At 41.5% G+C, this 72,089-nt stretch overlaps 3 protein-coding genes across 5 annotated transcripts in view; 1 reads left to right on the top strand and 2 right to left on the bottom strand.

The window, feature by feature from the left end:
* gldc (glycine dehydrogenase (decarboxylating)) overlaps positions 1-6,502 on the bottom strand; it is a 68,228-nt gene extending 61,726 nt beyond the window's left edge. Inside the window, exons 1-2 of the mRNA XM_061895801.1 lie at positions 6,076-6,502; positions 5,925-6,003 (exon numbers count right to left, since the gene is read on the bottom strand). Of these exons, the coding sequence (XP_061751785.1) occupies positions 5,925-6,003; positions 6,076-6,357 (361 nt within the window). The 5' untranslated portion in view covers positions 6,358-6,502. The remainder of the gene's footprint in view (positions 1-5,924; positions 6,004-6,075) is intronic.
* A 14,609-nt stretch (positions 6,503-21,111) lies between these two features.
* Positions 21,112-51,482, bottom strand: coq2 (coenzyme Q2 4-hydroxybenzoate polyprenyltransferase). Its single transcript, XM_061895786.1, has 8 exons — positions 51,365-51,482; positions 40,513-40,846; positions 40,269-40,435; positions 39,011-39,132; positions 30,975-31,060; positions 30,761-30,894; positions 25,762-25,950; positions 21,112-25,689 (listed from the first exon to the last, which is right to left on the bottom strand). The coding sequence occupies exons 2-8, from the start codon at positions 40,793-40,795 to the stop codon at positions 25,552-25,554; spliced, it is 1,119 nt and encodes a 372-aa protein (XP_061751770.1). The 5' UTR covers positions 40,796-40,846; positions 51,365-51,482; the 3' UTR covers positions 21,112-25,551.
* A 7,178-nt stretch (positions 51,483-58,660) lies between these two features.
* Positions 58,661-72,089, top strand: part of LOC133549846 (zinc finger protein 462-like) — a 36,829-nt gene continuing 23,400 nt past the window's right edge. For 2 of the 3 annotated variants that reach the window (XM_061895705.1, XM_061895688.1), the window contains exons 1-2: positions 58,661-58,811; positions 68,135-72,089. The exon at positions 68,135-72,089 is cut by the window's right edge and continues 781 nt beyond it. In XM_061895705.1, coding sequence (XP_061751689.1) covers positions 68,185-72,089 — 3,905 coding nt within the window. In that variant the 5' untranslated portion in view covers positions 58,661-58,811; positions 68,135-68,184. Of the gene's footprint in view, positions 58,827-68,134 lie in introns of all 3 variants that reach the window. The other variant, XM_061895697.1, reaches the window with a different exon arrangement.

The raw sequence follows: 72,089 nt of genomic DNA, 5'->3' as shown, positions 1-72,089 counted from the left end.
ACAGTATCATGTTAGACCCGCTCGACATCCATTGCTTTCCTCCTCTCCAAGGTTCTCATAGTCATCATTGTCACCGACGTCCCACTGGGTCATTATTGTCACCAATGTCCCACTGGGTGTGAGTTTTCCTTGCCCTTATGTGGGCCTACCGAGGATGTCGTGGTGGTTTGTGCAGCCCTTTGAGACACTAGTGATTTAGGGCTATATAAGTAAACATTGATTGATTGATATTATGGTAAGAGTCATTCAAATAACTATAAGATATAGAACATGCTATATGTTTACCAAACAATCTGTCACTCCTAATCGATAAAATCTTATACGTGTAGTCTCTTACGTGAATGAGCTAAATAATATTATTTAATATTTTACAGTAACGTGTTAATAATAATTTCACACATAAGTCGCTCCTGAGTATAACTCGCACTCCTGACCAAACTATGAAAAAAACTGCGATTTATAGTCCGAAAAATACGGTAATCATGTATTAATGCAGATTATTTGACTGCACATGCTCTTTGACTTTAAGCGCATGGATAAAACAGTTACCAACATATGTGACGTACATTTGAAAAGGACCTTTAAAAAAAATATTGTGTATGACATTCTGACAGTAAAATCTCATTTATGTCAAGCTATAAGTGACTTATTTTAAATGAATGTATTTGCTGTGATTAAATTGGGATGAATCCCATTTTTGATTTCTGATTTTTAAAAATAATTGTTTGAGAATGTTAACATTTAAAGTTCAATAAATTATGCACGCAATGTACTGCACGTGATTAATCAATTCTACTGCGTGATTAATCGTTTGACAACCTTAACATTTAAAGTTCATTCAATTTTGCAAGCAATATAGTGCACGTGATTAATCACACATCCAAAAAGTGCTATTAATCTGGTTTTTAAAATTCATATTGAAAGTTCATTAAATGATGCAAGCAAGTAATTTACTGCACATGATTAATATGATTTTAAAAATTAATCGTTTGACAACATTAACATTTAAAGATCATTGAATGACACGAGCAAGCAATATAGTGCATGTGATCAATCCTGATTAATCAATTCTAAAGAGCGATTCATCCAATTTTTTAAAATAATCGTTTAACAACATCAACATTCAAATTTCATTAAATGATGCAAGCAATATAGTGCGCGTGATTAATCGATTATAAAGAGTGATTAATCTGATTTTTTTAAATAATCGTTTGACAACATTAACATTTAAAGTTCATTAAATGACGCAAGCAAGCAATATAGTGCATGTGATTAATACTGATTAAATATTCTAGAGAGTGATTAATCAGATTTTTTTTTAATTGCTTGACAACATTAACATTCAAAGTTCATTAAAATATGCAAGCAATATATTGCACGTGAATAACCGCACATCTAAAGTGTGATTAATCTGATTTATAAAATTCATTTTCAAAGTTCATTAAATGACTCAAGCAAGTAATATAGTGTACCTGATTAATCATTCATCTAAAGCGTGATTATTCTGATTTAAAAATGTAATAATTTGACAGCAGTAATATTTAAAGTTCATGGAAATATGCGAGCAAGTAATTTATTGCACGTGATTAATCACAACTGTCAAGTATGATTAATCCGATTTAAAAAATTAACCATTAGACAGGATTAATATTTAAGGTTCATTAAATGATGTAAGACAGTAAACGTACTGAGTGATTAATCTGATTTTTTTTTTTAAATAATCGTTTGACAACATTAACATTTAAAGTTCATTAAATGATGCAAGCAATATAGTGCACGTGATTAACCACACATTTAAAGTGTGATTAATCTGATTTTTTAAATTCATTAAATAATAAAAGCAAGTCATTTACTGCACATGATTAATCAGATTTTTAAAAAATTATCGTTTGACAACATTAACATATAAAGTTCATTAAATGATGCAAGCAAGTAATATAGTCCACATGATTAATCAATTATAAAGAGTGATTAATCAGATTTTTTTAAATAGTTTGACAACATTAATATTTAAAGTTCAATAAATGAAGCAAGCAATATAGGTCACGCGATTAATCGTGATTAATCAATTCTCGTGAGTGATTAATCTGATTTTAAAAATAATTGTTTGACAACATTAATATTTAAAGTTCATTAAATGATGCAAGCAATATAGTTCACGTGATTAATCGTGATTAATCAATTCTCGTGAGTGATTAATCTGATTTTAAAAATAATAGTTTGACAACATTAACATTTAAAGTTCATTAAATGATGCAAGCAATATAGTTCACGTGAATAATCGTGATTAATCAATTCTCGTGAATGATTAATCTGATTTTAAAAATAATTGTTTGACAATATTAACATTTAAAGTTCATTAAATGATGCAAGCAATATAGTGCACGTGATTAATCGTGATTAATCAATTCTCGTGAGTGATTAATCTGATTTTAAAAATAATAGTTTGACAACATTAACATTTAAAGTTCATTAAATGATGCAAGCAATATAGTTCACGTGATTAATCGTGATTAATCAATTCTCGTGAATGATTAATCTGATTTTAAAAATAATTGTTTGACAATATTAACATTTAAAGTTCATTAAATGATGCAAGCAATATAGTGCACGTGATTAATCAATTCTAAACAGTGATGAATCTGATTTTTAAAAATAATCGTCTGACAACAATAAAATTTAAAGTTTATTAAATGCAAGAAGGTAATATAGTACATGTGATTAATCATGATTAATCAATTCTTAACAGTGATTAATCTGATTTTTTTAAAATTATCGTTTGACAACATTAACATATAAAGTTCATTAAATGATGCAAGCAATAAAGTACACGCTTAATCATGATTAATCAATTATAAAGCGTGAGTAATCTGATTTAAAAAAATAATTGACAACATTTAAAGTTCATTAAATGATGCAAGCAATATAGTGCACGTGATTAACCACACATCTAAAGTGTGATTAATCTGATTTTTAAAATTAATGTTTAAAGCTCATTAAATAATACAAGCAAGTAATTTACTGCACATGACTAATCTAATTTTTTAAAAATTTTTGTTTGACAACATTAACACAAAGTACATTAAATGATGCAAGTAATGTAGTGCTCATGATTAATCAATTATAAAGAGTGATTAATCAGATTTTTTTAAATAATAGTTTGACAACATTAACATTTAAAGTTCATTAAATGTTGCAAGCAAGTAATATAGTGCACACAATTAGACAATTCTAAAGAGTGATTAGTCTGATTATGACAATAATTGTTTGAAACATTAAAAAATAATTAAGTTTGACAACATTCAAAGTTCATTAAATGATGCAAGCAATATAGTGCACGTGATTATCCACACATCTAAAGTGTAATTAATCTGATTTTTTTAAATTCATTTTTAAAGTTCATTAAATGATGCAAGCAAGTCATTTACTGCACATAATTGGATTTTTTTTAAATTATCATTTGACAACATTTACATATAAAGTTCATTAAATGGTGCAAGTAATATAGTGCATATGATTAATTATAATTAATCAATTATAGACTGATTAATCCAATTTTTAAAAATAGTTTGAAAACATTAACATTTAAAGTTCATTAAATGATGCAAGTAAGTGATATAGTGCACGTGATTAATCCTGATAAATCAATTCTAGAGTGATTAATCTGATTTTTTTTTTATTGTTTGACAACATTAACATTCAAAGTTCATTAAATGATGCAAGCAATATAGTGCACGTGATTAACTACACATCTAAAGTGTGATTAATCTGATTTTTAAAATTCATTTTTAAAGTTCATTAAATGATGCAAACAAGTCATTTACTGCACATGATTAATCGGATTTTTTTTAATTATCATTTGACAACGTTAACATATAAAGTTCATTAAATGATGCAAGTAATGTAGTGCATATGATTAATTATGATAAATCAATTATACAGTGATTAATCTGATGTTTTAAAAATAATAGTTTGACAACATTAACATTTAAAGTTCATTAAATGATGCAAGTACTATAGTGCACGTGATTAATCCTGAAAAATCAATTCTAGAGTGATTAATCTGATTTTTTTTTTTATTGTTTGACATTAACATTCAAAGTTCATTAAATGATGCAAGCAATATAGTGCACGTGATTAAGTACACATCTAAAGTGTGATTAATCTGATTTTTTAAATTCATTTTTAAAGTTCATTAAATGACGCAAGCAAGTCATTTACTGCACATGATTAATCAGATTTTTTTTTAAATTATCATTTGACGACATTAACATATAAAGTTCATTAAATGGTGCAAGTAATATAGTGCATATGATTAATTATGATTAATCAATTACACAGTGATTAATCTGATTTTTTAAAATAATAGTTTGACAACATTAACATTTAAATTCATTAAATGATGCAAGCAAGTAATATAGAGTACCTGATTAATCACTCATCTAAAGTGTGATTAATCTGATTTTATAATTTAATACATTTGACAGCATTAATATTTAAAATTCATGAAAATATGCAAGCAAGTAATTTACTGCATGTGATTAATCACGATTCCAAAGTGGGAATAATCAGATTTTTAAAATTAACCATTAGATGGGATTATTATTACATTTGGTTAATCACATTAATCATTAATCACAACGGTAAAGTGTGATTGGTCTGATTTAAAAAAATAACCATTAGACAGGATTCACATTCAAAGTTAATTAAATTATGTAAGACAGTAAAAGTACTGAGTGATTAATCTGATTAAAAGATATAATCATTTGACAACATTAACCTTTAAAGTTCATTGAATGATGCAAGCAAGTAATTTACTGCGCATGATTAATCTGATTTTTTTTTTTTTTTTTTAAATAATAATTTGACAACATTTGCATTTAATATTCATTAAATGACGCAGGCAAGTAATAAAGAGTACCTGTTAATCACTCATCTAAAGTGTGATTAATCGGATTTTATAATTTAATAAATTTGACAGCATTAATATTTAAAGTTCATGAAAATATGCAAGCAAGTAATGTGGTTAATCACGATTCCAAAGTGGGAATAATCTGATTTTTAAAATTAACCATTAGATGGGATTATTATTACAACATTTGGTTAATCACATTAATCATTAATCACAACGGTAAAGTGTGATTGGTCTGATTTAAAAAAATAACCATTAGACAGGATTCACATTCAAAGTTAATTAAATTATGTAAGGCAGTAAAAGTACTGAGTGATTAATCTGATTAAAATATATAATCATTTGACAACATTAACCTTTAAAGTTCATTGAATGATGCAAGCAAGTAATTTACTGCGCATGATTAATCAGATTTTTTTTTTTTTAAATAATCATTTGACAACATTTGCATTTAATATTCATTAAATGACGCAGGCAAGTAATACAGAGCATGTGATTAATCTCATTATAAAAAGTTAATCTTGGACCACATTAATATTAGCAATTTAGCGTATTCTGTCCAGAAACAACTCCATGCATCCCTCAAGCTTATTAATAAGATAAGATCATTTAATTTGGTGCATGACGTCATGTTGGAGGAAGTAAAGCAAGCAGATGCCACTCATGTCACCTTATTAGGAGCCCCTTGGGCTGTGATGTAATGTGACCACTGGAACCAGATTGAACTGGACTTGGAACTTTTACACGCCGCTTGCCATCCTCCTATGAGCCTCCCCATCAGCACATTGGTGCCGCTTGCCCACTTTTTGGCGAAAACAACTCCTAATATGTTCAAAGGAAGACTTAAAGCAAGGAGGGGCTGAGCGCAGACAACAATGGAGCTGCAGCCTACATTTCAAGCTCACCGTAAAATAATACAAAATAAATAAATACAACTCGTTTTCATTGCATGAATTTTAAAAAAGCGTGCATTGGGAATAAAAAGTAAAGATTAAAAAATAAAAACACTTACACACTGGGTCGTCCAGCTTCATGCTCTGCCTCATGCGAATGGAGGATGGCACGGTGCTTTCTATCAGCTGCTCGATGGACTGATGGAAGATTTATTTCTTTTTAAACAAAAATACTTTCCAAAAAAATGTTACCGTGTTGTGGTTACGTACCTCCAGTCCCAGCACGTCCAGCATGTCCCGCTTCTCCCGCTCACCTGGCCCGATGTGCCGCTCCGCGAAGTCGTCATGCCGGGGCAGGATTCCCTCGATGCGCCGCGAGCCGACGGAGGCGGAGGTCCGCACGCCGCGCGTTGCCAGGGACGCCCAGCCCGCGGAGGGACCCGAGCCCCGGCAGCCGAGCTTCCAGAGCACGCGGCTCTTGGAAGTCACATGCCGGCTGCGGCTCGCCGACTTGGCCGCCAAGATGCCCCACGACATGGCGCAGCTTTGCATCTTGTTGCGGGGTTTGGTAGAAAAACAAATTTCCGGAAAGAAAAAAAAAAAAAAAAAAAAAAAAATTTGGCCCGGTAGAGTGCGCGCTGGTCCCCGCAGAAAGAGTGTGACTCTGCCGCTGCTGCTCCCCGCTGCTGCCGCTTGATCACTTCCGACCGCAGAGTTTATACAAGTGCAAGTTGCCGGAGGGCGGACCAATCGGAGGGCGGGAGCGTGGTGACGTCACCGCGGGCCCAAGTTAAAGGCCCACTGAAACAAACCACGCAGTCTGATAGTTTATATATCAATGATGAAATATTAACATTGCAACACATGCCGATACGGCCTTTTTAATTGACTAAATTGCAATTTTAAATTTCCCGGGAGTTTCTTGTTGAAAACGTCAAGACGTCATGGGTTTTTAAGTTTGATTGATTGATTGATACTTTTATTAGTAGATTGCACAGTACAGTACATCCATTTTCTACCGCTTATTCCCTTTCGGGGTCGCGGGGGGCGCCGGCGCCTATCTCAGCTACAATCGGGCGGAAGGCGGGGTACACCCTGGACAAGTCGCCACCTCATCGCAGGGCCAACACAGATAGACAGACAACATTCACACACTAGGGCCAATTTAGTGTTGCCAATCAACTTATCCCCAGGTGCATGTCTTTGGAAGTGGGAGGAAGCCGGAGTACCCGGAGGGAACCCACGCAGTCACGGGGAGAACATGCAAACTCCACACAGAAAGATCCCGAGCCTGGATTTGAACCCAAGACTGCAGGAACTTCGTATTGTGAGGCAGACGCACTAACCCCTCTGCCACCGTGAAGCCCAGTACAGTACATATTCCGTGCAATTGACCACTAAATGGTAACACCCCAATAAGTTTTTCAACTTGTTTAAGTCGGGGTCCACGTTAATCAATTCATGGTAATTCAGTAGTATGAGCGCTGCACACACACACACACACACACACACAGCTAAAAGTCGTCTGCTTTAGTTGCATAATTATACAGTATTTTGGACATCTGTGTTGCTGAATCTTTTGCAATTTGTTCAATTAATATTGGAGAAGTCAAAGTAGAAAGACGGAGTTAGGAAGCTTTAGCCTTTAGCCACACAAACACAAGGTGATTCCTTGTTTAAAATTCCTGGAGGTGAAACTTTACTATGGATCAGAGCGCGGTCAAGCGAACATGAATCACGACGGAATGTCAACCAGCAGGTTTCGGTGAGAAAATTGTGGTTAAAAAGTTGCTTCTTACTGGAGAAAAGCTGAGCTTGTGCCGTCCATAAAGCTCCCGTCGACTCCCCTGAGACACTGGCGTTAAGACACCCGTGGACACACCTCTCCGACTATCAGGTACTGTTAAACTCACTAATACACTAGCAACACAATAGAAAGATAAGGGATTTCCCAGAATGATCCTAGTAAATGTGTCTAAAAACATCGGAATCCGTCCCAATGCAATCGCGTTTTTTTTTTTTTTTTTTCTAGTCTGTCGCTATCAATATCCTCAAACACAAATCTTTCATCCTCGCTCAAATTAATGGGGAAATTGTCGTTTTGTCGGTCCGAATAGCTGTTTTTCTTTGAGGCTCCCATTAAAAACAATGTGAATATGTGAGGAGTCATCAACATGTGACATCATCGTCTGCGACTTCCGGTAGAGGCAGGGCTTTTCTCCAGTTGCGAACTTTATCGTGGATGTTCTCTACTAAATCCTTTCAGCAAAAATATGGCAATATCGCGAAATGATCAAGTATGACACATAGAATGGACCTGCTATCCCCGTTTGAATTAGAAAAGCTCAAAAGCCACTACTACCCACCACGCAGTCTGATAGTTTATATATCAATGATGAAATATTAACATTGCAACACATGCCAATACGGCTTTTTTAGTTTACTGAACTGCAATTTTGAATTTCCCGGGAGTTTCTTCTTGAAAACATTGCGTAATGATGACGTGTACGCAAGACGTCACGGGTTTTTAGGTAGTATGAGCGCTGCACACACACACAGCTAAAAGTCGTCTGCTTTAATTGCATAATTACACAGTATTTTGGAGATCCGTGTTGCTGAATCTTTTGCAATTTGTTCAATTAATATTGGAGAAGTCAAAGTAGAAAGACGGAGTTGGGAAGCTTTAGCCATTAGCCACACAAACACATGGTGATTCCTTGTTTAAAATTCACAGAGGTGTAACTTTCCTGTGGATCAGAGCAGACATGGATCCCGACTACATGTCAACCAGCAAGTTTCGGTGAGAAAATTGTGGTTAAAAAGTCGCCACTTACCGGATATCAGCTGAGCTTCTGCATCCCGTACAGCTGCCGTCGACTCCCCCGAGACACTGCGTGTGGACGTACACCTCCGACTATCAGGTACTATTAAACTCACTAAAACACTAGCAACACAATAGAAATATAAGGGATTTCCCAGAATTATCCTAGTAAATGTGTCTAAAAACATATGAATCCGTCCCAATGCAATCGCATTTTTTTTTTCTCTCTCTAGTCCGTCGCTATCAATATCCTCAAACACGAATCTTTCATCCTTGCTCAAATTAATGGGGAAATTGTCGTTTTCTCGGTCCGAATAGCTCTTTTTGTTGGAGGCTCCCATTATAAACAATGTGAATATGTGAGGAGCCATCAAACATCAATCAATCAATCAATCAATGTTTACTCATATAGCCCTAAATCACTAGTGTCTCAAAGGGCTGCACAAACCACTACGACATCCTCGGTAGGCCCACATAAGGGCAAGGAAAACTCACACCCAGTGGGACGTCGGTGACAATGATGACTATGAGAACCTTGGAGAGGAGGAAAGCAATGGATGTCGAGCGGGTCTAACATGATACTGTGAAAGTTCAATCCATAATGGATCCAACACAGTCGCGAGAGTCCAGTCCAAAGCGGATCCAAAACAGCAGCGAGAGTCCCGTTCACAGCGGAGCCAGCAGGAAACCATCCCAAGCGGAGGCGGATCAGCAGCGCAGAGATGTCCCCAGCCGATACACAGGCAAGCAGTACATGGCCACCGGATCGGACCGGACCCCCTCCACAAGGGAGAGTGGGATATAGGAGAAAAAGAAAACAAACGGCAGATCAACTGGTCTAAAAAGGGAGTCTATTTAAAGGCTAGAGTATACAAATGAGTTTTAAGGTGAGACTTAAATGCTTCTACTGAGGTGGCATCTCGAACTGTTACCGGGAGGGCATTCCAGAGTACTGGAGCCCGAACGGAAAACGCTCTATAGCCCGCAGACTTTTTTGGGGCTCTAGGAATCACTAATAACCCGGAGTCTTTTGAACGCAGATTTCTTGCCGGGACATATGGTACAATACAATCGGCAAGATAGGATGGAGCTAGACCGTGTAGTATTTTATACGTAAGTAGTAAAACCTTAAAGTCACATCTTAAGTGCACAGGAAGCCAGTGCAGGTGAGCCAGTATAGGTATATATGTATGTATATATGTATATAAAGGTATATACAGTACAGGCGTAATGTGATCAAACTTTCTTGTTCTTGTCAAAAGTCTAGCAGCCGCATTTTGTACCAACTGTAATCTTTTAATGCTAGACATGGGGAGACCCGAAAATAATACGTTACAGTAATCGAGACGAGACGTAACAAACGCATGGATAATGATCTCAGCGTCTTTAGTAGACAGAATGGAGCGAATTTTAGCGATATTACGGAGATGAAAGAAGGCCGTTTTAGTAACGCTTTTAATGTGTGCCTCAAAGGAGAGAGTTGGGTCGAAGATAATACCCAGATTCTTTACCGTGTCGCCTTGTTTAATTGTTTGGTTGTCAAATGTTAGAGTTGTATTATTAAATAGAGTTCGGTGTCTAGCAGGACCGATAATCAGCATTTCCGTTTTTTTGGCGTTGAGTTGTAAAAAGTTAGCGGACATCCATTGTTTAATTTCATTAAGACACGCCTCCAGCTGACTACAGTCCGGCGTGTTGGTCAGCTTTAGGGGCATGTAGAGTTGGGTGTCATCAGCATAACAGTGAAAGCTAACACCGTATTTGCGTATGATGTCACCTAGCGGCAGCATTTAGATGCTGAAGAGTGCAGGGCCAAGGACCGAACCCTGGGGAACTCCACACGTTACCTTAACGTAGTCCGAGGTCACATTGTTATGGGAGACACACTGCATCCTATCAGTAAGATAAGAGTTAAACCAAGACAGGGCTAAGTCTGACATACCAATTCGTGTTTTGATACGTTCTAATAAAATATTATGATCGACGGTATCGAAAGCAGCGCTAAGATCGAGGAGCAGCAACATAGATGACGCATCAGAATCCATCGTTAGCAATAGATCATTAGTCATTTTTGCGAGGGCTGTCTCCGTGGAGTGATTTGCCCTGAAACCGGATTGAAAGGTTTCACATAGATCACATGTGACGTCATCGTCTGCAGGGCTTTTCTCTTAGCACCGAAAGTTGCAAACTTTATCGTGGATGTTCTCTACTAAATCCTTTCAGCAAAAATATGGCAATATCGCCAAATGATCAAGTATGACACATAGAATGGACCTGCTATCCCCGTTTGAATTAGAAAAGCTCAAAAGCCACTACTACCCACCATGCAGTCTGATAGTTTATATATCAATGATGAAATACTAACATTGCAACACATGCCAATACGGCTTTTTTAGTTTACTAAACTGCAATTTTGAATTTCCCGGGAGTTTCTTCTTGAAAACATTGCGTAATGATGACGTGTACGCAAGACGTCACGGGTTTTTAGGAAGTATGAGCGCTGCACACACACACAGCTAAAAGTAGTCTGCTTTAATTGCATAATTACACGGTATTTTGGACATCTGTGTTGCTGAATCTTTGTTCAATTGATATTAGAGAAGTCAAAGTAGAAAGATGGAGTTGGGAAGCTTTAGCCTTTAGCCACACAAACACAAGGTGATTCCTTGTTTAAAATTCCTGGAGGTGAAACTTTACTATGGATCACAGTGCGGTCAAGTGAACATGAATCACGACGGAATGTCAACCGGCAGGTTTCGGTGAGAAAATTGTGGTTAAAAAGTCGCTTCTTACCGGAGAAAAGCTGAGCTTGTGCCGTCCATAGCTGCCGTCGACTCCCCTGAGACACTGGCGTTAAGACACCCGTGGACACACCTCTCCGACTATCAGGTACTGTTAAACTCACTAAAACACTAGCAACACAATAGAAAGATAAGGGATTTCCCAGAATTATCCTAGTAAATGTGTCTAAAAACATCGGAATCGCTCTCAATGCAATTGCGTTTTTTTTTTCTAGTCCGTCGCTATCAATATCCTCAAACACAAATCTTTCATCCTTGCTCAAATTAATGGGGAAATTGTTGTTTTCTCGGTCCGAATAGCTCTTTTTCTTTGAGGCTCCCATTATAAACAATGTGAATATGTGAGGAGTCATCAACATGTGACATCATCGTCTGCGACTTCCGGTAGAGGCAGGGCTTTTTTGTCAGCACCGAAAGTTGCGAACTTTATCGTGGATGTTCTCTACTAAATCCTTTCAGCAAAAATATGGCAATATCGCGAAATGATCAAGTATGACATTAAATAAGAAAAGCTCAAAACCCACCACTACCCACCATGCAGTCTGATAGTTTATATATCAATGATGAAATATTAACATTGCAACACATGCCAATACGGCCATTTTAGTTTACTAAATTGCAATTTTTAATTTCCCGGGAGTTTCTTGTTGAAAACGTCAAGACGTCACAGGTTTTTAAGTAGTATGAGCGCTGCACACACACACACACACACACACACACACAGCTAAAAGTCGTCTGCTTTAGTTGCATAATTACACAGTATTTTGGAGATCTGTGTTGCTGAATCTTTGTTCAATTAATATTGGAGAAGTCAAAGTAGAAAGACGGAGTTGGGAAGCTTTAGCCATTAGCCACACAAACACACGGTGATTCCTTGTTTAAAATTCCTAGAGGTGAAACTTTACTATGGATCAAGCGACCATGAATCACGACTGAATGTCAACCAGCAGGTTTCGGTGAGAAAATTGTGGTTAAAAAGTCGCTTCTTACCGGAGAAAAGCGGAGCTTGTGCCGTCCATAGCTGCCATCGACTCCCCTGAGACACTGGCGTTAAGACACTTGTGGACACACACCTCCGACTATCAGGTACTGTTAAACTCACTAAAACACTAGCAACACAATAGAAAGATAAGGGATTTCCCAGAATTATCCTAGTAAATGTGTCTAAAAACATCGGAATCGCTCTCAATGCAATTGCGTTTTTTTTTTCTAGTCTGTCGCTATCAATATCCTCAAACACAAATCTTTCATCCTTGCTCAAATTAATGGGGAAATTGTTGTTTTCTCGGTCCGAATAGCTCTTTTTGTTGGAGGCTCCCATTATAAACAATGTGAATATGTGAGGAGCCATCAACATGTGACATCATCGTCTGCGACTTCCGGTAGAGGCAGGGCTTTTTTGTCAGCACCGAAAGTTGCGAACTTTATCGTGGATGTTCTCTACTAAATCCTTTCAGCAAAAATATGGCAATATCGCGAAATGATCAAGTATGACATTAAATAAGAAAAGCTCAAAACCCACCACTACCCACCACGCAGTCTGATAGTTTATATATCAATGATGAAATATTAACATTGCAACACATGCCAATACGGCCTTTTTAGTTTACTAAATTGCAATTTTTAATTTCCCGGGAGTTTCTTGTTGAAAACGTCAAGACGTCACAGGTTTTTAAGTAGTATGAGCGCTGCACACACACACACACAGCTAAAAGTCGTCTGCTTTAATTGCATAATTACACAGTATTTTGGAGATCTGTGTTGCTGAATCTTTGTTCAATTAATATTGGAGAAGTCAAAGTAGAAAGATGGAGTTGGGAAGCTTTAGCCTTTAGCCACACAAACACACGGTGATTCCTTGTTTAAAATTCCTAGAGGTGAAACTTTACTATGGATCAAGCGACCATGAATCACGACTGAATGTCAACCAGCAGGTTTCGGTGAGAAAATTGTGGTTAAAAAGTCGCTTCTTACCGGAGAAAAGCGGAGCTTGTGCCGCCCATAGCTGCCGTCGACTCCCCTGAGACACTGGCGTTAAGACACTTGTGGACACACACCTCCGACTATCAGGTACTATTAAACTCACTAATACACTAGCAACACAATAGAAAGATAAGGGATTTCCCAGAATTATCCTAGTAAATGTGTCTAAAAACATCGGAATCGCTCTCAATGCAATTGCGTTTTTTTTTTCTAGTCTGTCGCTATCAATATCCTCAAACACAAATCTTTCATCCTCACTCAAATTAATGGGGAAATTGTTGTTTTCTCGGTCCGAATAGCTGTTTTTGTTGGAGGCTCCCATTATAAACAATGTGAATATGTGAGGAGCCATCAAACATGTGACGTCATCGTCTGCGACTTCCGGTAGAGGCAGGGCTTTTTTGTCAGCACCGAAAGTTGCAAACTAAATCCTTTCAGCAAAAATATGGCAATATCGCGAAATGATCAAGTATGACATTAAATAAGAAAAGCTCAAAAGCCACCACTACCCACCACGCAGTCTGATAGTTTATATATCAATGATGAAATATTAACATTGCAACACATGCCAATACGGCCTTTTTAGTTTACTAAATTGCAATTTTTAATTTCCCGGGAGTTTCTTGTTGAAAACGTCAAGACGTCACAGGTTTTTAAGTAGTATGAGCGCTGCACACACACACACACACACACACACACACAGCTAAAAGTCGTCTGCTTTAGTTGCATAATTACACAGTATTTTGGAGATCTGTGTTGCTGAATCTTTGTTCAATTAATATTGGAGAAGTCAAAGTAGAAAGACGGAGTTGGGAAGCTTTAGCCTTTAGCCACACAAACACACGGTGATTCCTTGTTTAAAATTCCTAGAGGTGAAACTTTACTATGGATCAAGCGACCATGAATCACGACTGAATGTCAACCAGCAGGTTTCGGTGAGAAAATTGTGGTTAAAAAGTCGCTTCTTACCGGAGAAAAGCGGAGCTTGTGCCGTCCATAGCTGCCATCGACTCCCCTGAGACACTGGCGTTAAGACACTTGTGGACACACACCTCCGACTATCAGGTACTATTAAACTCACTAATACACTAGCAACACAATAGAAAGATAAGGGATTTCCCAGAATTATCCTAGTAAATGTGTCTAAAAACATCGGAATCCGTCCCAATGCAATTGCGTTTTTTTTTTCTAGTCTGTCGCTATCAATATCCTCAAACACAAATCTTTCATCCTCGCTCAAATTAATGGGGAAATTGTTGTTTTCTCGGTCCGAATAGCTCTTTTTGTTGGAGGCTCCCATTATAAACAATGTGAATATGTGAGGAGTCATCAACATGTGACGTCATCGTCTGCGACTTCCGGTAGAGGCAGGGCTTTTTTGTCAGCACCGAAAGTTGCGAACTTTATCGTGGATGTTATCTACTAAATCCTTTCAGCAAAAATATGGCAATATCGCGAAATGATCAAGTATGACATTAAATAAGAAAAGCTCAAAACCCACCACTACCCACCATGCAGTCTGATAGTTTATATATCAATGATGAAATATTAACATTGCAACACATGCCAATACGGCCTTTTTAGTTTACTAAATTGCCATTTTTAATTTCCCGGGAGTTTCTTGTTGAAAACGTCAAGACGTCACAGGTTTTTAAGTAGTATGAGCGCTGCACACACACACACACAGCTAAAAGTCGTCTGCTTTAGTTGCATAATTACACAGTATTTTGGAGATCTGTGTTGCTGAATCTTTGTTCAATTAATATTGGAGAAGTCAAAGTAGAAAGACGGAGTTGGGAAGCTTTAGCCATTAGCCACACAAACACACGGTGATTCCTTGTTTAAAATTCCTAGAGGTGAAACTTTACTATGGATCAAGCGACCATGAATCACGACTTATTGTCAACCAGCAGGTTTCGGTGAGAAAATTGTGGTTAAAAAGTCGCTTCTTACCGGAGAAAAGCGGAGCTTGTGCCGTCCATAGCTGCCGTCGACTCCCCTGAGACACTGGCGTTAAGACACTTGTGGACACACACCTCCGACTATCAGGTACTGTTAAACTCACTTATACACTAGCAACACAATAGAAAGATAAGGGATTTCCCAGAATTATCCTAGTAAATGTGTCTAAAAACATCGGAATCCGTCCCAATGCAATCACGTTTTTTTTTTAACTTTTTTTTTTTTCTAGTCCGTCGCTATCAATATCCTCAAACACAAATCTTTCATCCTCGCTCAAATTAATGGGGAAATTGTTGTTTTCTCGGTCCGAATAGCTCTTTTTGTTGGAGGCTCCCATTATAAACAATGTGAATATGTGAGGAGTCATCAACATGTGACATCATCGTCTGCGACTTCCGGTAGAGGCAGGGCTTTTTTGTCAGCACCGAAAGTTGCGAACTTTATCGTGGATGTTCTCTACTAAATCCTTTCAGCAAAAATATGGCAATATCGCGAAATGATCAAGTATGACACATAGAATGGACCTGCTATCCCCGTTTGAATAAGAAAATCTAATTTCAGTAGGCCTTTAAACAGCTGCTCAACTTCCTCACTTCCCCAACCCTCCCAAATAAGAGATGTAAAAACAACCGTATTTCCTTGAATTGCCACCGGGGCGCTAATTAATTTCACCGCTTACCAAAGGCATGCGGTAAAAGTAAGCATGCGCTAATTATTTTAAAACCTCTTCTCACTCCGGCACTTACCAAAGGTATGCAGTAAAAATTTGAGTGTGATGTAAGCTTGGATCTTAAATCCCACTGAATAGCTCTTAATCTTCTTCCCTTTATGCGATTTCAAATTACCGATATTGAAATCAGCCTCCTCTATTTTGAAAATGATGACAGGGGAAGTGTCACTCGTGATGTCACGAGTTTGACCAGGCGGTAATACTAAGCATGCGCTAATTATTTTGGGAAGTGAGTTTGACCCAATTCAAGGAAATACGGTATTTTTAACTTTCAGAATCATTTCTTTATTTATTTCCATCCGCTCGACCTGATAAAGACGTCCGATATCATCGATTTCATCCTCCGATATCGTTAATGGTGCTTTATTATGTATACCTTTTTAATTATGAGCACCGAACAAAAGAGCCGTTTCTTATCTAGCACTTGTTTGCTCCAGTTTTGGAAGAAAAGTCACTCTTTTGAAGTCGACCCCTTTCATGACATCATAAAGTCAAAACAAGCTCAACAAGACTCTTCCAGATAAGACGAGTTTAGTGTATCAAAAGGCTTTGCTACACATCTTGAAATGATTTTACTGTATAAATGTAAGTGCAATGTTAGCAACATTAGCATAGCTGTGTGAGCTAAAATGCTAACGTTAGGCGAGTTTAGTGTATCAAAAGGCTTTGGTACACATCGTGAAACTATGTTGCTATTTAAAAATGTAAGTGTAAAGTTAGCACTTTAGCTCACATAGCTATGCTAATGTTGCTAACACTCAGGCGAGCTTAGTGTATAAAAAAGCTTTGCTACACATCTTGAAATAACGTTGCTGTTTAAGTGTAAGTGCGACGTTAGCAACATTAACGTAGATATGTGAACTAAAGTGCTAACGCTTGGGCAAGCTTGGTATATTAAAAATGATGTTGCTGTTTAAATGTAAGTGTAACATTAGCACTTTAGCTCACATAGCTACACTGTCGCTAACGCTTAAGCGAGCTTAAAGTATAAAAAGGCTTTGCTACACATCTTGAAATGATGTTGCTGTTTAAGTGTATGTGCAAATGTTAGCAACATTAGGATAGCTACGTGAGCTAGAGTGCTAACGCTTAGGGGAGCTTAGTGTATAAAAAGGCTTTGCTACACATCTTTAAATGATGTTGCTATTTAAAAATGTAAGTGTAATGTTAGCACTTTAGCTCACATAGCTATGCTAATGTTGCTAAATCTTAGGCTAGCTTAGTGTATAAAAAGGCTTTTCTACACACCTTAAAATAATTTTACTGTATAAATGTAAGTGCAATGTTTGCAACATTAACGTAGCTATGTGAGCTAAAGTGCTAATGCCTAGGTGAGCTTAGTGTATAAAAAGGCTTTGCTACACACCTTAAAATTATTTTACTGTATAAATGTAAGTGCAATGTTTGCAGCATTAGCATAGCTATGTGAGCTAAAGTACTAACGCTTAGGCGTGCTTAGTGTATAAAAAGGCTTTGCTACACATCTTAAAATAAGCTTGCTGTTTGAACGTAAGTGCAACTGTTAGCAACATTAGCATAGCTACATGAGCTAAAATGCTAACGCTTAGGCGAGTTTAGTGTGTATAAAGGCTTTGCTACACATCTTGAAATTATGTTGCTACTTAAAAATGTAAGTGTAAAGTTAGCATTTTAGCTCACATAGCTATGCTAATGTTGCTAACACTCAGGCGAGCTTAGTGTATAAAAAAGCTTTCATACACATCTTGAAATAATCTTGCTGTTTAAGTGTAAGTGCAATGTTAGCAACATTAGCATAGCTACGTGAGCTAAAATGCTAAAGCTTTGGCGAGTTTAGTGTATCAAAAGGCTTTGCTATACATCTTGAAATGATGTTGCTATTTAAAAATGTAAGTGTGAAGTTAGCACTTTAGCTCACATAGCTATGCTAATGTTGCTAACACTTAGGCGAGCTTAGTGTATAAAAAGGCTTTGCTACACATCTTGAAATAATGTTACTCCTTAAGTGTAAGTGCAATCTTAGCAACATTAACGTATATAAAGGCTTTGCTACACATCTTAAAATTATGTTGCTGTTTAAATGTAAGTGCAATGTTAGCACTTTAGCTCACATAGCAATGCTAATGTCACTGACGCTTAAGCGAGCTTATTGTATAAAAAGGCTTTGCTACACATCTTGAAATGATGTTGCTATTTAAAAATGTAAGTGTAATGTTAGCACTTTAGCTCACATAGCTATGCTAATGTTGCTAAATCTTAGGCTAGCTTAGTGTATAAGCAGGCTTTGCTACACGTCTTAAAATTATGTTGCTGTTTAAATGTAAGTGCAATGTTAGCACTTTAGCTCACATAGCAATGTAATGTCACTGACGCTTAAGCGAGGTTAGCGTATAAAAAGGCTTTGCTACACATCTTGAAATGATGTTGCTGTTTAAATGTAAGTGAAACGTTAGCATTTTAGCTCACATAGCTATGCTAATGTTGCTAACACTTAGGCGAGCTTAGTGTATAAACGGGCTTTGCTACACATCTTAAAATTATGTTGCTGTTTAAATGTAAGTGCAATGTTAGCACTTTAGCTCACACAGCAATGTAATGTCACTGACGCTTAAGCAAGCTTATTGTATAAAAAGGCTTTGCTATACATCTTGAAATTATGTTGATATTTAAAAATGTAAGTGTAATGTTAGCACTTTAGCTCACATAGCTATGCTAATGTTGCTAACACTTAAGCGAGCTTACTGTATAAAAAGGCTGTGCTACACATCTTAAAAATATGTTTCTGTTTAAATGTAAGTGCAATGTTAGCACTTTAGCTCACATAGCAATGCTAATGTCACTGACGCTTAAGCGAGGTTAGCGTATAAAAAGGCTTTGCTACACATCTTGAAATGATGTTGCTGTTTAAATGTAAGTGAAACGTTAGCATTTTAGCTAACATAGCTATGCTAATGTTGCTAACACTCAGGCGAGCTTAGTGTATAAAAAGGCTTTTCTACACACCTTAAAATTATGTTGCTGTTTAAATGTAAGTGCAATGTTAGCACTTTAGCTCACATAGCAATGCTAAAGTCACTGACGCTTAAGCGAGCTTATTGTATAAAAAGGCTTTGCTACACATCTTGAAATGATGTTGCTGTATAAATGTAGGTGCAGTGTCAGGAATGAAGAGAAGGTGTGTCCAAACTCTGCAATAAGATGGCGACTTGTCCAGGGTGTACGCCGCCTTCCGCCCGATTGTAGCTGATAAGTGGTAGAAAATGGATGGACGGATGGATGTGACCAAACTGTTGGCCTATACTGTGTGTCTTGGTGGGATGTACATTTTGCAGAAGCCTTCTCATACAAGCACCTAATACTATAATATCCATCCATCCATTTTCTATCGCTTATTCCCTTCGGGATTGTAGCTTATCTCAGCTACAATCGGGCGGAAGGCGGCGTACACCCTGGACAAGTCGCCACCTCATCGCAGTACTGTAATATAATTTAGCTTTTTATTGAGTGCTGATCAAAACATGATCTTCCCAATTCCCGGTAAACAATAATCATGAGGAATTCCACACGAACGAAGTCACACTTTAATGAATACCTAGGCCTACTATGGTACCGTATTTGAATGATGGTACTTGGTGAACCAGGTGTCTTTTAAGGTGCCACTTGGTAAAAAAAAATAGAATTATCATATTGCCCCCTAGTGGTGGAAGATTAAAACATTGAGAACTTGTATTGGCCGGCCCTAATAATATTTTTTTAATACGCTACTCAAATGTGCATAGTTAAAAACAAACAAAAAACTTAAAAAAGTACTTTTTTTTTTAAAAGGGGAACATTATCACCAGACCTATGTAAGCGTCAATATATACCTTGATGGTGCAGAAAAAAGACCATATGTTTTTTTAACCGATTTCCGAACTCTAAAAGGGTGACTTTGGCGATTTAAACGCCTTTCAATTGTTCGCTGTCGGAGCGATGACCTTTCACCCGTGACGTCACAACATGAAGCAATCCGCCATTTTCTCAAACACATCACACACACCAAGTCAAATCGGCTCTGTTATTTCCCGTTTTTTCGACTGTTTTCCGTACCTTGGAGACATTGTGCCTCGTCGGTGTGCAAACAACACGATCAGGGACGGATTCAAGGTGCAACGGCGGTCAAAAGATGCGAAAAATCCCTAATTTGTTCCGCAAACTGTACCGACGACAGCTATGCTACGACAGAGATGGCAAGAATGTGTGGTTATCCTGCGACACTCAAAGCGGATGCATTTCCAACGATAAAGTCAACGAAATCACAAAGGTGAGTTTTGTTGATGTTATTGACTTATGTGTAGTGTGCTAACAGGACATATTTGGTCACGGCATGACTGCAAGCTAATCGATGCTGACATGCTATTTAGGCTAGCTGTATGTACATATTGCATCATTATGCCTCATTGGTAGCTATATTTGCATCCAGCCTTTCCCTCCACCCACATTTAATGCCAAACAAACACATACCAATCGTTGGTTAGAAGGCGATCGCTGAATTCGTCCGTGCTTCTTCCCGTGATATGGCTCAATAGCTTCAGTTTCTTCTTCAATTTCGTTTTCGCTATCTGCCTCCATACTCCGACCATCCGTTTCAATACATGCGTAATCTGTTGAATCACTTGCGCCGCTGAAATCCGAGTCTGAATCCGAGCTAATATCGCTATACCTTTCTGTGCTATCTGCCATGACGTCACAGGACAATAGACGGGTGGATATAACGACGGTTAAAATCAGGCACTTTGAAGCCGTTTTTCGGGATATTGCGTGATGGGTAACATTTTGAGAAAAACTTCGAAAAATAAATAAAGCCACTGGGAACTGATTTTTATTGGTTTTAACCCTTCTGAAATTGTGATAATGTTCCCCTTTAATGTTTTTTATGGGCTTTTTGTCTCCCTCTCTTTCCAGTGTTGAATGTAATCCTCTTTGTCAGGGGTGTCAAACTCAAATAGAGTGGGCCAAAATTTTAAACTGAAAAAATACGCGGGCCAAGGTTGAACAAATTAACCTTTTAATAGGGACCCAATCAAGTTTTCCATTGAATAATGAAGTGAATTATACTTATATAGCGCTTTTTCTCTGGTGACTCAAAGCACTTTACATCGTGAAACCCAATATCTAAGTTACAATCAAACCAGTGTGGGTGGCACTGGAAGCAGGTGGGTAAAGTGTCTTGCCCAAGGACACAACGGCAGTGACTAGGTTGGCAGAAGCGGGAATTGAACCTGCAACCCTCAAGTTGCTGGCAGGGCCACTCTACCAACTGAGCTAAACCGGTGCGGATGTTCTCCCGAAATGTCATTGTTGTTTGGTGTGGGTTCACAGTGTGGCGCATATTTGTAACAGTGTCAAAGTTGTTTATACGACCTGTATGGTTGTTGACCAAGTATGCCTTGCATTCCCTTGTCAGTGCGTGTATAAGCTGCTTATATTATGTGACTGAGCCGGTAAGCTGTTTCTATGTAGGAAAAGCGGGCGTGACGAAGTAGCGGGGGTGTACATTGCAGCGTCCCTGAAGAGTTAGTGCTGAAAGGGGTTCTGGGTATTTGTTCTGTTGTGTTTATATTGTGTTACGGTGCGGATGTTCTCCCGAAATGTACTAGTCATTCTTGTTTGGTGTGGGTTCACACTGTGGTGCATATTTGTAACAGTGTTAAAGTTGTTTATACGGCCACCCTCAGTGTGACCTGTATGGTTGTTGACCAAGTATGCCTTGCATTCCCTTGTCAGTGCGTGTATAAGCTGCATATATTATGTGACTGAGCCGGTAAGCTGTTTCTATGTAGGAAAAGCGGACGTGACGAAGTGAAGTGAATTATATTTATATAGCGCTTTTCTCCAGTGACTCAAAGCGCTTTACATAGTGACACCCAATATCTAAGTTACATTTAAACCAGTGTGGGTGGCACTGGGAGCAGGTGGGTAAAGTGTCTTGCCCAAGGACACAACGGCAGTGACTAGGATGGCACAAGCGGGAATCGAACTTGCAACCCTCAAGTTGCTGGCACGGCCACTCTACCAACCGAGCTATGCCGCCCCGACGAAGTAGCGGGGGTGTACATTGTAGCGTCCCTGAAGAGGTAGTGCTGAAAGGGGTTCTGGGTATTTGTTCTGTTGTGTTTATATTGTGTTACGGTGCGGATGTTCTCCCGAAATGTACTAGTCATTCTTGTTTGGTGTGGGTTCACACTGTGGTGCATATTTGTAACAGTGTTAAAGTTGTTTATACGGCCACCCTCAGTGTGACCTGTATGGTTGTTGACCAAGTATGCCTTGCATTCCCTTGTCAGTGCGTGTATAAGCTGCATATATTATGTGACTGAGCCGGTAAGCTGTTTCTATGTAGGAAAAGCGGACGTGACGAAGTGAAGTGAATTATATTTATATAGCGCTTTTCTCCAGTGACTCAAAGCGCTTTACATAGTGACACCCAATATCTAAGTTACATTTAAACCAGTGTGGGTGGCACTGGGAGCAGGTGGGTAAAGTGTCTTGCCCAAGGACACAACGGCAGTAACTAGGATGGCACAAGCGGGAATCGAACTTGCAACCCTCAAGTTGCTGGCACGGCCACTCTACCAACCGAGCTATGCCGCCCCGACGAAGTAGCAGGGGTGTACATTGTAGCGTCCCTGAAGAGGTAGTGCTGAAAGGGGTTCTGGGTATTTGTTCTGTCGTGTTTATGTTGTGTTACGGTGCGGATGTTCTCCCGAAATGTACTAGTCATTCTTGTTTGGTGTGGGTTCACAGTGTGGCGCATATTTGTAACAGTGTTAAAGTTGTTTATACGGCCACCCTCAGTGTGACCTGTATGGTTGTTGACCAAGTATGCCTTGCATTCCCTTGTCAGTGCGTGTATAAGCTGCATATATTATGTGACTGAGCCGGTAAGCTGTTTCTATGTAGGAAAAGCGGACGTGACGAAGTGAAGTGAATTATATTTATATAGCGCTTTTCTCCAGTGACTCAAAGCGCTTTACATAGTGACACCCAATATCTAAGTTACATTTAAACCAGTGTGGGTGGCACTGGGAGCAGGTGGGTAAAGTGTCTTGCCCAAGGACACAACGGCAGTGACTAGGATGGCACAAGCGGGAATCGAACTTGCAACCCTCAAGTTGCTGGCACGGCCACTCTACCAACCGAGCTATGCCGCCCCGACGAAGTAGCGGGGGTGTACATTGTAGCGTCCCTGAAGAGTTAGTGCTGAAAGGGGTTCTGGGTATTTGTTCTGTCGTGTTTATGTCGTGTTACGGTGCGGATGTTCTCCCGAAATGTACTAGTCATTCTTGTTTGGTGTGGGTTCACAGTGTGGCGCATATTTGTAACAGTGTTAAAGTTGTTTATACGGCCACCCTCAGTGTAACCTGTAGGGCTGTTGACCAAGTATGCCTTGCATTCCCTTGTCAGTGCGTGTATAAGCTGCATATATTATGTGACTGAGCCGGTAAGCTGTTTCTATGTAGGAAAAGCGGACGTGACGAAGTGAAGTGAATTATATTTATATAGCGCTTTTCTCCAGTGACTCAAAGCGCTTTACATAGTGACACCCAATATCTAAGTTACATTTAAACCAGTGTGGGTGGCACTGGGAGCAGGTGGGTAAAGTGTCTTGCCCAAGGACACAACGGCAGTAACTAGGATGGCACAAGCGGGAATCGAACTTGCAACCCTCAAGTTGCTGGCACGGCCACTCTACCAACCGAGCTATGCCGCCCCGACGAAGTAGCGGGGGTGTACATTGTAGCGTCCCTGAAGAGGTAGTGCTGAAAGGGGTTCTGGGTATTTGTTCTGTCGTGTTTATGTTGTGTTACGGTGCGGATGTTCTCCCGAAATGTACTAGTCATTCTTGTTTGGTGTGGGTTCACAGTGTGGCGCATATTTGTAACAGTGTTAAAGTTGTTTATACGGCCACCCTCAGTGTAACCTGTAGGGCTGTTGACCAAGTATGCCTTGCATTCCCTTGTCAGTGCGTGTATAAGCTGCATATATTATGTGACTGAGCCGGTAAGCTGTTTCTATGTAGGAAAAGCGGACGTGACGAAGTGAAGTGAATTATATTTATATAGCGCTTTTCTCCAGTGACTCAAAGCGCTTTACATAGTGACACCCAATATCTAAGTTACATTTAAACCAGTGTGGGTGGCACTGGGAGCAGGTGGGTAAAGTGTCTTGCCCAAGGACACAACGGCAGTAACTAGGATGGCACAAGCGGGAATCGAACTTGCAACCCTCAAGTTGCTGGCACGGCCACTCTACCAACCGAGCTATGCCGCCCCGACGAAGTAGCGGGGGTGTACATTGTAGCGTCCCTGAAGAGGTAGTGCTGAAAGGGGTTCTGGGTATTTGTTCTGTCGTGTTTATGTTGTGTTACGGTGCGGATGTTCTCCCGAAATGTACTAGTCATTCTTGTTTGGTGTGGGTTCACAGTGTGGCGCATATTTGTAACAGTGTTAAAGTTGTTTATACGGCCACCCTCAGTGTAACCTGTAGGGCTGTTGACCAAGTATGCCTTGCATTCCCTTGTCAGTGCGTGTATAAGCTGCATATATTATGTGACTGAGCCGGTAAGCTGTTTCTATGTAGGAAAAGCGGACGTGACGAAATGAAGTGAATTATATTTATATAGCGCTTTTTCTCAAGGGACTCAAAGCGCTTTACATAGTGACACCCAATATCTAAGTTACATTTAAACCAGTGTGGGTGGCACTGGGAGCAGGTGGGTAAAGTGTCTTGCTGAAGGACACAACGGCAGTGACTAGGATGGCACAAGCGGGAATCGAACTTGCAACCCTCAAGTTGCTGGCACGGCCACTCTACCAACCGAGCTATGCCGCCCCGACGAAGTAGCGGGGGTGTACATTGTAGCGTCCCTGAAAAGGTAGGTTCTGGGTATTTGTTCTGTCGTGTTTATGTCGTGTTACGGTGCGGATGTTCTCCCGAAATGTACTGGTCATTCTTGTTTGGTGTGGGTTCACAGTGTGGCGCATATTTGTAACAGTGTCAAAGTTGTTTATACGACCTGTATGGTTGTTGACCAAGTATGCCTTGCATTCCCTTGTCAGTGCGTGTATAAGCTGCATATATTATGTGACTGAGCCGGTAAGCTGTTTCTATGTAGGAAAAGCGGACGTGACGAAGAGTTGTAGAGGACGTTTAAAGCAGAGCCTTTAAGGCACGCCCCCCATATCGTTGTCCGGGTGGAAATCGGGAGAAATTCGGGAGAATGGTTGCCCCCTGAACATTTTCTGCAGGGGCACTGAAATTTGTGAGTCTCCCGGGAAAATCAGGAGGGATGGCAAGTATGAGTATTAGTGGTGAATGCGGTGTTATAGCAATACTGACGGGCCAGCTCTAATGTTAATTTGATAATGCCTCAAGGGCCAAATTAAATTACACGGCGGGCCAGAGTTTGACACCCATGCTCTATGTCCTTATAATACGACTGTCTCTGTCCTTCCTTTCCACAGGTTACCTGCAATGATGCCTAACAGTAACAGGAGGCCAATGTTTCTGTTGGATACAAACTTCTTCCAGCAGTCTTCTGGCCTGTTGATGTCCAGCGTGTAAATCTACAGTCCAAAAAAAAAAAAATAGGGTTAATGTGAGGCAGATGGAGGGTGAGGGGCGGACGCCGTGCTCACCTGCCGTGATAAGTGAAGGCCCACGGTGGCGAGGACGGCGTAGTAAGGGAGGGTCTGCTCCGCGTGGACCCCGGCCACGACCAGGCTCGCCATCATGGCCGCCGTGAAGCCACTTAGCCAAGGTTTGGTTTGCTCCTGGAACCTCAGCGCGGTGGACTTGACGCCCACCTTGACGTCGTCCTCCTTGTCCTACACCGACAAAACACTGATACCTGACCACTTTTTTTGGGGTTGCCCAACACGTGTGATTAGGGATGGGTAGAGTTCACATTTAGTTGTTAAAGTACCAAAAAACGGAAATGCTGATTATCGGTCCTGCTAGACACCGACCTCTATTTAATAATACAACTTTAACATTTGACAACCAAATAATAAAACAAGGTGAAAATCTGGGTATTATCTTCGACCCAACTCTCTCCTTTGAGTCACACATTAAAAGCGTTACTAAAACGGCCTTCTTTCATCTCCGTAATATCGCTAAAATTCGCTCCATTTTGTCCACTAAAGACGCCGAGATCATTATCCATGCGTTTGTTACGTCTCGTCTCGACTACTGTAACGTATTATTTTCGGGTCTCTCCATGTCTATTAAAAGATTACAGTTGGTACAAAATGCGGCTGCTAGACTTTTGACAAGAACAAGAAAGTTTGATCACATTACGCCTGTACTGGCTCACCTGCACTGGCTTCCTGTGCACTTAAGATGTGACTTTAAGGTTTTACTACTTACGTATAAAATACTACACGGTCTAGCTCCAGCCTATCTTGCCGATTGTATTGTACCATATGTCCCGGCAAGAAATCTGCGTTCAAAAGACTCCGGCTTATTAGTGATTCCTAGAGCCCAAAAAAAGTCTGCGGGCTATAGAGCGTTTTCCGTTCGGGCTCCAGTACTCTGGAATGCCCTCCCGGTAACAGTTCGAGATGCCACCTCAGTAGAAGCATTTAAGTCTCACCTTAAAACTCATTTGTATACTCTAGCCTTTAAATAGACCTCCTTTTTAGACCAGTTGATCTGCCGCTTCTTTTCTTTCTCCTATGTCTCCTCCTCCCTTGTGGAGGGGGTCCGGTCTGATGACCATGGATGAAGTACTGGCTGTCCAGAGTCGAGACCCAGGATGGACCGCTCGTCGGGACCCAGGATGGACCGCTCGCCTGTATCGGTTGGGGACGTCTCTACGCTGCTGATCCGCTTGAGATGGTTTCCTGTGGACGGGACTCTCGCTGCTGTCTTGGATCCGCTTGAACTGAACTCTCGCGGCTGTGTTGGAGCCACTATGGATTGAACTTTCACAGTATCATGTTAGACCCGCTTGACATCCATTGCTTTCGGTCCCCTAGAGGGGGGGGGGTTGCCCACATCTGAGGTCCTCTCCAAGGTTTCTCATAGTCAGCATTGTCACTGGCGTCCCACTGGATGTGAATTCTCCCTGCCCACTGGGTGTGAGTTTTCCTTGCCCTTTTGTGGGTTCTTCCGAGGATGTTGTAGTCGTAATGATTTGTGCAGTCCTTTGAGACATTTGTGATTTGGGGCTATATAAATAAACATTGATTGATTGATTGAATGATTGTCACACACACACTGAAATGTGTCCTCTGCATTTGACCAATCCCCTTGTTCACCCCCAGGGAGGTGAGGGGAGCAGTGGGCAGCAGCTGTGGCCACGCCCGGGAATCACTTTTGGTGATTTAACCCCCAATTCCAACCCTTGAGTGCCAAGCAGGGAGGTAATGGCTCCCATTTTTATAGTCTTTGGTGTGACTCGGCCGGGGTTTGGACTCACGGCCTCCCCATCTCAGGGTGGACACTCTAACCCAGGGGTCACCAACGCGGTGCCCGCAAGGACCAGATGAGTCGCCCGCTGGCCTGTTCTAAAAATAGCTCAAATAGCAGCACTTACCAGTGAGCTGCCTCTATTTTTTTTACATTTTATTTATTTACTAGCAAGCTGGTCTCGCTTTGCTCGACGTTTTTAATTCTAAGAGAGACAAAACTCAAATAGAATTTGAAAATCCAAGAAAATATTTTAAAGACTTGGTCTTCACTTGTTTGAATGAATTCATTTATTTTTTCACTATGCTTCTTATAACATTCCGAAAGACATTTTTAGAGAAAAAATACAACCTTAAAAAGGATTTTAGGATTTTTACTTTTTAAATTCCTTCCTCCTCCTTCCTGGCAATTTAAATCAATATTCAAGTAAATTTTTTTTTTTATTGGACATTGTCTGGACTGGACCTGGTTTTAAAAACCTTTTAGACAAGTCTAATTTCATTACCAACCTGGTCTGATGAAGATAAGAGTTTTTTTTTTTTTTTTTTAATGAAATAAAATGAGATTAAAAAAAAAGGAAAAAAATGAAATTTTCTTGGATAAAAAAGAAAGTAAAATAATATAAAACAATTACATTAAAAATAGTAATTAATGATAGTGTTAGTGGACCGGCGACACACACAATCATGTGTGTTTCAGGGACTGTGTCCCTTGCAGACTGTGTTATATATGTTGTGGGAACCAGAATTTTGGTAGCAGAAAGAAACAACCCTTTTTTGTGTGAGTGGGTGTGGATGAGTGTGAATGGGGGAGGGAGGGGTTTTCTTTGGGGGGTTGATGCACTAATGGAAAGTGTATCTTGAGTATTTTTATGTTGATTTAATAAAAATAAAAAAAATAAATAATAATAATAATAAATACATTTTAATTAAATTTTTCATTTTAGCTTCTGTTTTTTCGACGAAGAATATTTGTGAACTATTTCATCAAACTTATTATGATTAAAACTAAAAAAAAATATTCTGGTAAATCTAAAAAATCTGAAAAATTAAATTTATATCTTATTTCAATGTCTTTTGAATTTCCTTTAAAATGTTTGTTCTGGAAAATCTAGAAGAAATAATGATTTGTCTTTGTTAGAAATAGGGCTTGGTCCAATTTGTTATATATTCTAACAAAGTGCAGATTGGATTTTAACCCATTTAAAACATGTCATCAAAATTCTAAAATTAATCCTAATCAGGAAAAACTACTAATGATGTGCCATAAATTATTTTTTTTATTTTTTCAAAAAGATTTGAATTAGCTAGTTTTTCTCTTCTTTTTTTCGAAATTGAACATAAACTATGTTTCAATATTTAATTTGAATTTTTTTGTGTTTTCTCCTCAAATGAGTGTTTTTTTCGTAATTTTTCCTCTACAAAAAACCTTCCGTAAAAGGAAAGTAATTCATGATTTGTTAAAAAATGTTAGTGGCTAGCTAGTTAAAATGGGATATTGTGATTTTACAAGACTATCTTAGAAGTGATCATTTGGAAATGTTCAATTTGAAAAATGTGCACTTAGAGAAAATATAAAAAAAGTGTTGCATATTGATATTTATCTGTTTCTATATATATTTATTGTGGGAAATCATTAAAATGATCAGTGTTTCCACAAAGATAAATATCATTATTTATTAATAATAACAGAGTTAAAAGTAAATAGAGCAAATTGGCTATTTCTGGCAATTTAAGTGTGTATCAAACTGGTAGCCCCTCGCATTAATCAGTACTCAAGAAGTAGTTCTTGGTTTCAAAAAGGTTGGTGACCCCTGCTCTAACAACTAGGCCACTGAGAAGGTTATATCTTGTTTTCATACACCATTTGACTCCCATTTGAATGCAACCGCACAGGCTATCCATGACGTAGTGTTTCCCAGGAAGCTGCTTGTGTTATGTTGCGCCCAACAAAGTGTTTATACTGCAAGTATTGTGCTTATTGGACACCAGCTGTTTAATTGTCACATCCATTTCTGTTGTAGTTTTAACAACCAAACTCTGAAGTGTTAAAATCGCAATGTAAAATGGCTAAATCTTATAGTAGCCTGTCTATGGCAAATCAAATGTAATATAGCATCAAGCTAACCCATTTAGGATGAGGGCAGCCTTACTTTACGTTTGAGAGTTTTCTACCAATCATGGAGTAGTTTCCGGGCCATAGGGCGCACCGAATTATAAGGTCTATTTTCATACAAAAGGCGCACCGAATTATAGGGTGCACCAAAGGGGTCACATTTATATATTTTTTTCTAAATATAAGACTTCCTTGTGGTCTACATAACATGTAATGGTGGTTCTTTGGTCAAAATGTTGCATAGATGATGTTCTACACATCATCTTCAAGCCGCTTTCTGACAGTCGCTTCCGGATGCCCCGTTTGGTAGGCGGCCTAATTTACGTGGCTCAGCGTATTCTCCCCGTCATCTTTTTTGTAGCGGTGTAGCGTGCAAGGACGGGAGTGGAAGAAGTGTCAATAGATGGCGCTGACTGTTTTAATGACGTTCAGACTTTACTTCAATCAATAACGGAGCAGCGTCTCCTCATCCGTGGCTCACTAGTGAAGTGAAGTGAATTATATTTATATAGCGCTTTTTCTCTAGTGACTCAAAGCGCTTTATATAGTGAAACCCAATATCTCAATTACATTTAAACCAGTGCGGGTGGCACTGGGAGCAGGTGGGTAAAGTGTCTTGCCCGAGGACACAACGGCAGTGACTAGGACGGCGGAAGCGGGAATCGAACCTGCAACCCTGAAGTTGCTAGCACGGCCACTCTACCAACCGAGCTATGCCGCCCCTAGTGCAATAACAAAACCAGAAATCGTCTGACCGGAACTCTCTAATAACTTGGGTGAATAATGTCAGCTCACTACACCGGTATGTTTTAGCGCTTTCATGGCAAGTTTAAAGACAGATATAAGTAAGAACTTTCCACTACTTTATATTAGAAATGGCAACAGCGGAGGATGAATGTCCCACAACAAGAAGATAGGGAAAAAGAAGAAGCTTATGGACTACGCTGTTGGCGCAGACTACAAAGGCGGACGTGCGCAAATATATATAGGCCAATTGTTTTAACCCAATGCGGCCCCTGAGTCAATAAGTTTGAGGACCACTGGTATTGAGTCTCCGGTGCTTAAAAAAGTACCAAATTCGGCGTGTTGCTCCACTGCAGCGGACTTCACCTGATGTGCGTAAATGGTGTCGTAGATCAACGTCCACATCACTCCGGAGACGTACAGCGGGAGACACACGGACCAATCACAGGAGCCCTTGATGGCGGACCAGCCGAGCAACGCCCCCCAGTTGAAGGTGAGACCTGCCGGGGCACCAGAACATAAAAATGACATCATAACCACGCCGAATGAGACACGAATGGCGATCTATTCTTCACCGCACCGAGCACCAGTTGTGGCCAGTAGGTGATCCTCTTCATCAGTGGGTAAGTGACCACCAGGGACAACGAGGCGGCACCCAGAGCGATGCTGTGGAAATTGGATTGAAGAAGATTAATTAACAAGTGAAAATACTTTTCAACATTTAAATATCAATCAATCAATCAATGTTTACTTATATAGCCCTAAATCACTAGTGTCTCAAAGGGCTGCACAAACCACCACGACATCCTCGGTAGGCCCACATAAGGGCAAGGAAAACTCACACCCAGTGGGACATCGGTGACAATAATGATCCAGTGGGACGTCTGTGACAATAATGATTATGAGAACCTTAGAGAGGAGGAAAGCAATGGATGTCGAGCGGGTCTAACATGATACTGTGAAAGTTCAATCCACAATGGATCCAACACAGTCGCGAGAGTCCAGTCCAAAGCGGGTCCAACTCAGCAGCGAGAGTCCCGTTCACAGCGGAGCCAGCAGGAAACCATCCCAAGCGGAGGCGGATCAGCAGCGCAGAGATGTCGAGGCGGATCAGCAGCGCAGAGATGTCCCCAGCCGATACACAGGCAAGCAGTACATGGCCACCGGATCGGACCGGACCCCCTCCACAGGGGAGAGTGGGACATAGAAGAAAAAGAAAAGAAACAGCAGATCAACTGGTCTAAAAAGGGAGTCTATTTAAAGGCTACAGTCTATTTAAAGGCTACAGTATACAAATGAGTTTTAAGGTGAGACTTAAATGCTTCTAGTAGCCTTGATGAAGGAATTGACCAACATCATTTTTGGGTGTCTGTACCTTTAATGCTAATGAGCAATAACCTTTGTGTATATCCACCTTCGACTCTTTAACCTCTTAAAACTGGATCACGTTAGTAAATTGACTTCTTTTAATTCAATTCTACATAAGAATAGGCTGTCCTTTGTCACCGATTCTGTTCATAACTTTTATGGACAGAATTTCTAGGCGCAATCAAGGCGTTGAGGGGTTCCGGTTCGGTGACCGCAGGATTAGGTCTCTGCTTTTTGCAGAGGATGTGGTCCTGATGGCTTCATCCAGCTCTCACTGGATCGGTTCGCAGCCGAGTGTGAAGCGACCGGAATGAGAATCGGCACCTCCAAGGCCGAGTCCATGGTTCTCGCTCACTTGGGGAGGAGACCCTGCCAATCAACCTATCCCCAGGTGTAGTTTTTAGTATAAGTTTGCTGGTTTCAGGAAACATAATGCCGAGCGCATATCATTATGTCAAGATAATGGCACTAGCATTTACTTCATTTAAGAATGTTTTTCAACATATTGAGCAAAAAGGTCTCTTTTTTTTTTTTCCCTACCCAAAAAAGTGCATTTGTTATTAGTGACTTAATACTTATTTTAAGGTATTTTTGGGTTCATTGAGGTCAGCTAATTTGACTTGTTTTGAAAAGTCTTGTCAAGCCAAATGTTCTTGTTCTATTGGCAGATCATTTTGCTTAGTTCAAATAAAATACCACACATTTTTGTATTTTTTTCCCCTGTTTTTGAACACGGACTTTTTGCAGTGTTTGATGAATGAATGAATGAATGAATGGTTTATTTGGAGCCATGCAAACAAAAAAAGAGAATGACATAAAATACAAAATAAATATATAAATACATTATTTTTACACCTACATTGAAAACATTACATGTGACTAATCTTTTGTAGATGTCAAGATTGGCTCAAAAGGGAGTGGGAAGAAGTAAACTTATTAGGTCCCACCCCTATACATATACTATATATATTTACAATATATAATGTGGTCCTGTTGGCTTCATCTGGCCGGGATCTTCAGCTCTCACTGGATCGGTTCGCAGCCGAGTGTGAAGCGGCCGGAATGAGAATCAGCACCTCCAAATCCGAGTCCATGGTTCTCGCCCGGAAAAGGGTGGAGTGCCATCTCCGGGTTGGGGAGGAGACCCTGCCCCAAGTGGAGGAGTTCAAGTACCTAGGAGTCTTGTTCACGAGTGGATCGTGAGATCGACAGGCGGATCGGTGCGGCGTCTTCAGTAATGCGGACGTTGTACCGATCCGTTGTGGTGAAGAAGGAGCTGAGCCGGAAGGCAAAGCTCTCAATTTACCGGTCGATCTCCGTTCCCATCCTCACCTATGGTCATGAGCTTTGGGTCATGACCGAAAGGATAAGATCACGGGTACAAGCGGCCCAAATGAGTTTCCTCCACCGTGTGGCGGGGCTCTCTCTTAGAGATAGGGTGAGAAGCTCTGCCATCCGGGAGGAACTCAAAGTAAAGCCGCTGCTCCTCCACATGGAGAGGAGCCAGATGAGGTGGTTCGGGCATCTGGTCAGGATGCCACCCAAACACCTCCCACGTCCAACCAATAATGAAGATGTAATTTGTAAGAACATGCTACGTTATTGAACATGTCACATGCGTTAACGTGTTACAATAATAAACATGTAAATTGTAAGAACATGTTACAATATTGAATGTGTCAGATGCATTAGGGGGAAGACCCAGGACACGTTGGGAAGACTATGTCTCCCGGCTGGCCTGGGAACGCCTCGGGATCCCCCGGGAAGAGCTAGACGAAGTGGCTGGGGAGAGGGAAGTCTGGGTTTCCCTGCTTAGGCTGTTGCCCCCGCGACCCGACCTCGGATAAGCGGAAGAAGATGGATGGATACATAAGAATATACTTAAGGTTTTAAGTCCTGTGTGTGCATACAAACGTTTTAAATGTGATGTCCTTCAAAGGTTATATTTGTATTTTCTTTTTTGACAAAGATTGTTGTTTATTCCTGCGATGAGGTGGCAATTTGTCCAGAATGTATAATGCCTTCCGCCCGATTGTAGCTGAGATAGGCACCTACGCCCCCCACGACTCTAAAGGGAATAAGCGGTAAAAAATGGATGGATGGATGTTGTATATTCTGGGGTAGCAGGTTAAAGTTTGCGTTGTGCATAATTTCTAGCTGTTTGCAAATGCACCAAATCACAGAGTTGCAGTATTTTGGATTCGGTAAATAAATTGTTTGTTTGTTGAGGATCCCCGCTAGCCGACGCACAAACGCCAGCCTAGTCTTCCTGGGGTCCTTTTCAAAAGTTCAAAGTAAAATAATAATTTGAGATGTCCGATAATTGCTTTTTTGCCGATATCCCATATTCCGATATTGTCCAACTCTTAATTACCGATTCCGATATCAACCGATACCCATATATACAGTCGTGGAATTAACACATTATTATGCCTAATTTTGTTGTGATGCCCCGCTGGATGCATTAAACAATTTAAGAAGGTTTTCCAAAATCAACTCAAATTATGGAAAAAAATGCCAACATGGAACTGCCATATTTATTATTGAAGTCACAAAGTGCATTATTTTTTTAACATGCCTTAAAACCGCAGCTTGGAATTTGGGACATGCTCTCCCTGAGAGCATGAGGAGGTTGAGGTGGGCATGGTTGGGGTAGCGGGGGGGGGTGTATATTGTAGCGTCCTGGAAGAGTTAGTGCTGCAAGGGGTTCTGTTGTGTTTATGTTGTGTTACGGTGCGGATGTTCTCCCGAAATGTGTTTGTCATTTTTGTTTGGTGTGGGTTCACAGTGTGGCGCATATTTGTAACAGTGTTGTTTATACAGCCACCCTCAGTGTGACCTGTATGGCTGTTGAGCAAGTATGTTTTGCATTCACTTGTGTGTGTGAAAAGCCGTAGTAGATACTATGTGATTGGGCCGGCATGCAAAGGCAGTGCCTTTAAGGTTTATTGGCGCTCTGTACTTCTCCCTACGTCGTGAATTTTACTTTTTGAAACCGATACCGATAATTTTCTATAGTACATTTTAAAGCATTTATCGGCCGATAATATTGGCAGTCCCATATTATCGGAAATCTCTAATTTTGATTGATTAAATACCCTAAAGCAGCCCTTAAGACCTTCTTTTTGTTGTTGTTGTTGTTGTTGTTGTGTAGCCAAGTCAGATTTTTTTCTAATTACAAAAACAGAAGTGGTGAGCTCAAAGGTGGTATCATGTCCATGAAAAAAGACACTTTTTAAAAGAAAGCATTTAAACTCCTCTTTTTTCCAAAGTAGGGTACATAATTGAGGAAGATAATGGATCTGTCTCATGTTTGGCGCTCATAAACAGGCTCTACTGACTAGAGATGTCCGATAATATCAGACCGCCGATATTATCGGCCGATAACTGGTAAATGGGTTATATTTGTGTAGCGCTTTTCTACCTTTTTAAGGAACTCAAAGCGCTTTGACACTATTTCCACATTCACCCATTCACACTGATGGCGGGATGGGTAAAGGGTAGATCTTAGGGCTGGACAATTATGGCAAAACTAATGATAAATGTTTTGTTTGATATTGTAATCACGATCAACAACACGATTGTGCATTCATTTGAAAACATGAGTATTTATTGTACCACCAATATGTAAGAAATAAACCACAACAAGTTAAATAACAAGTCATAATAATATATTTGAAATGAATAGCAATATAAAAACAATTATTCAGTTTTTCCGTTGTAATTCTTTTTATTTTTTAAATGCCTTTTATACTTGTTTTACCACCACAGAGTGGGATTGTTGTGTCGAATAAACAATAGTGTACAATGGATACAAATATCCACTGTAATGACACCAAGTACAAGAGCTGTATCACTGATTACATCGATATTTTGTAGTATTGCAAAAATAGATGCTTTAAAATGTAAAATCGTAAATTATCGGTATCGGTTTCAAAAAGTACAATTTATGACTTTTTTAAAACGCCGCTGTACGGAGTGGTACACGGACGTAGGGAGAAGTACAGAGCGCCGATAAACCTTAAAGGCACAGCCCAATCACATAATATCTACGGCTTTTCACACACACAAGTGAACGCAAGGCATACTTGGTCAACAGCCATACAGGTCACACTGTGGGTGGCCGTATAAACAACTTTAACACAGTTACAAATATGCGCCACACTGTGAACACACACCAAACAAGAATGACAAACATTTTGGGAGAACATCCGCACCGTAACACAACATAAACACAACAGAACAAATACCCGGAAACCCCTTGCAGCACTAACTCCTCCGGGACGCTACAATAAACACCCCTCGCTACTGACCCCCCCCAACTCAATCTCCTCATGCTCTTTCAGGGAGAGCATGTCCCAAAATCCAAGCGCCTGTTTTGAGGCATGTTAAAAAAAATAATGCACTTTGTGACTTCAATAATAAATATGTCAAAGCCATGTTGGCATTTTTTTCCATAACTTGAGTTGATTTTATTTAGGAAAACCTTGTTACATTGTTTAATGGATCCAGCGGGGCATCAAAACAAAATTAGGCATAATAATGTGTTAATTCCACGACTGTATATATCAAAAATCCCCCAAACCCAAGATCTTGTTCACAAAATTGACAAGATCCTGGGTTTGAGGGAACCTGCTGTCGTGACGAATCGGTTGTTGCTGGACACACGACGGACTCTTGGGAGAAGAAGGAGTGCCGCGTTCTTCGCGACCCTTTCAGTCGAGGACGTGAAGATATCCACCGATTTGGAATTATGACAACAGGACATCTGCTGATTGGAATAAGCGTTGCTCAGGTTTGTCGACAAATTGGAAGTTGCTGGCGGTCTTCAAAGTACCCCAAAGCTGCCACAAATGATTGGAGGATGCAGGAAGAACAGTGAATCACATCGGACTGTCTACCCCGGAGTTTTTGAGGACCAGTCATAGACAATTTAGAGTGAAAAGCAAATTTAATTTTCACCCGCATAAAAAACATTCTAACGTGGATTGTTTCCCTGGCGTTGAGACTCTCCCGAAGGACAGTGCAGCGAAGACACAACAAACTCCCTTCTTGTCTCTCATGGGACACACACCTGTTGTTGTTGACTTTGGACTAGCGACTGCACGATACATCAGGGCCGCGGAACAGAGACACACTACGGGCTTACACACACACATCCACATAAATATACGCCACACATACACACCCCACCCCCCCAACCCAATGCCCTCGACGCAAATCCTATAGGGGCCTACCATCATGACCCCACACTCCCTTCCCTCTGTTTGTAGATATCTCGAGATGTATGTTGTAATACCGTATTTCCTTGAATAGCCACCGGGCATGTAATATGCGCCTGCCTTGAATTACTGCCGGGTCAAACTCGCTCCCCAAATTAAGAATCGCATGCTTACTTTTACCGCTGGGTCAAATTTGTGACGTCACGAGTGACGCTTCCCCTGACGGAGAAGGTTTTTTTTGCTTTTGCTATGTGTAAACCAGGGTCTTGTTCAATAGCCATACATATCACACTAATGGTTGTGATATAAAACAACTTTAACACTTAATAATATGCGCCACACTCTGTGAACCCACACCAAACACATTTCTGGAGAACATTGGCTCTGTAACACATTGTAAACGCAACACAACACCTACCCAGAATGCAAAGCATCCACGACTCCTGGCTACACCATACACTAGCACCAAACCCCCCACCCCACCCTCTCTGTGCGTTGGTTGAGGTGGGCTGGGTTGGGGGCGCGTGTATAATATAGCCAAGAGTCACGGATGCATGGCATTATGGGTAATCCCTATGCTGCGTTTATAATGTGCCACAGAGCCGATGCTCTCCAGAAATGTGGCGCACACCAGCAAGAGTGTTAAAGCTGCCTACATCACAAACATCAGTGTAAAATTTATGGCTTTTGACCAAGTATGCATTGCAATCTCGTAATAGAAGGAGCGAAATGCATGCATCCGGCCGGCACGCAGACAGCATGGTGTAAAAGTGGGCGCGATGACATGTTGTAGAGCGGTGGTCCCCAACCACCGGGCCGCAGACGCAGAATAATATTTTATTTTTATTTTTTTTGGGCTTCACGGTGGCAGAGGGGTTAGTGCGTCTGCCTCACAATACGAAGGTCCTGCAGTCCTGGGTTCAAATCCGGGCTCGGGCTCTTTCCGTGTGGAGTTAGCATGTTCTCCCCGTGAATGCGTGGGTTCCCTCCGGGTACTCCGGTTTCCTCCCACCTCCAAAGACATGCACCTGGGGATAGGTTGATTGGCAACACTAAATTGGCCCTAGTGTGTGAATGTGAGTGTGAATGTTGTCTGTCTATCTGTGTTGGCCCTGCAATGAGGTGGCGACTTGTCCAGGGTGTACCCCGCCTTCCGCCTGATTGTAGCTGAGATAGGCGCCAGCGCCCCCGTGACCCCAAAAGGGAATAAGCGGTAGAAAATGGATGGATATTTTTTTTTTTTATCACACTCAATTTTTTACTGCATGCCACTGGTAAGCGCAGGGGTGAGAAGAGGTTTTAAAATTATTAGCGCCTGCTTACTTTTACCGCATGCTTTGAATAAGCGCAGGAGTGAGAAGAGGTTTTCAATTAATTAGCGCCCCGGCAGCTATTCAAGGAAATACGGTATGTATATGTGCTTTGCTATGGAGGTTTTTTTCCCACTCCAGACTGGGCCCCCGTAGGAGCCCAGTATAGATTGTGGCGGAGTTGGGAGAGTGGACGTGCCAGCAGTCTGAGGGTTACTGGTTCAATCCCCACCTTCTACCATCCTAGTCACGTCCGTTGTGTCCTTGGGCAAGACACTTCACCCTTGCTCCTGATGGGTCCTGGTTAGCGCCTTGCTTGGCAGCTCCCGCCATCAGTTTGTGAATGTGTGTGTGAATGGGTGGGTGTGGAAATAATGTCAAAGCGCTTTGGGCTCCTTAAAAAGGGGTAGAAAAGCGCTATACAAATACAACTATTTTACTATTTATTTTTTTACTCATCCTTCCCCAGCGTTTTCCCTTTTTCCCCATCTTTTACGGGGCGCCTTGTGGCGAGCCATCAGCGTTCCTGTTCTGTAACCCTGTACACTGTTTGTTTTTGTCTAATCTTGAACGGGTTTGTGCTGAAAACAAAGTTTCGTTGTACTTCTGCAATGAAAATAACGACCTATCTAACTATTATTATTGGAACATCATTGAAAGTCGCTCAGTATTTCCACTTTCCCTTTGTGTTTGCTCCAGGTTGTATTGTGAGGTACCTGTAATAGTTGAGGCACAGGAGAACGCCGAGAGCGAGAGACAGCTGCCCTCCCAGGAACACCAGAGCCTGCAGACGACTAACCTCCCCCGCCGCGATGGGCCGAGCGGCCGTGCGGGCGACCTGCGCCACAAACATCATCATCATCCCCAAGAAACAATACCTCCAAGCACACTATCTAAGCCAGGGGTGCCCACACTTTTTCTGCAGGTGAGCTACTTTTCAATTGACCAACTCGAGGGGATCTACCTCTTTTATATATATCATTTATATTTATTTATTTATGAAAGAGACATTTTTGTAAACAAGTTAAATGTGTTTAATGATAATACAAGCATGTGTCACACATATAGATGTCTTTCTTTCACAAAGACAAGAATATAAGTTGGTGTATTACCTGATTCTGATGACTTGCATTAATTGGAATCAGACAGTAATGATGATAACGCCCACATTTTCAAATGGAGGAGAAAAAAAGTGGTCCTTTCTGTACAATACCACATGAAAGTGGTTGGTTTTTTGCATCTAATTCATCCAGCTTCCATACACTTTACAAGAAAAACATTGGCGGCAAATTCCGTAGCTTGCTTGATTAACATTCACGGCACCCGAGGGTCTTGTGAGATGACGCTGGCTGGCACCAGTTCATTATTATGAAAAAATGACAGAGAGGAAGGCGAGAAACACTTTTTATTTCAACAGACTTTCGCGCCGTCCCTTCCGTCAAAACTCTAAAGGCCGACTGCACATTTCCTATCTTCACAATAAAAGCCCTGCTTCATGCTGCCTGCGCTAACAAAATAAGAGTCTCGGAAAGCTGGCGATGTGCACGCCAGCTTTCTGAGGGATCGCTTCTGCACGCCAGTTTTCCGAGACTCTGTATTTAGTTAGCGCAGGCAGCATGAAGCAGGGCTTTTATTGTGAAGATAGGAAATGTGCAGTCGGCCTTTAGAGTTTTGACGGAAGGTACGGCGCGAGAGTCTGTTGAAATAAAAAGTGTTTCTCGCCTTCCTCTCGGTCATATTTTCATAATAATGATCTTGCAGCAGCCAGCGTCATCTCACAAGACCCTCCGGTACCGTGAATGTCATTTAAGTGACGTCTTGGTGAAGATTGATGATCACTCATTTTTAGGTCTATTTTTTTTTAAAAGCCTGGCTGGAGATCGACTGACACACCCCCCGCGGTCGACAGGTAGCTCGCGATCGACGTAATGGGCACCCCTGATCTAAGCGCTGACATTTGATTTAGATAAGTACCTTCTGGTCAAAGTCTTTGTCCCACATGTCGTTGATTGTGCAGCCCGCTCCTCGCATTAGCAGGGCCCCCGTCCCGAAGAGGGCCAGCATTCCCAAGTCCGGGAGGTGTCCCGGCTCGGCAGCCAGGGCGATGCTCCACGTGCATGGGAGGTACAACAGCCACGTTCCTACAACACATATTTATCGCTATTTATATTTTGGAGCAAAATCAGCCTGTGGTTGAATGTTAAGCGACGACACACACCTATCGGTTTGTCCAGCCTCATCAAGCGGAGGTACGGCCGGAGAGGCGCCGGAGCTGCGTTCACAATCGCAGCAGCCGACACGCTGAAGGATCTCCTGCCATGATGCTGCGATACACCAACAGGGGAGCAAATGGATCTCAGGCCGGGGTCAACCCTCGAGGTGAGGAACCCTCTGGGTAGCCATTCTTCCTTGCAGGAGACGGTGCTGGAGAGGCAGGCGGGGTGCCGGTACCGTCTGAGGGTGTTCAGGGTGGCCTGGCAGGTCAGTTTGGTTGGTAGCATGATGTCGCTCAGGGGTCATTCTCAGGCTGGGCCACGCCATGCAATGTCAGCCTTGAAAAACACACACACAATTACTGTTTATGGAGGATGTGCAAGAGCAGCACGGCAAAAACTGAAACTTACCTGAGATTAAAGGCCTACTGAAATGAGATTTTCTTATTTAAACAGGGATAGCAGGTCCATTCTATGTGTCATACTTGATCATTTCGCGATATTGCCATATTTTTGCTGAAAGGATTTAGTAGAGAACATCGACGATAAAGTTCGCAACTTTTGGTCGCTAATAAAAAAGCCTGGCCTTTAGCGGAAGTAGCAGACGATGACGTCACCGGTGTGAGGGCTCCTCACATTAATTATAATGGGAGCCTCCAGCAGTGGGAGCTATTCGGACCGAGAAAAAGACAATTTCCCCATTAATTTGAGTGAGGATGAAAGAGTCGTGGCTGAGGATATTGATAGTTAAAGACTAGAAAAAAGAAATAAAGTTAAAAAAAGAAAGGCGATTGCATTGGGAGCAATTCAGATGTCTTTAGATAGATAGTACTTTATTGATTTCTTCAGGAGAGTTCCTTCAGGAAAATTTAAATTCCAGCAGCAGTGTACAGAGTTGAGATCAATTTAAATAAAATTAAAAAAGTAAATAATGGGGGTTTAAATGGAAACAAAATGGAGAAATATTACAATAAGAATAAAAAAATAAAAAGCATCCATCCATCCATTTTCTACCGCTTATTCCCTTTTGGGGTCGCGGGGGGCGCTGGCGCCTATCTCAGCTACAATCGGGCGGAAGGCGGGGTACACCCTGGACAAGTCGCCACCTCATCGCAGGGCCAACACATACAGACAGACAACATTCACACTCACATTCACACACTAGGGACCATTTAGTGTTGCCAATCAACCTATCCCCAGGTGCATGTCTTTGGAAGTGGGAGGAAGCCGGAGTACCCGGAGGGAACCCACGCATTCACGGGGAGAACATGCAAACTCCACACAGAAAGATCCCGAGCCTGGATTTGAACCCAGGACTGCAGGACCTTCGTATTGTGAGGCAGACGTACTAACCCCTCTGCCACCGTGAAGCCCTAAAAAAGCAACAATAGGAATAAAAATATAACAGTAAAATAAGAATATAACAAGACAAAGTAGGCAGTAGTGACAGTTTAGACACATTTACTAGGATAATTCTGGGAAATCCCTTATCTTTCTATTGTGTTGTTAGTGTTTTTAGTGAGTTGAATAGTACCTGATAGTCGGAGGGGTGTGTCTGAGGGAAGTCACGGCAGCTGCATGGACGGCGCAAGCTCTGCAGATCTCCGGTAAGAGGCGACTTTTTACCACAATTTTATCACCGAAACCTGCCGGTTGACAAGTGGTCGGGATCCATGTTCGCTTGAAGGCTCTGATCCATAGTAAAGCTTCACCTCCGGGAATTTTAAACAAGGAATCACCGTGTGTTTGTGTGGCCAAAGGCTAAAGCTTCCCAACTCCATCTTTCTACTTTGACTTCTCCATTATTAATTGAACAAATTGCAAAAGATTCAGCAACACGGATGTCCAGAATACTCTGTAATTGCCCGTCATCATTCCGCGACGTTTTTAACAAACTCCGCTGGAAATTTAAAATTGTAATTTAATAAACTAAAAAGGTTGTATCGGCATGTGTTGCAATGTTAATATTTCATCATTGATATATAAACTATCAGACTGCGTGGTCGGTAGTAGTGGCTTTCAGTAGGCCTTTAAATATCTCAAATAAGGCTGATATTTTCAGTCTGATAAGATAATTCTTCTCACTAAGCAGATTCTATGTTTGTGTTTTACTTGCTTTAAGGGTTTTGGTCCTAAATCAGACCTGGGCAAATTTGAGCTTTTCGATCTGGCCCGTCGGACATTCCCAAATATTTTTTTTAAGATCTTTAAGATGGAAAGTGTAGCTGCCATTATGATTTGCTGTCATGTTTTCTAATGACCGGAAGTCTTCAACTATACCAAGTATTTTAATGGTTGGAAAATCTGCATTTATGGATATTATACCAGTTATTATGGTCATCTAATTAGTTACCATGGTAATCTAATTAGTTACTATGGTCATCTAATTAGTTGCTATGGTAATCAACGTCACAGCAGCTCAGACGAGGCACCAAGCAGCGTGGGTGGGAAGTGTTTCCAAAGAGGCGGAAGGAGATTTTCACAACAAAAAGTTCTAAAGCTTAGTGACATATAGAATAGAATAGAATAGAAAGTACTTTATTGATCCCTGTGGGAGATTCAGCAAATATCATATATACCAGATTGTAGGTGGGTTTATTTTGTACCCTTCGCATTCATATTTCACCAATATTCAGAATAAATCCCAATATATAGAGTAACTAAATTACTCTGATTGACGTATTATAACTGATTCTTTTGATTGTTTCCTTAATTAAAAGCGGGCTATAGAGCGTTTTCCGTTCGGGCTCCAGTACCTTGGAATGCCCTCCCGGTAACAGTTCGAGATGCTACCTCAGTAGAAGCATTTAAGTCTCACCTTAAAACTCATCTGTATACTCTTGCCTTTAAATAGACCTCCTTTTTAGACTAGTTGATCTGCCGCTTCTTTTCTCTTTTTCCTATGTCCCCCCCGATGACCATGGATGAAGTACTGGTTGTCCAGAGTCGAGACCCAGGATGGACCGCTCGCCTGTGTATCGGTTGGGGACATCTCTACGCTGCTGATCCGACTCCGCTTGGGATGGTTTCCTGTGGACGGGACTCTCGCTCCTGTCTTGGATCCGCTTTGAACTGAACTCTCGCGGCTGTGTTGGAGCCACTATGGATTGAACTTTCACAGTATCATGTTAGACCCGCTCGACATCCATTGCTTTCGGTCCCCTAGAGGCGGGGGGTTGCCCACATTTGAGGTCCTCTCCAAGGTTTCTCATAGTCATCATTGTCACTGGCGTCCCACTGGATGTGAATTCTCCCTGCCCACTGGGTGTGAGTTTTCCTTGACCTTTTGTGAGTTCTTCCGAGAATGTCGTAGTCGTAATGGTTTGTACAGTCCTTTGAGAAATTTGTGATTTAGGGCTATATAAATAAACATTGATTGATTGATTGAAAAACAAGTATATAACGACCCAGTCTTTTGAACGGCTCTTTGGAATGAACAGCCCTTCAAGATCCGGCTCCCTAAACGAGCCGTAAATCCCATCTCTGGGATTATAGCCTATATTACAGAATAAACCCCAACAAATAGAGTAAGTAAATTACTCTGATTGACATATTATAACTGATTCTTTTGATTGTTTCCTTAATTAAAAGCGGGCTATAGAGCGTTTTCCGTTCGGGCTCCAGTACTCTGGAATGCCCTCCCGGTAACAGTTCGAGATGCTACCTCAGTAGAAGCATTTAAGTCTCACCTTAAAACTCATTTGTATACCCTAGCCTTTAAATAGACCTCCTTTTTAGACCAGTTGATCTGCCGCTTCTTTTCTCTTTTTCCTATGTCCCCCCCCGATGACCATGGATGAAGTACTGGTTGTCCAGAGTCGAGACCCAGGATGGACCGCTCGCCTGTGTATCGGTTGGGGACATCTCTACGCTGCTGATCCGACTCCGCTTGGGATGGTTTCCTGTGGACGGGACTCTCGCTCCTGTCTTGGATCCGCTTTGAACTGAACTCTCGCGGCTGTGTTGGAGCCACTATGGATTGAACTTTCACAGTATCATGTTAGACCCGCTCGACATCCATTGCTTTCGGTCCCCTAGAGGCGGGGGGTTGCCCACATTTGAGGTCCTCTCCAAGGTTTCTCATAGTCATCATTGTCACTGGCATCCCACTGGGTGTGAATTCTCCCTGCCCACTGGGTGTGAGTTTTCCTTGCCCTTATGTGGGTTCTTCCGAGAATGTCGTAGTCGTAATGGTTTGTACAGTCCTTTGAGAAATTTGTGATTTAGGGCTATATAAATAAACATTGATTGATTGATTGAAAAACAAGTATATAACGACCCAGTCTTTTGAACGGCTCTTTGGAATGAACAGCCCTTCAAGATCCGGCTCCCTAAACGAGCCGTAAATCCCATCTCTGGGATTATAGCCTATACTACAGAATAAACCCCAACAAATAGAGTAAGTAAATTACTCTGATTGACATATTATAACTGATTATTTTGATTGTTTCCTTAATTAAAAGCGGGCTATAGAGCGTTTTCCGTTCGGGCTCCAGTACTCTGGAATGCCCTCCCGGTAACAGTTCGAGATGCTACCTCAGTAGAAGCATTTAAGTCTCACCTTAAAACTCATTTGTATACCCTAGCCTTTAAATAGACCTCCTTTTTAGACCAGTTGATCTGCCGCTTCTTTTCTCTTTTTCCTATGTCCCCCCCGATGACCATGGATGAAGTACTGGTTGTCCAGAGTCGAGACCCAGGATGGACCGCTCGCCTGTGTATCGCTTGGGGACATCTCTACGCTGCTGATCCGACTCCGCTTGGGATGGTTTCCTGTGGACGGGACTCTCGCTGCTGTCTTGGATCCGCTTTGAACTGAACTCTCGCGGCGGTGTTGGAGCCACTATGGATTGAACTTTCACAGTATCATGTTAGACCCGCTCGACATCCATTGCTTTCGGTCCCCTAGAGGGGGAATTTTCCCTGCCCACTGAGTGAGAGTTTTCCTTGCCCTTATGTGGGTTCTTCCGAGAATGTCGTAGTCGTAATGGTTTGTACAGTCCTTTGAGACATTTGTGATTTAGGGCTATATAAAAAACATTGATTGATTGATTGCCAATCCAGAGGTACCGCCCCCGCAGCATCGCGTGGACATCGGGGGCGGTACCTCTGGATTGGCAGACCGGGGTGGTGGTCCCTCTCTTTAAGAAGGGGGACCGGAGGGTGTGTTCCAACTATCGTGGGATCACACTCCTCAGCCATCCCAGTAAGGTTTATTCAGGTGTACTGGAAAGGAGGCTTCGCCGGATAGTCAAACCTCGGATTCAGGAGGAACAGTGTGGTTTTCGTCCTGGTCGTGGAACTGTGGACCAGCTCTATACTCTCGGCAGGGTTCTTGAGGGTGCATGGGAGTTTGCCCAACCAGTCTACATGTGCTTTGTGGACTTGGAGAAGGCATTCGACCATGTCCCTCGGGAAGTCCTGTGGGGAGTGCTCAGAGAGTATGGGGTATTGGACTGTCTTATTGTGGCGGTCCACTCCCTGTACGATCAGTGTCAGAGCTTGGTCCGCATTGCTGGCAGTAAGTCGGACACATTTCCAGTGAGGGTTGGACTCCGCCAAGGCTGTCCTTTGTCACCGATTCTGTTCATAACTTTTATGGACAGAATTTCTAGGCGCAGTCAAGGCGTCGAGGGGTTCCGGTTTGGTGACCGCAGGATTAGGTCTCTGCTTTTTGCAGATGATGTAGTCCTGATGGCTTCATCTTGCCGGGATCTTCAGCTCTCACTGGATCGGTTCGCAGCCGAGTGTGAAGCGACCGGAATGAGAATCAACACCTCCAAGTCCGAGTCCATGGTTCTCGCCCGGAAAAGGGTGGAGTGTCATCTCCGGGTTGGGGAGGAGACCCTGCCCCAAGTGGAGGAGTTCAAGTACCTAGGAGTCTTGTTCACGAGTGGGGGAAGAGTGGATCGTGAGATCGACAGGCGGATCGGTGCGGCGTCTTCAGTAATGCGGACGTTGTATCGATCCGTTGTGGTGAAGAAGGAGCTGAGCCGGAAGGCAAAGCTCTCAATTTACCGGTCGATCTACATTCACATCCTCACCTATGGTCATGAGCTTTGGGTCATGACCGAAAGGATAAGATCACGAGTACAAGCGGACGAAATGAGTTTCCTCCGCCGGGTGGCGGGGCTCTCCCTTAGAGATAGGGTGAGAAGCTCTGCCATCCGGGAGGAACTCAAAGTAAAGCCGCTGCTCCTCCACATCGAGAGGAGCCAGATGAGGTGGTTCGGGCATCTGGTCAGGATGCCACCCGAACGCCTCCCTAAGGACGTGTTTAGGGCACGTCCAACCGGTAGGAGGCCACGGGGAAGACCCAGGACACTTTGGGAAGACTATGTCTCCCGGCTGGCCTGGGAACGCCTCGGGATCCCCCGGGAAGAGCTAGACGAAGTGGCTGGAGAGAGGGAAGTCTGGGCTTCCCTGCTTAGGCTGCTCCCCCCGCGACCCGACCTCGGATAAGCGGAAGATGATGGATGGATGGATGGATGGATGGATGGATTGATTGAAAAACAAGTATATAAAAACCCAGTCTTTTGAACGGCTCTTTGGAATGAACAGCCCTTCAAGATCCGGCTCCCTAAACGAGCCATAAATCCCATCTCTGGTATTATAGTTTGTATTACAGAATAAACCCCAACAAATAAGAGTAACTAAATTACTCTGATTGACATATTATAACTGATTCTTTTGATTGTTTCCTTAATTAAAAGCAGTTAAAGTCCTACTGAAACCCACTACTACCCACCACGCAGTCTGATAGTTTATATATCAATGATGAAATATTAACATTGCAACACATGCCAATACGGCCTTTTTAGTTTACTGAATTCGAATTTTAAATTTCCTGCGAAGTGTCCTGTTGAAAACGTCGGGGAATGATGACGTTTATGTAGACGCGTGCTTGTGACGTTATTGGTTGGAGCGGAGATTTTACCCCAGCACCACTCACGACTAAAAGTCGTCTGCTTTAATCGCATATTTACACAGTATTTTGGACTTCTGTGTTGCTGAATCTTTTGCAATTTGTTCAATTAATAATGGAGACTATAAAGAAGAACAGTTGGTGGATATCGGTGGATTGCAGCTGCCTTTAGCAACCAAAACACACCCGGTGTTTCTTTATTTGTTGTGAAGCTTTAATATGGAACAGAGCGGTCAAGCAAACATGTTTCTCGACCACATGTCAACCGGCGGGTTTCGGTGAGAAAATTGTGGTAATAAGTCGGCTCTTAACGGAGACATGAGCGGAGCTTGCGTCCTCCTGCGGCTGTCAAAGAGGCAGCTGCGACTTCTTTGGCTCCTCTATGGCTTCCATCAGAGACACTGGCGGTCACCACACGCCTCCGACTTTCAGGTATGACTTTATAATCTCACTAAAACACTAGTAACACAATAAGCAGATAAGGGATTTTCCAGAATTATCCTAGTAAATGTGTCTAATAACATCTGAATCGCTCGTCTTTTATTTTTTTATTTTCTAGTGCTTCACTCTACTTTCCTAATCCACGAATCTTTCATCCTCGCTCAAATTAATGGGGATACCGTCGCTTTCTAGGTCCGAATCGCTCTTGCTGCTGGTGGCTATGATTGTAAACAATGTGAGGATGTGAGGAGCCCTACAACCCGTGACGTCACGCGCACATCGTCTGCTACTTCCGGTAAAGGCAAGGCTTTTTTATTAGCGACCAAAAGTTGCGGACTTTATCGTGGATGTTCTCTACTAAAATCCTTTCTGCAAAAATATGGAAATATCGCAAAATGATCAAGTAAATCACATAGAATGGACCTGCTATCCCCGTTTAAATAAGAAAATCTAATTTCAGTAGGCGTTTAAAAACAATTATATTACGAGACAGTCTTTTGAACGGCTCTTTGGAATAAACAGCCCTAAAAGAGCCGGAAATCCCATCTTTGGTATTATAGCCAATATTTCAGAATAAACCCCAACAAATAGAGCAATGTTTTTGTAAACTAAATTACGCTGATTTACATCTTATAAAATAATTATATAACGACCCATTCTTTTGAACGTCTCTTTGGAATAAACAGCCCTTCAAGATCCGGCTCCCTAAAAGAGCCGTGAATCCCATCTCTGGTATAATAGCCAATATTTTAGAATAAACCCCAACAAATAGAGTAACTAAATTACTCTGATTGACATATTATAACTGATTCTTTTGATTGTTTCCTTAATTAAAAGCAGTTAAAAACAATTGTATAACGACCCAGTCTTTTGAACGGCTCTTTGTAATGAACAGCCCTTCAAGTTCCGGCTCACTAAAAGAGCCGTGAATCCCATCTCTGGTATTATAGCCAATATTTCAGAATAAACCCCAACAAATAGAGTAATGTTTTTTTTAAACTAAATTACAGTAATTTACATTTTATAACAGATTCTTATGATTGTTTCCTTAATTAAAAACAGTTAAAAACAATTATATAACGAGCCAGTCTATTGAACGGCTCTTTGGAATAAAACAGCCCTTCAAGATCCGGCTCCCTAAAAGAGCCGTGAATCCCATCTTTGGTATTATAGCTAATATTTCAGAATAAACCCCAACAAATAGAGTAATGTTTTTGTAAACTAAATTACACTGATTTACATTTTATAACTGATTCTTATGATTGTTTCCTTAATTAAAAACCGGTAAAATCAATTATATAACGAGCCAGTCTTTTGAACGGCTCTTTGGAATAAATAGCCCTTCAAGATCCAGCTCCATAAAAGAGCCGTGAATCCCATCTTTGGTATTATATCCAATATTTCAGAATAAACCCCAACAAATAGAGTAATGTTTTTGTAAACTAAATTATGCTGATCTTATAACTGATTCTTATGATTGTTTCCTTAATTAAAAACAGTTAAAAACAATTATATAACGAGCCAGTTTTTTGAACGGCTCAATTGGAATAAACAGCCCTTCAAGATCCGGCTCCCTAAAAGAGCCGTGAATCCCATCTCTGGTATTATAGCCAATATTTCAGAATAAACCCCAACAAATAGAGTAATGTTTGTGTAAACTAAATTACACTAATTTACATTTTATAACTGATTCTTATGATTGTTTCCTTAATTAACAACAGTTAAAAATAATTATATAACGACCCAGTCTTTTGAACGGCTCTTTGGAATAAAATAGCCCTTCAAGATCCGGCTCCCTAAAAGAGCCGTGAAACCCATCTCTGGTATTATAGCCAATATTTCAGAATAAACCCCAACAAATAGAGTAATGTTTTTTTTAAACTAAATTACAGTAATTTACATTTTATAACAGATTCTTATGATTGTTTCCTTAATTAAAAACAGTTAAAAACAATTATATAACGAGCCAGTCTATTGAACGGCTCTTTGGAATAAAACAGCCCTTCAAGATCCGGCTCCCTAAAAGAGCCGTGAATCCCATCTTTGGTATTATAGCCAATATTTCAGAATAAACCCCAACAAATAGAGTAATGTTTTTGTAAACTAAATTACACTAATTTACATTTTATAACTGATTCTTATGATTGTTTCCTTAATTAACAACAGTTAAAAATAATTATATAACGACCCAGTCTTTTGAACGGCTCTTTGGAATAAAATAGCCCTTCAAGATCCGGCTCCCTAAAAGAGCCGTGAAACCCATCTCTGGTATTATAGCCAATATTTCAGAATAAACCCCAACAAATAGAGTAATGTTTGTATAAACTAAATTACACTAATTTACATTTTATAACTGATTCTTATGATTGTTTCCTTAATTAAAAACAGTTAAAAACAATATATAACGAGCCAGTCTTTTGAACGGCTCTTTGGAATAAACAGCCCTTCAAGATCCGGCTCCCTAAAAGAGCCGTGAATCCCATCTTTGGTATTATAGCTAATATTTCAGAATAAACCCCAACAAATAGAGTAATGTTTTTGTAAACTAAATTACGCTGATCTTATAACTGATTCTTATGATTGTTTCCTTAATTAAAAACAGCTAAAAATATATAATGAGCCAATCTTTTGAACGGCTCTTTGGAATAAACAGCCCTTCAAGATCCGGCTCCCTAAAAGAGCCGTGAATCCCATCTCTGGTATTATAGCCAATATTTCAGAATAAACCCCAACAGAGTAATGTTTTTGTAAACTAAATTACACTGATTTACATTTTATAAATGATTCTTATGATTGTTTCCTTAATTAAAAACAGTTTAAAATAATTATATAACGAGCCAGTCTTTTGAACGGCTCTTTGGAATAAATAGCCCTTCAAGATCCAGCTCCATAAAACAGCCATGAATCCCATCTTTGGTATTATAGCTAATATTTCAGAATAAACCCCAACAAATAGAGTAATGTTTTTGTAAAAACTAAATTACACTGATTTACATCTTCTAGCTGATTCGTATGATTGTTTCCTTAATTAACAACAGTTAAAAATAATTGTATAACGACCCAGTCTTTTGAACGGCTCTTTGTAATAAACAGCCCTTCAAGATCCGGCTCCCTAAAAGAGCCGTGAATCCCATCTCCCATAGGCAATATTTCAGAATAAACCCCAACAAATAGAGTAATATTTGTGTAAACTAAATTACACTGATTGGCATCTTATAACTGATTCGTATTATTGTTTCCTTAATTAAAAAAAGTTAAAAATAATTATATAACGAGCCAGTCTTTTGAACGACTCTTTTATCCGTTCCCTAAAAGAGCCGTAAATCCTATCTCTGGTATAATAAGACACAAAGTACAGTACTTGTGTCGGCCCATCTTTGACGTGACGATGATACAAAGTCACAATGAATTAAAAAAGCTAAATAAAAAGTCAAAAGCAGTCCAAAAAATGATTAAATAAGCATTGAGTGAATAAAGAGCTCATAAATTACCATTGCTGTGTGTTATTGCCCGCTTCCTGGTTAAGGCCGTGCGTCGCCAAATAGTTCCGGAGGAAACAACGGTTGCACTCGGAACCAATGATTAGTCGTCTGCGATGCGAATGTAAAAAAAAATCTGTTTAGATATTAGAAAATATATCAAAAAAACAATCAAAAATAGCGTGATTAATTGTTTTATTGAAATGTCTAAATTTCTTTGTAGCATATTAAAGGCTATGTTTTTGAAGGTATAACCGTTTGGAATAGCCCGGAAATAATTCTGTAAGCAAAATCTTATAAATAACCGTTTAAAAAAACAACAACAAAAAACGTTAAATTGGTGTAATGTGGAAAAATATTCTGTCTGGAATGTCCCGAGCGCAGCCAGATGTACGGTGGCCGGGTGCTGTCATAAAGACGGAGGAGGAATTATTAGTTTAAACTAGTTCTGATTGTGTTGTAGCTACGGTATATTATTGAACGTTTGTTATGCTTTTTAAAAAAAATAATGTCGCGACATTTAGGTCCTCACTTTTACAAAAAAAAAAAAAAAGATGAAACACGTTTTTCAAAGCATACATTACCACTTTTATCATTGAAATCGACAAGCATTTGTGATTAAAATATGTGCGAGGAAACCTCACTTCCGCTTGTTATTTTCAGAATAAAACTACATCGCAGCTTGGCCTATTCCAGGGGTGTCCGAACTTTTTCCACTGAGCGCCGCAGACTGAAAAATCAAAGTATGCGAGGGCCATTTTGATATTTTTCTTTTTTAAAAGCAATACAATAGTTGGGTTTTTTCACCTTTATGGTTTCAGTCATAAAAATGTTATAAATAAGTCTTTTTTTTTTTTTTTTTTTTTAACGCTTGAATTTCGAGATGAACTTCGGGTCTGTCTGTCGTTATAACATTTTTTCAAAAGCATAGCTCAGTTGGGAGAGTGGCCGTGCCAGCAAATTGAGGGTTGCAGGTTCGATTCCCGCTTCCTTCATCCTAGTCACTGCCGATGTGTCCTTGGGCAAGAAGACACTTTACCCACCTGCTCCCAGTTCCACCCACACTGGTTTAAATGTAACTTAGATATTGGGTTTTCAGTCACTAGAGAAAAGCGCTATATAAATATAATTCACTTCATTTCACTTCACAAAATTTATTTTTTTATGTTTATGGCCTTTATGTCAAAACCCTTATTTTTATGGCAAACACACAAACTAAGCAACATTTTCCCCCAAAACATATCAAAGTGGAATATTTGAGGTGAAGTAATTGAAACCCTAAAAAGGTCAATAATTCATAACAATAAAAAAAAAGAATGAGTGTTAAAAATAAGCCAAATGTATATTTATATTTTTTTACTTTTAACGCTTAAGTCTGTAGATCTCTTAATGATAAGATTTTATCCTTTTTTTTCATACTTTTTTGGTTTGTTTGATGCCCTTTTTGTGAAAGAAAACTTTGTTTCGTGCAAAATATGCAATATTCCATCCATCCATCCATCCATTTTCTACAACTTATTACCTTTGGGGAATAATTTACCATGAATTGATTTAACGTGGACCCCAACATAAACAAGTTGAAAAACGTATTCGGGTGTTAACATTTAGTGGTCAATTGTAGGGAATATGTACTGTACTGTGCAATCTACTATCCATCCATCCATTTTCTACCGCTTATTCCCTTGTGGGGTAGCGGGGGGCGCTGGTACCTATCTCAGTTACAATCGGGCGGAAGACCGTGTACACCCTGGACAGGTCACCACCTCATCGCAGGTATATATATATATATATATATATATATATATATATATATATATATATATATATATATATATATAATATATATACATATATATATGTATATATATATATATATCATATATATATATATGATATATGTATATATATATATATATATCATATATATATATATATATATATATATATATATATATATATATATATATATATATATATATATATATATATATAATATATGTAGGTGTGGGAAAAATCACAAGACTACTTCATCTCTACAGAACTGTTTCATGAGGGGTTCCCTCAATCATCAGGAGATTTTAATGGAAGCATTCACATAAAATGGTTTGTATAGGGCACAGAGTGGGTGGGTACAGGCAGGCGTAGGAGCGTGGTGATTGGCTCATGTGTTACCTAGGAGGTGTTTCAGTCTGTGGCGGCATGTTGAAATGATTTCACTGCGCTTGTTGAGGGATGATAGATCTGGATGATATATAATAAACAGTTTCTCTTTTAAGCATAGGTTGCATCTTTTATTACCACTGTTGTAAGGTGTGCTGGATGCAAGAATTTGCCATGTTATTGAATATTCAACATTATTGTCTTTGAGGTTCCAAATGTGTTTGCTGAGTTCTGTAGAATTCCGCAAAGTCTGGTTTCTAAAGGAGGCGTTGTGATTATTCCATCTTGTTTTGAACGTTCCTTCGGTTAATCCTACGTACGTGTCGGATGTGTTAATGTCCTTGCTGGTTACCTTTGCTTGGTAAACGACTGATTTCTGTAAGCACCCTCCATTGAGAGGGCAATCAGGTTTCTTGCGACAGTTACATTCCTTATTGGTTTCAGAGTCGTTTAGTCTGGGGGTAGGCAGTCCTTTTGCAATTGCTTTGTTGTGGTTTGAAATGATTTGTTGTATGTTATTCATACAGCTGTAGCTCAATATGTATATATATAATATACGTATTTATATATATTTTTTATATATATATGTTTGTGTGTGTGTGTGTGTGTGTGTGAAGTAGCTCGCCTGCTGAGAACTGAAACAGTGTGGGCACCCCTGCTCTAAAGCCTTATATTTTGTTATTTGAGCCAGAGACTAGTCTCAAGTCTTTGAGCTTCAATTAACTCTCACGTAAAAACTTGTCTCAAGTAGTGAAGTGAATCATATTTATATAGCGCTTTTTTTTCTCAAGTGACTCAAAGCGCTTTACATAGTGACACCCAATATCTAAGTTACATTCAAACCAGTGTGGGTGGCACTGGGAGCAGGTGGGTAAAGTGTCTTTGCCCAAGGACACAACGGCAGTGACTAGGATGGCGGAAGCGGGAATCGAACCTGCAACCCTCAAGTTGCTGGCACGGCCACTCTACCAACCGAGCTAAACCGTAAAAACGTATCTCAAGTATTTGACGATGCAAATTGTTTTTTAACGACCTACCTCTGAGTATTAGACAAGCCTCCTCTCTTCCTGTTTTTAAATCTCTTTTAAAAACATACTCTTATCCCTTGGCTTTTAACACTGAGTGACATCCATCCTGCAATGGCGCCCAAATTTTACACCTGCTGTGAACCTGTTTTTATGTTTTATTTACTTATTTTTTATCATGTTCTGTTAAAAACATTTTTTTATTATTATATTCCTGCGGCGGCAATGACCAAGAAGAACGTGGAGTTGGAATACAATTACAACACTTTATGTACATATTTATATACATATTTACATATTTATATAAGCGACCGGAATGAAAATCAGCACCTCCAAGTCCGAGTCCATGGTTCTCGCCCGGAAAAGGCTGGAGTGCCATCTCCGGGTTGGGGAGGAGACCCTGCCCCAAGTGGAGGAGTTCAAGTACCTAGGAGTCTTGTTCACGAGTGAGGGAAGAGTGGATTTTGAGATCGTCTTCAGTAATGCGGACGTTGTACCGATCCGTTGTGGTGAAGAAGGAGCTGAGCCGGAAGGCAAAGCTCTCAATTTACCGCTCGATCTACGTTCCCATCCTCACCTATGGTCGTGAGCTTTGGGTCATGACCGAAAGGATAAGATCACGGGTACAAGCGGCCGAAATGAGTTTGGGTCTCTCCCTTAGAGATATGGTGAGAAGCCGCTGCTCCTCCACATGGAGAGGAGCCAGATGAGGTGGTTCGGGCATCTGGTCAGGATGCCACCCGAATGCCTCCCTAGGGAGGTGTTTAGGGCACGTCCAGCTGGTAGGAGGCCACGGGGAAGACCCAGGACACGTTGGGAAGACTATGTCTCCCGGCTGGCCTGGGAACGCCTCGGGATCCCCCGGGAAGAGCTAGACGAAGTGGCTGGGGAGAGGGAAGTCTGGGCTTCCCTGCTTAGGCTGCTGCCCCCGCGACCCGACCTCGGATAAGCGGAAGATGATGGATGGATGGATGGATGGATTTACATATTTATATAATATGTTGTTTGATGTTTCCCTCTTACACACATGGAAGAGGGATGTGTACTATGGCTATGAGTTGTTTTTTCCCCTTGGCCTCAGTCTGCACCCCCTCTCCAAGGCCCAGGCTAAGACCGATTTTTTTATTTCATTTTAATCTTCCCCCTTGTTTACCTGTATTTCATCTTTTTTTGTAAGGGGCGCTGGAAGCCGGCAGACCCGTCAGCTATCCTGTTCTGTCTCCCTGTAATGTTTGTCGGATCTTGAATGGGATTGTGCTGAAAATGGTAATTTTCCTGAAGGAACTCTCCTGACGGAATGAATAAAGTACTATCTAATCTAATCTGATAATGTCCACATTTTCAAATTTCTAATCTAATGAAACTACAAGCTCCATTCACAGACAGAGTCCCATTGCTTTTATGAGCGGCCGAGCGAGTCAAAAGCCGAATTTTTTTTATTTATTTTTTATTTGTGGCAGCCATAATTCATTCGTGGCGAGCCGCCACAAATAAATGAATGTGTGGGAAACCCCTGACTTGAATGTTACTTGATGTTCAATAAATTTGAAAATGTTAAGCGTGGCATTAGCGTTCTGTTGTGGCGATGGGGCTTGAAAACTCCCCCTTGTCCAAAGTGGGGGATGACAAAAAAAAGTTTGAGAACCACTGCGCTTATCCGAGGTCGGGTCGCGGGGGCAGCAGCCTAAGCAGGGAAGCCCAGACTTCCCTCTCCCCAGCCACTTCGTCTAGCTCTTCCCGGGGGGATCCCGAGGCGTTCCCAGGCCAGCCGGGAGACATAGTCTTCCCAACGTGTCCTGTGGTCTACTACCAGTCGGACGTGCCCTAAACACCTCCCTAGGGAGGCGTTCGGGTGCCACCTCATCTGGCTCCTCTCAATGTGAAGGAGCAGCGGCTTTACTTTGAGTTCCTCCCGGATAGCAGAGCTTCTCACCCTATCTCTAAGGGAGAGCCCCGCCACACGGCGGAGGAAACTCATTTCGGCCGCTTGTACCCGTGATCTTATCCTCACCATGAATTGATTAACGTGGACCCCGACTTAAACAAGTTGAAAAACGTATTCGGGTGTTACCATTTTTAAGTCTCACCTTAAAACTCATCTGTATACTCTAGCCTTTAAATAGACCTCCTTTTTAGACCAGTTGATCTGCCGCTTCTTTTCTTTCTCCTATGTCCCCCCCTCCCTTGTGGAGGGGGTCCGGTCCGATGACCATGGATGAAGTACTGGCTGTCCAGAGTCGAGACCCAGGATGGACCGCTCGTCGGGACCCAGGATGGACCGCTCGCCTGTATCGGTTGGGGACATCTCTACGCTGCTGATCCGCTTGAGATGGTTTCCTGTGGACGGGACTCTCGCTGCTGTCTTGGATCCGCTTGAACTGAACTCTCGCGGCTGTGTTGGAGCCACTATGGATTGAACTTTCACAGTATCATGTTAGACCCGCTCGACATCCATTGCTTTCGGTCCCCTAGAGAGGGGGGGTTGCCCACATCTGAGGTCCTCTCCAAGGTTTCTCATAGTCAGCATTGTCACTGGCGTCCCACTGGATGTGAATTCTCCCTGCCCACTGGGTGTGAGTTTTCCTTGCCCTTTTGTGGGTTCTTCCAAGGATGTTGTAGTCGTAATGATTTTTGCAGTCCTTTGAGACATTTGGGATTTGGGGCTATATAAATAAACATTGATTGATTGATTGATTGACCATTTAGTGGTCAATTGTACGGAACTGTGCAATATACTAATAAAAGTATCAATCAATTCGGTCATGACCCAAAGCTCATGACCATAGGTGAGGATGGGAACGTAGATCGAGCGGTAAATTGAGAGCTTTGCCTTCCGGCTCAGCTCCTTCTTCACCACAACGGATCGGTACAACGTCCGCATTACTGAAGACGATCTCAAAATCCACTCTTCCCTCACTCGTGAACAAGACTCCTAGGTACTTGAACTCCTCCACTTGGGGCAGGGTCTCCTCCCCCAACCCGGAGATGGCACTCGACCCTTTTCCGGGCGAGAACCATGGACTCGGACTTGGAGGTGCTGATTCTCATTCCGGTCGCTTCACACTCAATCAATCAATCAATGTTTATTTATATAGCCCCAAATCACAAATGTCTCAAAGGACTGCACAAATCATTACGACTACAACATCCTCGGAAGAACCCACAAAAGGGCAAGGAAAACTCACACCCAGTGGGCAGGGAGAATTCACATCCAGTGGGACGCCAGTGACAATGCTGACTATGAGAAACCTTGGAGAGGACCTCAGATGTGGGCAACCCCCCCTAGGGGACCGAAAGCAATGGATGTCGAGCGGGTCTAACATGATACTGTGAAAGTTCAATCCATAGTGGCTCCAACACAGCCGCGAGAGTTCAGTTCAAGCGGATCCAAGACTGCAGCGAGAGTCCCGTCCACAGGAAACCATCTCAAGCGGATCAGCAGCGTAGAGATGTCCCCAACCGATACAGGCGAGCGGTCCATCCTGGGTCCCGACGAGCGGTCCATCCTGGGTCTCGACTCTGGACAGCCAGTACTTCATCCATGGTCATCGGACCGGACCCCCTGGGACATAGGAGAAAGAAAAGAAGCGGCAGATCAACTGGTCTAAAAAGGAGGTCTATTTAAAGGCTAGAGTATACAGATGAGTTTTAAGGTGAGACTTAAATGCTTCGGCTGCGAACCGATCCAGTGAGAGCTGGATGAAGCCATCAGGACCACATCATCTGCAAAAAGCAGAGACCTGGATCCGGCGGAAGTATTGTTGAAGTATCCATCCATCCATTTTCTACCGCTTATTCCCTTTTGGGGTCGCGGGGGGCGCTGGCGCCTATCTCAGCTACAATCGGGCGGAAGGCGGGGTACACCCTGGACAAGTCGCCACCTCATCGCAGGGCCAACACAGATAGACAGACAACATTCACACACTAAGGCCAATTTAGTGTTGCCAATCAACCTATCCCCAGTTGAAGTATTATTCAATAAATATATTTATAAAGGATTTTTTTAATTGTTGCTATTTTTTAGAATATTTTTAAAAAATCTCACGTACCCCTTGGAATACTTTCAAGAAACCCCCATTTGAGAACCACTGGCCTAGCCTGTTCAGAAGTGAGCTTTATTTTGAAAGTCCCAACACCTCTGGCGGAAACCAGGTTCGTCGCGCACGAAAGTTCCACCGCACCCGCGCGAAAAATGGCGGAAATGTGTGTTGTTTTATCAACATTTGCTCTTCGAAGCCTTGCTTTTTCAGCCACAAACTGTTGACATTTCGGAGGTGAGTGCACTTAAAGTGAGTATGAACCGTCCGAGGCGCCGCGTCCCCTCCACCTAGACCCGGTAGCGCCGGACTGGTTTTCAATTAAAAACACCCGCTTCGGATAGAAGTTGCCGTGTCACACTTTTCTTATACTTTTGCTTTTATTCAGGTTTTGCATCGTTGCTTTGTTCCGAGTACTAAACGTAGAAGAGTTAACGGTGTTGCAGTTAAAAGCGATGCTGCTAACTGCTAACGGTGCTACCTTTTTGATTTGAGTGTAATCAGGGACAAGCGGTAAAAAAAAAAATTAAAAAAATGGATGGGCATCTTCCCCAGTTCGACTCCGAACTAATACTTTCTAGAATATTCTTTGAAGTGTACACCTGCTTTAATTTCACGGTTGTGTAAAGGCACATATCAATCACAACCGTTTAGTAATCAATCAATCAATCAATGTTTACTTATATAGCCCTAAATCACTAGTGTCTCAAAGGGCTGCACAAACCACCACGACATCCTCGGTAGGCCCACATAAGGGCAAGGAAAACTCACACCCAGTGGGACCTCAGTGACAATGATGACTATGAGAACCTTAGAGAGGAGGAAAGCAATGGATGTCGAGCGGGTCTAACATGATACTGTGAAAGTTCAATCCACAATGGATACAACACAGTCGCGAGAGTCCAGTCCAAAGAGGATCCAACACAGCAGCGAGAGTCCCGTTCACAGCGGAGCCAGCAGGAAACCATCCCAAGCGTAGGCGGACCAGCAGCGCAGAGATGTCCCCAGCCGATACACAGGCGAGCAGTACATGGCCACCGGATCGGACCGGACCCCCTCCACACGGGAGAGTGGGACATAGAAGAAAAAGAAAAGAAACGGCAGATCAACTGGTCTAAAAAGGGAGTCTATTTAAAGGCTAGAGTATACAAATGAGTTTTAAGGTGAGACTTAAATGCTTCTACTGAGGTGGCATCGCGAACTGTTACCGGGAGGGCATTCCAGAGTACTGGAGCCCGAACGGAAAATGCTATATAGCCCGCAGACTTTTTTTGGGCTTTGGGAGACACCGGTCGGTAATTTACCATGAGGTCAGGATCGAGGTTAGGTCTTTTAAGAAGAGGATGAATAACCGCTTTTTTGAATGCTAGTAACATGGACTGAATTCCACCATAGTTTATTGTTGCATGCAGACTTTAATGTACTTATGTAATTAATAGCATGAGAGTTTGACGAATGTATCATTTCAAAGTTGACCATGACAAGCAAAACAGAGCCAAGAATCCGAATTTTTAAAAATGTCCTTCCGTAAGAGCCGTATCATTTTTTTTTCCAACACTGAGCACACCTAAACGCGTGCATTTTTTAAGTAAGACCAACATTACTAGAGTATAAAAGGTCTCTTATTCTTTTGTAACAACATTGATATTCTGAAGCTAACTGTGGAGGGGGGGCGTGGCCTGCGGGCCTGCAGCGAATCGGTGCCAGGACCGGCCTCGAAATCAGCGACAGGTGCGTAGACAACCCACCCGGGCCTTGTTATCTGATCACCTGTCGCTCTGTTATAAGCAGCAGCCAGGAGGAGAGACGGTGTTGGAGCTGGAGCCGGAGTGCGAGCGAGAACGAAAGAGAAAAAGATCATTGCTGGAAAGCAACTGAGAGACTTATTGAAACATAAAAAAAATATCGGAACCCTGAAACAGGCTTTCATGTCGGTGCTTGGCGGTCTGAAGAACCCCCAGGAGGGCAAACAAAAAATAAAAAATAAGTAAAGTGTGGTAGAAAAAGGATGGATGGATTCAAATGCATGAGCATGTTTAATATTTTGAACGTTATTTTTAACACTTTGATTACAAGTGGAATTAGTCATTACCTGTTGTGTTAAGCAGTGTTAGCTCAGATTTATCCGAGAGCCAGATGCAGTCATCAAAAGAGCCACATCTGGCTCTAGAGCCATAGGTTCCCTACCCCTGCACTAGACGGTTGGTAAAATAACCAGTGTTAGAGGGCTGGGCGATATGGCGTTTTATTAATATCTTGATATTTTTGAGGCCATGTCGCGATACACCATATACATCTCGATATTTTGCCTTAGCCTTGAATGAACACTTGATGCATATAATCACATCAGTATGATGATTCTATGTGTCTACATTAAAGGGGAACATTATCACAATTTCAAAAGGGTTAAAAACAATAAAAATCAGTTTCCAGTAGTAGTTTTTTTTGTAAAATTTTACAGCTCCCGGAATATCCCTAAAAAAAAGCTTTAAAGTTCTTGATTTTCGCTATTTGCGATGCGACTGTCCATTTCCCTGTGACGTCATACAGGGCTGCCGATACAAACAACATGGCGGTTACCACAGCAAGATATAGCGACATTAGCTCGGATTCAAACTCGGATTTCAGCGGCTTAAACGATTCAACAGATTACGCATGTATTGAAACAGATGGTCGGAGTATGGAGGCAGATAGCGAAAACGAAATTGAAGAAGAAATTGAAGCTATTGAGCGAATCGCTATTGACGCTATTCGGCCATAGCATGAGTGTACCTAATGAAGTGGCCCTTAGCATGGCTGCCTTATTAGCATCGCCGGTAAAATGTGCGGAGCAAACGATCAGGACTTTCGCATCTTGTGACACTGGAGCAACTTAAATCCGTCGATTTGTGTTTGTTTCGCATTAAATGTGGGTATTTAGTTTCAAATGTACATACAGCTAGCGTAAATAGCATGTTAGCATCGATTAGCTGGCAGTCATGCTGCGACCAAATTTGTCTGATTAGCACATAAGTCAACAACATCAACAAAACTCACCTTTGTGATTTCCTTGACTTTATCGTTGGAAATGCATCTGCTTTGTCTTAGCATCGCCGGTCAAATGTGCAGACACTCTGGCAAATTCAATGGGGGTCTGGCGGCAGATTTCTTGCCAGTGGTGCAACTTGAATCCCTCCCTGTTAGTGTTGTTACACCCTCCGACAACACACCGACGAGGCATGATGTCTCCAAGGTTCCCAAAAATAGTCGAAAAAACGGAAAATAACAGAGCTGAGACCCGGTGTTTGTAATGTGAAAATGAAAATGGCGGGTGTGTTACCTCTGTGACGTCACGTTCTGACGTCATCGCTAAAAGACCGATAAATAGAAAGGCGTTTAATTTGCCAAAATTCGCCCATTTAGAGTTCGGAAATCGGTTAAAAAAAAACACGGTCTTTTTTCTGCAACATCAAGGTATATATTGACGCTTGCATAGGTTTGGTGATAATGTTCCCCTTTAACACATTCTTGCTCAGTCTTGTTCACGAGCGAGGGAAGAGTGGATCGTGAGATCGACAGGCGGATCGTAGCAGCGTCTTCAGTAATGCGGACTTCGTATTGATCCGTTGTGGTGAAGAAGGAGCTGAGCCGTAAGGCAAAGTTCTCAATTTACCGGTCGATCTACGTTCCCACCCTCACCTATGGTCATGAGCTTTGGGTCATGACCGAAAGGACAGGATTACGGGTACAAGCGGCCGAAATGAGTTTCTTCCGCCGGGTGGCGGGGCTCTCCCTTTAGAATAGAATAGAATTAACTTTATTGTCATTATATTTGCATATAACGAGATTAAAGACTCCATTTTAAGGTGCGGTAGTGGGAACAAATATGGGGTGAAATAAATGACCTTAGAGGTAAAAAGGAAAAACTAACAATTGAAATAAACAGACTACTATCCAATAAAAATAATAAGCAATCCTGTACAACAGGGGTGCCCACACTTTTTCTGCAGGCGAGCTACTTTTCAATTGACCAACTCGAGGGGATCTACCTCATTTATATATATCATTTATATTTATTTATTTATGAAAGAGACATTTTTGTAAACAAGTTAAATGTGTTTAACGATAATACAAGCATGTGTAACACATATAGATGTCTTTCTTTCACAAAGACAAGAATATAAGTTGGTGTATTACCTGATTCTGATGACTTGCATTGATTGGAATCAGACAGTAATGATGATAACGCCCACATTTTCAAATGGAGGAGAAAAAAAGTTGTCCTTTCTGTACAATACCACATGAAAGTGGTTGGTTTTTGGCATCTAATTCATCCAGCTTCCATACACTTTACAAGAAAAACATTGGCGGCAAATTCCGTAGCTTGCTTGATTGACATTCACGGCACCCGAGGGTCTTGTGAGATGACGCTGGCTGCTGCCAGTTCATTATTATGAAAAAATGACAGAGAGGAAGGCGAGAAACACTTTTTATTTCAACAGACTTTCGCGCCGTCCCTTCCGTCAAAACTCTAAAGGCCGACTGCACATTTCCTATCTTCACAATAAAAGCCCTGCTTCATGCTGCCTGCGCTAACAAAATAAGAGTCTCGGAAAGCTGGCGTGCACAAGTGATGCGCACGCCAGCTTTCTGAGGGATCGCTTGTGCACGCCAGTTTTCCGAGACTCTGTATTTAGTTAGCGCAGGCAGCATGAAGCAGGGCTTTTATTGTGAAGATAGGAAATGTGCAGTCGGCCTTTAGAGTTTTGACGGAAGGTACGGCGCAAGAGTCTGTTGAAATAAAAAGTGTTTCTCGCCTTCCTCTCGGTCATATTTTCATAATAATGATCTTGCAGCAGCCAGCGTCATCTCACAAGACCCTCCGGTACCGTGAATGTCATTTAAGTGACGTCTTGGTGAAGATCGATGATCACTAATTTTTAGGTCAATTTTTTTTAAAAGCCTGGCTGGAGATCGACTGACACACCCCCCGCGGTCGACTGGTAGCTCGCGATCGACGTAATGGGCACCCCTGCTGTACAATATACAAAACACTATAGAAGTACAAAATACTGTACAATATACAGAACAAGACAAGAGTACCGAAGTAATAAATAACAATCAGTGTCTGACGTATTGCACTCGAAGGGTAGTATTGCACAGTAGGGAATTAGGGCATGATATTGTATCGGGGTGAATTATTATTATTTTAAGTTAGAGTTCAACATGGTGACAGCTTTGGAAAAGAAGCTGTCTCTGAGCCTGTTTGTTCTGGCTCTGATGCACCTGTAGCGCCTGCCTGATGGTAGCAAGTCAAACAGGTGCAAGCCAGGGTGTGTGTTGTACTTGGTAATGTTTTTTGCTCTGTTGAGGCAACGGGAGTTGTGTAAATCCTTCAGGGAAGGCAGGGGACAGCCGATGATTTTTTGTGCAGACTTTATGACCCTCTGAAGCCCCTGTTTGTCTGCTTCAGTGCAGCTGGCGTACCACACTGTTACGCGGTACGTCAGCAGGCTCTCGACAGCCGAGCGATAGAAGGTCGCCATCAGCTGCTTCTCCAGTCTGTTCTTCCTCAGCACCCTCAGGAAGTGGAGTCTCCGCTGGGCCTTCCGGATGACCGTGGTTGTATTTTGGGTCCAGGACGGGTCAGCAGATATGAGGGTGCCGAGGAACTTGAAGGAGCTGACTCTCCTTTTAGAGATAGGGTGAGAACTTCTGTCATCCGGGAGGATCTCAAAGTAAAGCCGCTGCTCCTCCACATCGAGAGAAGCCAGATGAGGTGGTTCGGGCATCTGGTCAGGATACCACCTGAACGCCTCCCTAGGGAGGTGTTTAGGGCACGTCCAACCGGTAGGAGGCCACGGGGAAGACCCAGGACACGTTGGGAAGACTATGTCTCCCGGCTGGCCTGGGAACGCCTCAGGATCCCCCGGGAAGAGCTGGACCAAGTGGTTGGGGAGAGGGAAGTCTGGGCTTCCCTGCTCAGGCTGCTGCCCCCGCGACCCGACCTCGGATAAGAAGATGGATGGATGCTCATATTGCATTAATATATGGTCTTTTTAAACTTTAATGCAAAGAAAGAAATCACAACTAAGTCAATTGACCAAAAGTGCATTTATTAGATTAGATTAGATAGTACTTTATTTATTCCGTCAGGAGAGTTCCTTCAGGAAAATTAAAATTTTCAGCACAATCCCATTCAAGTTTAGACAAACATTACAGGGAGACAGAACAGGATCGCTGACGGGTCTGCCGGCTTCCAGCGCCCCTTACAAAAAAGATGAGATACAGGTAAACAAGGAAGGGGAATAGAAGATTAAAACAAAATAAAAAAAAATCGGTCTTAGCCTGGGCCCTGGAGAGGAGGTGCAGACTGAGGCCAAGGGAAAAAACAACAACTCATAGCCATGGTACACATCCCTCTTCCATGTGTGTAAGAGGGAAACATCAAAGAACACAGAGGACATTAAAGACAGTTATTAAGCAGTAGCACAAACATTCATGTCATTTCCGAAACAGAAAGTGCAAGATTGTCAGACATTTTAAAGCAAGCTATGAGTGCACTTTTGTGCATGATGTCACAAAGATATTTCAGTAAGTGTCAAATACAAATGTGCTGCTTAATAGGGAATCAAATAGCAGTGCTGCTACTTTTTGTAGCAACGCTTTTGCCGCATAATTGTTCAACATATTCACGCTTGAAGCCTAACCACCGCCAGACGATGCACCCCGAGCTGTTTTTCTTGGGAATTAATTCTTCCTTCATTTGCCACCAGATTGGCACCTTCTGTTTCTCGTATTACCACTCGCATGGCTCCCTTAGCATCACAGCTAACGTTAACCATGTTGCAACCTCTCTGCTCGGGGAGAGCGTGTGATGTTGCACGCGTGACGTATGTAAGAAGGTGCGCTTGTTTATGTCTCAGTGAGAAGGAGAGACAAGAAAGAGTGGGAAACGCATGTAGTGTAATGGCAGCAGCTAAAAGGAAATGTGTGAGAACATATACTCGACTATCACGATATAGTCATTTTCTATAAAAACCCGCTATATATCGATATATCGCTCAGCCCCAACTAGGGCCAATTTAGTGTTGCCAATCAACCTGGCTGTGAAATCATCCATTCATTTCTACCCCACTTGTCCTCATTAAGCTCCAGAGGTGGGTAGAGTAGCCAGAAATTGTACTCAAGTTAGAGTACTGTTACTTTAGAGATGTATTACTCTAGTAAAAGTAAGGAGTAGTCATCCAAATATTTACTTGAGTAAAAGTAAAAAGTATGTTGTGAAAAAAACTACTCAAGTACTGAGTAACTGATGAGTAACCTGTTTGTTTAATGATTACGGCAACAAATAATGCACAAAAACATAAAAATAGCAATGAGCAAATTCATAGCCAGGAATATCTCTTAAGCAACTAAAACAATAATATATATTAAATAATAATACATTAAAATAAACTTAACAGCACCATAGGCTCAGTAGGCATTCATCGATTGATTGATTGATTGAAACTTGTATTAGTAGTTTGCACAGTACAGTACATATTCTGTACAATTGACCACTAAATGGTAACACCCCAATAAGTTTTTCAACGTTAATCAATTACTTAATAAATGACCAAGTCGAGGTGATTTACCTCATATATACATACACACACATATCATATATATATATATATATACAGTATATAATTCATAGTTATTTATTTTGCCGTTTTTGTTGACATGTTAAAGGTGTTTTAATGAATATACATGCATGTTTAACATATATATTGCTATCTTTCATGAAGACACGAATATAAGTTGGTGTATTACCTGATTCTGATGACTTGCATTGATTGGAATCAGACAGTATAGTGCTGATTTTTTATTTTTATTTTTTTATTTTTTTTCCCCCTTGGCCTCAGTCTGCACCCCTCTCCAAGGCCCAGGCTAAGACCGATTTTTTTAAATTTCATTTTAATCTTCTATTTTCCCCCCCGCCCCCTTGTTTACCTGCATATCATCTTTTTTTGTAAGGGGCGCTGGAAGCCGGCAGACCCGTCAGCGATCCTGTTCTGTCTCCCTGTAATGTTTGTCTGATCTTGAATGGGATTGTGCTGAAAATTGTAATTTTCCTGAAGGAACTCTCCTGATGGAATGAATAAAGTACTATCTAATCTAATCTAATCTAATCTGATAATGTCCACATTTTCAAATGGAGGAGAAAAAAAGTTCCTCTTTTCTGTCTAATACCACATAAAAGTCGTTGGTTTTCGGCATCTTATTTGTCCAGCTTACATATTCGTTTTATACACTTTACAAGAAATACATTGGCGGCAAACTCCGTAGCTTGCTCGCTTGTTTGCGCTGGCTTTCGGAGACTCTTATTTTGTTAGCGCAGGCGCGATGGAGCGGCGCTTTTATTGTGAAGACAGGAACTGTGCGATCAGTCTTTAGGCTTTTGACGGGAAGTACGGTTGAAATAAAAAGTGTCTTTTTTTCCTTTACACTTTTGATTGATTGATTGAAACTTTTATTAGTAGATTGCACAGTATAGTACATATTCTGCACAATTGACCACTAAATGGTAACACCCCAATAAGTTTGTCAACTTTTTTTAGGTCGGATTCGACGTGTGACGGTCACGTGACCGCCTGGTTTTGTTTGATTGGTCCAACGTCACCAGTGACTGCATTTGATTGGTGAAACGCAGGCATGCGTATTCTACTTTGAATGCGTGTCTGACAAAATCAAAACAAACAAAGCGTGCATTAATAGATCGATTAAAAAAAAAAAGGTAGCGATTAACGAGCTGATTGTAGATAAATGGAGCCGAGTAAAAGTAGCGTTTCTTCTCTATAAATATACTCAAGTAAAAGTAAAAGTATGTTGCATAAAACTACTCTTAGAAGTACAATTTATCCCAAAAGTTACTCAAGTAGATGTAACGGAGTAAATGTAGCGCGTTACTACCCACCTCTGTTAAGCTCACGGGTGAGCTGGAGCCGATCTTTCTGGGCAAAACAGGCTGGGGGTACACCTTGGACTAGTCACCATTCGATCACAGGGCACACATCAGCAAACAACCATTTTACAGTCACAATCAAATCTCTGAATAATTTCCTGTTTCCAATGAACTTAAATAGAATAATTTTGGGATATTGGAAGAACCTGGAGTACCAGGCGGGGTAAAAAACCCCACACAAGGACTGAGAGTTCATGCAAATTCCATACAGAGATATTCCAACATATAATCGAACATTTTGTAGCTGTGCCAACTGTCCTTTTACCAGCCATAACTTTTATTAAAAAACAAGGCTGACAGTCCTTGGAGGCTGCATAAAGTTTCAGACATTTACTGTTCAAACACTACAACTAAGCGTGGGCATTTGACAACATTCAGTTGTTTGGCTGTGATGGACGAATGTTCTGTAGTTGTCTTTCAATGACAGTGAGTCGAACAATGCTGCTCGGAGAGGCTGATGTAGTTTGTCCTCCATTTGATGAGACCAGAGATTCCCCAACATTATTCGTCCATTGTCAAAATAAAACATGGCAAGCTGACCTGTAATGTTTGTATTCTCAAATTTACCACCCAGGTGCGCCACTGTGATGACCTTGTACCCCCGGGATTCAAAACAACATTGACATGATGCACAACCAAGCTGCCACTCAAGAACACGCGAGCCAGTCTTTCCAGTGTAGCCATTGTACACTGAAGTTCAAAACCAATATCTTCTTATTTGAGCACCTCACCCACGTGCATGGCTCCCATTTAGAAGACGCAGTCAGCGGTGCTGGTTTAACTAACAACGCCAAGAGCGACAACTCTGAAAGTTCCTCAGAAGAAAGCCAGCTGGCTGATTTTGAAACCGGTCGCCTCGAGGTTTTCAATGAACAGGAGCTTAACCATCAGGAAAGCAGCAACACCTTTAAAGAAGAAGTTTTTAAAATCCAAGCGTTTGTATCCGATGAGGAAGAATACCCTCCAACCTCAAAATCTAAAGACTCTTCAAAGGATTTGAGGTCGTACAAGAAGACGTTACAAACCTCCATCAGCAACTATTTCGTAGTAGGCCCTCAATCAACATCTGAGAATTCAAGCGATAACTCAGAGCGTAATGATAACAAAGGCAGTGACGGTAACAAAAACAGTAATATAATTGATAGTAGGGAGAAGGTTGACACTCCCGCAAAGTCCCTCGATATCGACAACAAATCTACGTTCTTGCAATACAACCACCTTTTTCAAGCCGATCTGACACCTCCAATACATCAAGGCAAAGAACCCACTCATGAGAAAAAAAATAATAAAAAGACAAATGTGGCAGAGGATAAGACACTTCTGGTGCCGGAGAACAAAACCAATGAAGAACCATCAGGTCGGAAAGAGTATTCCTTTGAAGTGAGTGAAGATGACGAAGAAAAAAATGTCAGCGACGCAACCGTGAGCCCGCCGAGTTACCTTTGCAAGCATTGTAGTCACAAAAATGGGAGCCTAATTCGCATGTCCGCTCATTATCACAAAGCCCATCCTTATGTACGATATAACTCCAGCTACATCCAAGATCCTGGGGATTACAGCGCAACCTTCCGATGCCTCGCCTGTCCTATTGAATTTTCCAGCGAAGTTGACCTCAAGAAGCATTACAGCGACGAGCACACAGGAGCCCCAGATATTTTTACGCTGCAACGACATCAACTCGGTCTGATTTTCAAATGTTTTCAGTGTACATTTACCTCGAATGCATTGGCTGTGCTCAAAGAACACTACATAGAAAATCATCCCACGCACAAGGCCCTAAAACCGTTGATGTTCCTCAAATACATGCCCACCCAATGCCAAGAAGGCCCATCACGGACGGAGTGTGAGAAGACACCCAGTTTAGCAAAACCTCAACAAACCTCTCCTAAGGTTGAGCCGAACGTGGCCTCGTACCGATGCAACTGCTGTCAGTTTAGCCACACGTCTGTGATTGTCATGCATGTCCACTATCAGAAAAATCACCCGGAAGAAGAGATCACATTTGATAAAATAAAACAACTGGCTTGTGTCGTATCCAAGAAGACACCAATGGATCAGAACTCCGGCCGAAAAACAGAAAAAGTGAAAAGAAAAAGCTCACAGTCACTTTTAACTCATCCAGACGCTCCCACCACCAAGAAAACCGAGTCCTCAGATGACAGAGATGAAGGAAACAATTTAACACCCGAACTTGGAACGCAACCAACTAAACACGCACAAAAAACTGTAGAAAGAAACTTGAAGCAAAACACCAATGCGAAGCTCCAGAAACTCCTTGTCAAAGCCCCAGTAAGAACTACCTCTAAACCCAGTAAAGAAAGAAAATCAATCAAGAAAGAAGTTAAGCAAAAAGAGAGCGACAACCCAGCCTCTTCACTTTCAAAGATCAACCTTTACGCCAAGGCCCAGGATTTGTTTTACTGCCGTAAGTGCAACTACGGGAATCCTTCTGTTAAAGGAATAAAAGCCCATCAAGTCCAAATGCATCAAAGTATTCATTCCAATAATGAACGTATAGTCGGGTATACGTCTGAAATTCATGATCAGTTGGAGAAATTGAAAGCTCAAGCTAAGGATGCATCCTTTACTCCTTCACTGCCTCTTCCAATTTTGAAGAAAGGAGAAGAAAATATGTTTTTCTGCCACTTCTGCAACTTTAGACGACAGTCCCTGTGCGCTCTGGTCCATCACTACTTCGTAAGGCATCCTGGGTTTGAGGCCACAACGGCAGAAATCAAACTGCACACATCCAAGATTCTCCAACAGTTGCAGATAACGCCTCAAAAAACAACTGCAGTTGGAGAACTGGGCGAGGAATCTGTTGAGGAGCCACAAAATAAAAAAAAAAAAACAGCTTCGCAGAAGCTTAAGACCATTCCGTGCCACAACTGCGCGTACAAGACTTACAGTGCAAGTCTTTTCAGGATCCATGCACGGAAATGCCACCGGGTAAATAACTCAAACTCGGGTGTTTTAAAAGTTTACCTGAAGCAAGAAAATGTACAGTCAGGCTATCAGTGCGACTTGTGCTCCTTCTCTCATAAGAAATCTGCCATGTTGGATAGCCACTACCGTCAAGAACACCCCGATAAAAGGTCGAGCTCGGATATTATGACCACAGGGTTACAGGACGACCACAAAACATCTTCGGTCAAGAAGAAAAGTCGAATAAAGCCAGAGCTTGACAGCGCAAATGAAACTGAAGGTCCTTTGCAAAATGATACCAAGACATTTTCCTGTCGGGCGTGTTCGTTTAAAGGGAGCTCTGTGTCAAGTATGAAAGATCACTATCGCGCTGTCCATCCTTGGTGCGTCAAAGGCGACGGCTCGGTCCCAAACGTTGGCGGCAAAAAGAAGTCAAACGACCAAAAGGAATATCTTGATTCCTTTGACGACTACCAAATTCCTCTTGACTTTGAAAAGTCTCCACATTCGTCTCCCGAACACAGTTTATCTACACCGTCCGAGCCCACCACCGACACACCCCGCGGGACAAAAAAGAAAAAATCTGCAACTAAAACTATTCCCAAACAGCAAGATGAAATCCAAGGTCGTGTCCAAGTCTTTAAGTGTACATATTGTACCTATGTGAATACCAAGCACCAAGGGGTGCTCACTCACTGCCAAATGAGGCACACGGACCTCAAGTCCAGAGCAGAGAGTCTTCATGTGGATGAAAAGCAAGTGCGCGATTGGAACGATAATATGAAAACCAAAGGAAATTGGGACATGTTTAAGACATTTCGGGGCTATATGTGTAAAGTCTGCCCGAAGATCTTTGCAACTAGTGGGAATTTGAAAAAACACTGCGAGACGGCTCACAATGGGGAGCCTGCACCAGACATCGAGTTAGATGCAGGTAAAACGAAGCAAAAGAAGATCCAAAAGAACCCTGGTCCTTCATACAAGAGTAAAATCACGATATTCAGGTGTCAGCAATGCCCCTACACCTGCAGCACAAAGATAGCATTTGGTCGACACATGCGTTTTAAGCACAAAAACGCCACTATTCAGGATTTTAGGTACAATTGTGTCCTTTGTTCCAATTCTTATTTCAAGAAGAAACGTCTCGGAGTCCATTATACCACGAAGCACGGAAAGGATGCCTTTCAAAAGTACTTCATACCGCTCCATGATCATGTTCTAGAGCCGCCACCGAAAACATCTGCAAGCAGTCCAGAGCAGCCAGACCCAGAGTCACCGTCAAGCCCCGATTCCAAAATCACAAAACAAGTCTTTAGGTGTCCGTGTTGTCCTTACGTCAATTCCCGCTACCACGGCATGTCCATTCACTGCCAAATGCTTCACACGGACTTTGCATTCCAAATCAATGAATTTGTAAAGGATGAAATTGTTCTAAACAGCAGTTACCAGTCAGGGACCAGCAACAAAAGAGGCTACTTGTGTAATTTATGTCCAGGAATTTTTGTAACGCAAAAGAAGCTAAGTATCCACACTGTGAAAAAGCATAGCCCGGATGCACTGCCAACAACTTCTCCAAATGCCGCTGCTGCTATTACTAAAAATGA

This window comes from Nerophis ophidion, linkage group LG01 (genome assembly GCF_033978795.1).
Source record: "Nerophis ophidion isolate RoL-2023_Sa linkage group LG01, RoL_Noph_v1.0, whole genome shotgun sequence".
NCBI lineage: Eukaryota > Metazoa > Chordata > Actinopteri > Syngnathiformes > Syngnathidae > Nerophis > Nerophis ophidion.
The sequence above is the reverse complement of the archived record's forward strand: the minus strand, read 5'-3'. Positions and strand labels throughout refer to the sequence as shown.

Bases quoted from the DNA above. Each gene is read 5' to 3' on its own strand.
- coq2 (XM_061895786.1), bottom strand. From the start codon at position 40,795: ATGCTACCAACCAAACTGACCTGCCAGGCCACCCTGAACACCCTCAGA. The intron at 31,061-39,010 runs GTACCTCACAAT...CAATTTCCACAG, and splicing joins CTGTGCCTCAACTATTACAG to CATCGCTCTGGGTGCCGCCT. The intron at 25,690-25,761 runs GTGAGCACGGCG...TTTGGACTGTAG, and splicing joins GCCTTCACTTATCACGGCAG to ATTTACACGCTGGACATCAA.